Source organism: Phodopus roborovskii, unplaced genomic scaffold (assembly GCF_943737965.1).
Source record: "Phodopus roborovskii unplaced genomic scaffold, PHOROB, whole genome shotgun sequence".
Classification (NCBI taxonomy): Eukaryota; Metazoa; Chordata; class Mammalia; order Rodentia; family Cricetidae; genus Phodopus; species Phodopus roborovskii.
The window spans coordinates 4,092,486-4,163,603 of NW_026125562.1; the positions used below are offsets into that span (position 1 = coordinate 4,092,486).

General features: G+C 45.8%; 2 protein-coding genes across 2 annotated transcripts; one reads left to right on the forward strand and one right to left on the reverse strand.

Annotated features, from left to right (window-relative positions):
• Positions 1-33,580: 33,580 nt before the first annotated feature.
• On the forward strand, positions 33,581-51,818 carry Strip1 (striatin interacting protein 1). The gene is made up of 21 exons (XM_051177757.1): positions 33,581-33,866; positions 36,899-36,968; positions 37,585-37,659; positions 37,978-38,112; positions 38,212-38,332; positions 39,299-39,367; positions 40,521-40,627; positions 40,738-40,865; positions 43,017-43,199; positions 43,580-43,797; positions 44,712-44,777; positions 44,883-44,946; positions 45,831-45,902; positions 46,341-46,415; positions 46,598-46,695; positions 47,140-47,266; positions 47,469-47,569; positions 48,276-48,342; positions 48,819-48,923; positions 49,475-49,679; positions 50,976-51,818. The coding sequence occupies exons 1-21, from the start codon at positions 33,687-33,689 to the stop codon at positions 51,221-51,223; spliced, it is 2,514 nt and encodes an 837-aa protein (XP_051033714.1). The 5' UTR covers positions 33,581-33,686; the 3' UTR covers positions 51,224-51,818.
• Positions 51,819-58,229: 6,411 nt separating this feature from the next.
• On the reverse strand, positions 58,230-67,962 carry Alx3 (ALX homeobox 3). Its single transcript, XM_051177765.1, has 4 exons — positions 67,627-67,962; positions 62,380-62,696; positions 59,014-59,142; positions 58,230-58,615 (listed from the first exon to the last, which is right to left on the reverse strand). Exons 1-4 carry the CDS (start codon positions 67,901-67,903, stop codon positions 58,307-58,309), a joined length of 1,032 nt encoding a protein of 343 aa, XP_051033722.1. The 5' UTR covers positions 67,904-67,962; the 3' UTR covers positions 58,230-58,306.
• Positions 67,963-71,118: the final 3,156 nt, after the last annotated feature.

Here is a 71,118-nt window from a genome sequence, read left to right on the forward strand (position 1 = left end):
TCCTAAAAAGTCTACAAGTTAAGACTGCCATCACTATTGAGAGGTGCACTGGAACCTTTAGGAGTTAGGACGTGATGGAAGGTGCCTGGCCCACTGGAAGGACCTAGGCGTGCTTTTGGAATGAATGGGCATGACACCACTTGTTCTTTTTGCTTCCTGGCTAGTGAGACAAGCGGTTTTATTTCCACCTTAAATGTTCATCTTACTAGTTAGACCCTAAAGTAGACTTTAGTAGACTCAAAGCAATGTAGCCAGTTAGTCATGGACTGAAACCTGCCTTCAGAACTTGTAAGCCAAAATAATGTTTTGGTTTTAGTTATTTTTTTTTCTTTTATTTTTTCGTGCATTGGTGTTTTGCCTGTATGTATGCCTGTGTGAAGGTGTCAGATCCCCTGAAACTGGAGTCACAGACAGTTGTGAGCTCCCACATGTGTGCTAGGAATTGAACCTGGGTCCTGGAAGAAGAGTCAGTGCTCTTAAATGCTAAGCATTCTCCAGCTTCCCAAAATAAATTTTTTTTTTTTTTTATCTTTTTGTTTGGTAGGTTAGTTTTTTTTGTTTTGTTTTGTTTTTTGAAACAGGATTTCTCTATACAGCTTTGGAGGCTGTCCTGGAACTAGCTCTTGTAGACCAGGCCGGTATTGAACCTGCCTCTGCCTTCCAAGTGCTGGGATCAAATCTTTGAATGGGTTATAGCTGGTGTTACAATAGTGATGATAAGTTAACTAATGCATACGGATATCTGTTTAGTTCCTGCTGCTGTAAAAGAACATGTGATGACTCTGTTGGTAAAGTTCTTGCTTGCCAGCATGAGGGCCTGTAGGTGTGCTGGCACATGCTTGCAATCCAAGGAGACAAGACAGAGGAGAATGCCTGGGGCTCCCTAGCCAGGCAGTCTAGCCTAATCGTCGAGCTCCAAGCCAGTGGGTGGTCTGTCTTGAAGTAGGAGGATTCTGTACCTAAGGATGACATCCGTCTGACCAACAAATGTACACATATGCATATAGACCTTCACACATACGCACACAAAACAATTCGTGAATTCTGTAAAGGATAGAAATTTACTCTGAATATTTCTGGAAGTTGAGATGTCCAGGATAAGTAATCAGCAGATTGGCATCAGAAATAGGCTGTTCTTTGTCCAAGATGGTGCCGCTTGCATACTCACCATGGAAATCTAAACAGGACCTAACAGGTTCTCTCCAGTCCATTCATGTGGTCTCTGACCCAAATGATGTAATCACTTTGTGAAAGCCCCACCCCTAGTACCACATTAGTGAATCAGTTTCAACTGATGAATTTGAGGGCACATATCTAGGCCACAGAATTCTGCCCCAGCCTCTGGGGGGAAATAAATTATTTTTTCTTATCTAGAAAATAATTGAATGGCTATGGTTCCAAAATTCTTACTCTAGCACCTGTTCAAAAATCTAAATCCAGAGGCTCTTCTAAGTCAGATACAGGTAGTAAGATATAGTTCACCCTGAGACCAGTGGCTATTCATCTATGAGCCTACAAAACTATAAGCATTGTAGAGATACTCTTTCTTCAAACGAAATATAAAAATAGTAACAGCTCCTAACTAAAACCTATCTCCTGCACCTCCCTAAGAAGCAAGGGATTGATTGCCCACAGCATGCCAACCCCCAAACTGGAGAACAACAGGCTGTAGCATGTCTGTAGCAGCCTTTCACTTCTAGTTGAAAAGGCTTCTAAACTGACTTTGGGACAGCCTTTGCAGGTTCAGATCCCTCACCAAATATAAGGGATTTTAGAGGTTGAAGACCAGGGACTAATTGGAGAACACCTAGCCAGATGTCAAGATCTCTTGGGATCTGTGACTTCCAGAAGTTATTCTTATAATCTGTCAAATCTTAACTCTCTATTCTCATGCCTGCCAAAGACAACAAATTAGCTACCTCATGTAAAAACAAGACATGACTTAAGAGATGAACTGTTAGAGGAGAATGGGGTTTGTATATTTGGTTGGTTTGGTTTGGCTTGGTGTAGCATTTTGAGACAGGGTTTCTCTACAAAGCCCTAGCTGCCCTGGAACTTGCTCTGTAGAGCAAACTGGCCTTAAACTCAGAGATCCACTTGCCTCTATCTCCTGAGTGCTGGGGTTAAAGGTATGTGCCCTCATAATAAATCAGTGGAGAATGGTTTATTAACAGTAGCAGCTTTATAAAGTGAGGGACATGTGGAAAATCAGCTCCCAGCAGCCTGTAAGTTTTAGCTCTTGGGAATCTGATGTTCTCTTCTTTCGTCCACAGGCACCTGCATACATGTACATAAATACATGCAGACAGACAAAAATACATTTCTTAAAATTTAAAAGCAAAATCCACTCTCTATTACTCTTGCTTGGGTAGGGATGCCACAAGTGTCCTACTTATCAAGGGACTTTATTGTTCAAATGACAAAAACCTATTTCATTTACCAGCACAATAATGTTGTGGGAAGATTTGACTCTAGTCCTGTGGGTGCTTCGCTAGGTCAGCATTGGCACATGGTCTTCATCCATGTGGCACCAACAGAAAGCTGTATTTACCTCCTAGTCATTACTGACACCTTATGGGATGGATGTAAGCTTTCCCTACAAGAACTGAAAAGGCAAAAAAAAGTCTCTGAAGGCTTTTGTTTTATGTTTTGGGGAACAGACTCTTCTATAACCCAAGCTGGCCTTGAACTCACTGTCCTGCCTCAGCCTCCTACCATGCTACTTAGAATTACCAAGATCCCTATAGAGTAGTAACAGGCCTAGCTCTTCTGTACTGGGGATCACCAATCACTTTCATGTAACATGATAACATATCAAGAAAACGCTAATCATAGGGACTGGAGAGGTGGATCATCAGTTAAGAGCAGCGGCTGCTCTTCCAAAGGACTTGGGTTCAATTCCCAGCACCCACAGGAAAACTCAACTATTAACTCCAGTTCCAGGGGATATGATACCCTCACACATACATACATACAGGCAAAACACTAATGCACATAAAAATAAAATGTTTATTTTAAATACTAATCAAGAACATCCTGGTCCATTTATTTCAGAGAACTCAGTCCTGACTACAACTGCCAGGTGGTATATAAAGAGCTCCTAATGGCTTACAGTTGAGTTCCTGTGAGCTGCTTGCTTCACATGCCCCTGAGTCATGGCTTTCTGCTTAGTAGTCCTAGGAGATGCAGAAAAACTAGAAGGATCACCCTCTGCTGAGCTCGAAGTGAAAGGGTGTCCCAAACCCTTTTGTTCCTACTATTGTGAATCTTAGGGCTCACAGCAAAGATGGCAGACTACCCTGACTGGACCTGCAACCCTAAGGAAGGCTTCTCTTCAAAGGGAACTGTAAAAGCCAATTATCAGAAAAATATGATTAGAGGCTTCTGCCTGCAAGTCCCTATTGGACGTTTTCTTGTTAATAGTCTTCCTACAAATAATTTTCTGTAAATGTTTCGTGAGTAGTTTTTGCCTGCAAAATCCTGTGTTTCCAGGGGGCTTGGATGGCTTTTCTGTCACAGGTCATCCTAGCCCACCCACTTCATCCTGACCCTTTAATCTCTTTCCAATCACATTATCCCAGTTCTCCCTAACACACAAATGATGAAATAAAAATACTCACATCCTCCTAACATACAAATAGTGGAACAATAATACTCACATACTCCTCACATGATCTCCCTCACCTGTTATAGTGGGTTTGTATGTCCCCCACAGGGTTATGTGTCCGAACATTCTTCATCTAGTGGCACTATTGGGAGATTGTAGAATCTTCGGAGACATAAGCCCCACAGGGTCACTGGGGGCAGGCTGTCTCTGGTTCGTGTCTACTATGATGGCAAGTACTTCTATCATGTGTTCTTGTCACCAAGTGTTCCAACATGACTCCAATGGTGTTGGGCTGAAGCTGTGAGTGAAAATCAGTCCCTCCCTTATGTTGCTTCTGTCTGAGAGGGAAAAGTAAATAATCTCATAAGCCTTAGGGGCCAAAGTCTGGCCAGTTGCTGGATTTTTTTTTTTTTTTTTTTTTTTTTTTTTTTTTACCAACAACCACATCTGGGAATCTGGCTCTGTACTTGGAATCCCTCCAAACAAAAAAGATGTCTCTTTAGACAGATTCTTCTGAGCAAAGTTTACTTACCTTAAAGACCCTACAGTGCCCCTAGCTAGTCAAACAAAAGAAATTGTCTTTCATTTCTAATCCAAATCTGTGGTCTGGCTTACTAATATTGTGGCAGACTTCAGTTTTTATCAGAGGCCTCTTATGTGAAGGAACTCATGCCATGAGAATGAGCCCAAGAGCTCCCCAAACCATGTTATCAAGTACTCAGGAATGGAATGTTACCTGCTGTTACCACCAGCCCTCTGGGGGAAAGAAAGAACACACAGCACCCTCTAGACACGGCCTCAGATAGACACTGGCCATGGAGCCTGATGACCTGAGTTTTGTCTCTGGAACCCACATGGTAGAGAGAGAGAACCAGCCCCCTAAGTTGTCAACTGACCACCATAAGCACACTATGCCATACACACTAAACAGATGACATTTTTAAAAAGTTTTTTGGAACTATAGCAGAAAGGCAAGTAACAGGTGGTTCACCAGACTAAGGGCACAATGCCCCCAAAGAAAGGTACTCTGAGAAGCTGGATGGGGCTTTCTCCTCCATTGTTCCTCTCTCAAAGCCCTACTTTAGGAAAATCTTAATGTAAACCAGAGAATAGCCTTCTTTCCTTGGGTTTGGTATGTTTCTTGCCCCATTCCAGGATAAGGGTTAGTATAGGCTATGTGTCAGCTGGAACCAAATGGCAGAACATCCACTTCAAACAAATCTATAACTGCTTCTAACCTTGCCTTTCCCTTCCCCCATTACTATTTTTTCATCCTCTGACTATAGTGAATAATTGACAGAGGAATTCTGTAATTATGAAAGTCATTATTTTACTTCTAGTATTTTTACCTCCTGTATTTTTATAAAGCCTTAGGTCCTAGTTTGCTTTCTATTATGATAAACACAATGGCTAAAAGCTACTTGGGAAGGAAAGGGTGTATCTTGATTACAAACCCTGATCAAAGGAAGTCAGGGCAGGAACCTGGAGGCAGGAACTGAAGCTGAGGTCATGGAGGAATGCTGCTTACTGGTTTGTTCCTCATGGCTTGCTCAGCTTGTTTTCTCCAGTTCAGGACCACCCACAATGGGCTTGGCTCTCTCAGATTAGCCATTAACAGAGAAAATGCTGCACAGGCTTGCCCACGGGCCAATCAGATGGAAGCATTTTCTCATTTGAGACCCCCCTCTTCCCAGATGACTTGAGCTTCTGTTAAATTGACAAAAGGAAAAGATCTAACCAGCACACCTTGTAAAGTTGGTGCCTTCCAAATAATGATTCTGACAAGTTTTTAGTTCATTCCGACTTGAAAACTACCTGTTGTGCTTCTGGTTACCCTAGATTAGACAACCAGCAGTTTCTACTCTCAAAGCAGGCAAGGTCAGCCACCTTAACTTCAACAGCAAGAAGTTCTGAATGCCAGATGTCTGCCCGTCTACAACCTTTACATCAGAAGGGGTGGATGTCACTAAAGCAGCAGTTCTCAGCCCTAGGTGTCGAACCACCCCTTCACAGGGGTCACCTAGGACCATCAGAAAACACAGATATTTACATTACGATTCATAACAGTAGCAAAATCACAGTTATGAAGTAGCAACAAAAATAAGTTTATGGTTAGGGGGCACTATAAAATGAAGAACTGTATTACAGGGTCACAGCATTAGGAAGGCTGAGAACCATTGCTCTGAAGTGAGATGAGACAGTCAAGATGGCATAATCTAAGCAACTTCGAGAAGCCTAAAAGCTTAACAACAGCAAAGCACATTACATCAGGGAGTCATGTGACTGCTTAGTGGAAAAAAAAAAAAAAAAAAAAAAGACTTTGGCAGAACCAGCAGAGAGAGAGACCAGTGTGGTCAGCAGACAAGCTGTAACTGCTTTGCTCTGTTAAAATGGAATTTCCATATCATTAGCACTGTGGTTTTAACCATTCCCATCATACATCTGATGACATGACACATTTAAAAACAACATATAATGGAGAGAAAAGCAGAGGTGGGGGAGTGGGGGAATCCTAGGAAAATTACATCCCATTCTGGAAGTTCCCCATCTTAGTCCATGAATAATCCTTCCCTCTGTTGTCCATAAAACATAAAATGAGTTGTTCAAGAGCTAGAGAGATGGCTCAGTGGTTAAGAGTTATTACTTTTGAAGAGGACCTGGGTTTGGTTCCCAGAAACCATCTGCTGGCTCACAACTACCTGTAACTCCAGTTCCAGTGGACCTGATGCCTCTGCTGAACTCTACAAGCTCCTGCACACACGATATGCATAATATAGCCAGGTGCATTCCCACACACACAAACTAAAATAAACACTTAAATGTGCTATCTAGGGCCAGCAAGATTGTTCAGATGGTAAGGGCACCTGCCACCATGCCTAATGACATGTTTGATCACTGGAATCCATGTGGGTGAAAGGAGAAAACCAACTCCTGCAAGTTGTCCTCTGCACATGTCACGCTACAGAAACACAATTTTTTAAATGTACTGCCGGTAGTCCTTGACTATGTGCCTTCAGCTATTGTTTTTGGTTGTTGTTGTTTTGGTGTGTGTGTGTGTGTGTGTGTGTGTGTGTGTGTGTGTGTGTGGTGCTGACAGTTGACCCCAAGCCTTCATGCAGGCTGAGCAAGTTTGTGATTTATTTTTGTATCAGTATGACTAAAATACCTGATGGAAACAGCTCCCAAGAGGAGAAATCTATTTTGACTCAGTTTCCGAGAGCTTTCTATTCTTTCTGTGGGGAAGGCATACTGAAACAGCTCAGTCCTTGGCAGAAGGAGCATGTGGTAGAGCTGTTTACAAGGCAGGGAACCAGGAACAGGGTGAACAACTAGAGTCAGGGTCTTAGGTGTAGGGTGGCAGTAGCATGCTCACCTAAAATGCACAAGATCCCATGCTTAAGTCTCAATACCATGACAAATTAAATGAAGTGAACTCCTACTGCCTATTCCAGGCCTACTGAAACAAATTTTTGTTTGTCTGTTTGATTGGTTTTTCTAGATAGAATTTCACTGTGTATCCCTGGCCATTCTGGAACTCACTCAGTAGACCAGGCTACCCTTCCTCTGAGTGCTGGGATTAAAGGCATGCACCACCACTACCTGGCATCTGAAACAAATTCTCAAAGCCATGAAATTTTTAGGGGCAGTATCTCTTCAGATTGAACATGTATTTGATAGGGAGAGCTAGGACTTAACACCATCTCGTGGTCTCCCCTGTCCTTTCCCATATTGCTTTTTATCTCTGAAACTATCCCCTACTCCCTTTGAGACCTGTATTCTTTCTGTATTGAAAGTTTGGGTACCCAATGTGGGTGGCTCATGAATGATCCACAGTCAAACAGAGGGGTTACCCAGCTTGGTACCTACTACTTACATATGTCTATATTCCCAACTAGCCATATTGCCTCTTCAGGCAAAAGCATCTCTGAGCAGTTTGTTAGACACCAGTTATTTGCCCCAGAACATTCATCTACTTCAGTGCATTTTTGGTAAGGGCATTTGTCTGATAACACTGACCTTTTTTTTTCCCCTCATGTCATGCCTGCAATATCTAACTCCATGGTTTTCCTACATCCTTTTATGCTAACCCTTTTAGTTTAGAAATTCTATAGTGAAGGATCATAAAGATGGTGACTGTGGTGATCTATTATTTATGATCTATTAAAGCTTGCCTGAATATTCAGAAAGCAAAGACAGCCTCAGCTATAAAGGTCAGGCAGTGGTGGTACACACCTTTAATCCCAGGATTTAGGATTAAGAGGTAGACAGATCTCTGTTAGTTCAAGGCCACCATGGCCTACTGAAGAGTGAAGAGTAACAGAGCTCATGCCTTTGATCTCAGAATTAGGTTTATAAGACAGGAAAGGGTCTCAGAGCTGGCATTCATTCTTCAGAAACATTGATGATAGGAGCATTCATTCTCCAGCCGCATTAAGGATAGGAAGACATTGAAGCCTCAGGGTTCTCCAGCCATGTTGAGGAGAGGCAGCAGTCTGAGGTTGGTGGAGCCAGGATCACCTTTCAGTCTGAGGCAGAGGTAAGAGCTAGTAGCCAGCTGCTTTGTTTTTCTGATCTTCAGTTTGAAACTTGAACCCCAATGTCTGTCTCTGAATCTTTTTTTTTTTTTTTTTTTTTTTTTTTTGTGTGTGTGTTACAGTCGCACAATAAATAAAAGATCCAGAGATAGATATTGGGGTTCAAACTTCAAGCTGAAGATCAGAAACGCAAAGCTAATTCCAAAGTCTCCAATCGCTCTACCAAGCTCTCTTTTATAGCATATTTCTTAAGTACTTTCACATTTATATCTTCTTTATAAAAGATTTATTCATTTATGTGTATGGATGTTTGCCTGCATGTATGTCTGTGCAGTGCATGCCTGCAGTACCATTGAAGGACACAGGATGTTGATACCCTGGAACTGGAGGGTATAGTCAGTGTGAGCCACCATGTGGGTGCTAGGGATAGAACCCAGATCCTCTGGAAGAGCACCAGTTGCTCTTAACCACTGAACCATCCCTTCAGCTTCCTAGAGTGTCTCTATTTTAGATGCAAACTCCTAGAACCAGAGCAATAAACTTGTCTCTTCATGCCTCTTGCAAAAAACAAAAACAAAGCAAACAACAACAAGCCCTTCCAAACAGAAGAGGTTTATTAATAACTGATCTAATTGATCGGTTTCATTACTGTGCTGTTATTGATACGGGAAATGTTAAAGATACAACAGTCAAGTGTGTTATGGCTGCCTTTATTTCCTGCCATAGCATATCATCCTGTTTACTATCTGCATTGTAACTGTGACTACACACCCCAGAGTATATGGGTCCTAACCTTGCCTACCAATCTGACAAACTCTAATTTATAGGAGTCATTTGTCAAACTCAAATTCCAGATGCCATGTACACTACCATAAGGCTTGATAGGTTCTGGAAGCCCTCTGCCATACTAAACTTTTTGGTTGATTAAGATACCTGCTTCCCAAGCTAGATGCCCCTCAACTGAAGAATGGCTAGAGAAAATGTGGTACATTTACACAATGGAATACTACTAAGTGGGAAAAAAAAAAAAACACAATGAAATCTTGAAGTTCACAAGCAAATGGATAGAACTAGAAGAAGCCATCCTGAGTGAGGTAACCCAGTCACAAAAGGACAAGCACAGTATGTTCTCTGTTATATATGGATTTAGACATAGAGCAAAGATTACCAACCTACAATCCACACCATCAGAGAAGCTAGGAAGCAAGAAGGACTCTAAAAGAGACATAAATAGTCTCCCAGAGAAGGGGAAAGGGGCAGGATCTTCTGAGCAAAATGGGAGCATGGGAGAAGGGGAGAGGGAATTAAGAGAAAGAGAAGGGGAAAGGAGGACATGCGGGAGCAGGAAGATTGAATGAGGGGAAGAATAGAAGAGAGCAAGAAAGATACCTCTAGGGAGCCATTATAGGTATTAAGAGAAATCTGGCACTAGGGAAATGTCCAGAGATCTACAAGGATGACCCTAACCAAGAATCTAAGCAATAGTGGAGAGGCAACCTTAAATACACTTCCCTAACAATGAAATTGATGACTACCTTATATGCCATTCTAGAGCCTTCATCTAGTAGCTAATGGAAACTGAAGCAGACACCCACAGCTAAACACTGAGCTGAACTCCTGGAATCCAGTTGCAGAGAGGCGATGAGCAAAGGGGTCAAAACCAGGTTGGGGAAACCCACAGAAACAGCTGACCTGAACAAGGGGGAGCTCATGGACCCAGACCGACCCAGCATAGGACCCACCCAGCCCCCCTGAATGTGGGTGTTAGTTAGGAGGACTGGGGCCTCTGGTAGTGAATCAGTATTTATCCCTAGTATACAAAGACTTGGGGAGCCCATTCCATGTAGAGGGATACTCTCTCAGCCTAGACATGTGGGGGAGGGCCTAGGCTCCAAATGATGTGACAAACATTGAAGATCCTCCATGGAAGGCCTCATGCTCCCTAAGGAGCAGATAGGGGATGAGATAGGAGGTTGGTGGGGGGCAGGGGAGGAGGAGAGAGAGGGAACTAGGATTGACATGTAAAACAAGATTGTGATATAAATTTCTAAAACAAAAGATGCCTGCTTCTTTTATCTGCTACCTTTACTTCCTTAGGACATAGAGCGTTCTTGATGATTTTAACTTTCGGAATTATAACTCCTATCATTTATCTATTATGTACATGTTAAGCCAGATACAATGGACAGGGGGAAAAAAGTGAGATCCAGGTTATGGTGACTAATGATGTTAAAACAATTCATTCAGCAGCTTCTCCCTTAAGACCTTCACAGCTATTTCCTTTTCCTGAAGACTCCTTCTTGCCCTATTCTACTTGGTTTTTATCATAGCCTAGGAAGGGGCATTCAGAGCTCTCATAGGGTGTGAAAAAAAAGAAAAAAATCAATGGGCATCTGCTGGTACAAAGTGTGGCGCAACACCAGGAACTGGCTAACACCCCCACAACCCCCCTTACCCCTCCAGCCTCCCCCACAAGCTGAAACTATGTTAAAAATCCTACAGCGGTGGAATGGTTACATTTGTTACAGATCCTGAACCAATTTGTCTTGGCCATCCTTGGTTCCTTTCACATCTCACTTAGCTCACTACATTCAGGTTAAACCTTTTTTGTGGAATATTCCTTTACACTGTTAAGATATGTCACTGTGATCGGTTTAATAAAAAACTCAATGGTCAATAGCTAGGCAGGATTTTCGGGGCAGAGAGAATGCTGGGAAAAAGAAGGGCAGAGAAGCCAGACAGAAACGGAATGAGTTGGACACACAAAATGGGATAGAGGTAAAAGCCACTTGCCTGCTGTTTCTACAATTACATTTAATAAATTCCTTAATTTATGGCTTTCTTACGATATGTTTTCTCTTAGATGCAGAACCAGACTTTTAAAATGATGTGTATACATTCATTTAAATTATGCCTTTATTTTGTTCTGTGACTATAAAAAAGGTCATGTAACCAGAGCCAGAGAAATTAAGAGGGAGGGCATACTGCTCTTGGAGATGACCTAAGTTTGATTCCCAGTGTTTATGTCAGACTGCTCACAACTGCCTGTAACTCCAGATTCAGGGGACCCAACACCCTCTTCTGGAATTAACTGTCTTTGTCTGCATCACATGCACAATGCTCTCCCCACCCCCCATACACCATTTAAAAAAAAGAAAAATCGTGTAACCACTTTCACCATGGAGCATGCTTTTCAAGGCAACCTGAGTCTGAGTTCCCAAGACAGTAAGAATTCACATTTGGCTGAGAATGAACTTGTGGTGATAACTTGTTTGTATTCTAACAAATAAAGGTTGCCTGGAGATCAGAGGGTGGAGCTAACCACTAGCTAACCATAGAGGTCTGGAAGTCTGTACAGACAAACAGGAAGTAAGATGGCTGGATGGAGAGAGAAAAATAGGCAGGAGGGGACAGGAATTCTTTCTCTTTCCTGTCTGAGGATTTTGTAGCAGTAAGAACTCTAGTGACTGGCTGCTCTGCTTCTCTGATCTTTCAGCTTCCACCCCCTATTATTAAGATCTATTAGAACTCATGTTACATAAACTACTTCTTATTTTGGGGTGATAGCTGTGTTTGGTACTGGATTCAGAATTGAGTCACACTCTGTTTAGAAGTACAACAGTCTTTATCACTGTTGCAACTGTCCTTGATGTCTTCCTTATGGTTGTTAACACATGTAACAAGTGTCAGCATGGTTTTTTGTTTTGTTTTGTTTTGTTTTCCATCAACAAGGTTGAGTTAGAGGCATCCAAACAAGGTGTTCCCAGATGCTTGATGAGTAGAAACTATTGACGAGTAGAAACTATGAGGCAATGTTAGGGTCACTGACTTCTTACTGCACTAGTGGCTAGGGTCCTTCCTGCACAGGGATGTGAATGGTGGTCACATGGTCAAACGGCCAAACTCCCCTTGAGCACTGCTGCTGCTCTCCTGCTGCCATGAACATCTTGCAGTCTTTCTCCAGTTATTGGCTGTAGTAAAGGAGTGACCTGCCCCCCCCCAAAGGACTTCTAGCAAGGACAAGTCCATGCAGGAGTATAAAGATCCCCATGCAGCTTCTGGTGTGGACAGATCCGAGGGTCATTCCACTGCAGCAGTGTCATGAGTTGACACATCTTCCCTCCACCGCTGTATCTTATTCATCTCCCTGGGAATTACTCCTGAGGACAACCCCAACACACCTGCTAAACACAGATGTCTGCTCGTGAGTCTGCTCTCTGGAAACCTGACCCAAGACAGTGGTGTGACAGTAAGTAAATACTGTCTTGGTTTCTTCTGTCTGTGGAGTGAGAGATGCCAGTGCCTAGCGAATCACTTGTTGTGAGTACTCACTGAGTTTAGGTCCTTGATGGTGTGCCTGCCACACTGACAGCCTACATCAATATTTGCCATTGTTAATATCTGAAGAAATGGCAAGCCAAGCCTCCCTGAACAGCTATCCCCTAAAAGACAGTATGTACAATGCAGTAAGCATGGCCTGGGAGAGAATGGCTTGAGGAACATACTGAGAGATGAGCTGACAGACGCAAGCAGAGCTCTGAAAGCCCCACAAAGCATCTGGATTCAGTGTAAGAGTGATTAGCAGATTAGATATGACGTATAAAGCCCAGAGTTAAAGATGCAGTTAAGTTTGGGTTCAAGAAAAATGGGTATTTAGCAGCATTGTTTGTTGAAGTAAGGAAGAGTAGTGTCTTAGGTTTTCTATTGCTGTAAAGAGACATCACGAACATAGCAACTCTTACAAAGAAAAGCATTTAATTGGGGCTGGTTTGCAGTTTCAGATTCCACTAGAATCATGGTGAGAATCATGGCAATGTGCAGGCAGACATGGTGCTGGAAAAGGAGCTGAGAGTTCTACATCTTGATCCGCAGGCAGCACAAGGAGACTGTGTCCCACACTGGGCATAGTTTGAGCATATGAGACCTCAAAGCCCATTCCCACAGTGATACACTTCCTCCAACAAGGCCACATCTAATAATGCCACTCCCTATGGGCCAAGCATTCACACACATGAGTCTATAGGGGCTGTTATGTACCACCACAAGCAGATTTGGGGTGGGATATAGAACTCAGTCAGTAATAAGCCACAATTGAAATATCCATGACATCTGAAAGACCAAATCAGCCATTGGGTTCCCTTGACTACTTCATGGTACATGAAAAAACAGTTGGGAGACTATAACTCAATCTGACCCAGGTTAGAGAAGTAGCTGAGTTGATAGAGTGTTTACTTATGCATTCAAAAACACTGGTTCAACTCCCAGTACTGCATGGTGGTACATGCCTGTAGTCCCATCACTTGTAAGGGAAAGGCAGGGAGATCAGAAGTTCAAGGCCGTCCCTCAGCAACAGAGCAAGTTTATCTCATTAAAATATTGTTACTTTTTTATTCTTCTCATAGCTACTAATGGAAAGAATTTCATGTGCCACCAAGAGAGTACAGGATCAGATCCATAGGTGCTCCATGGCTCATGATGTGTATTTTGGTGAGCAGGAATATCTTAGCTAGGGCATAAGATAGAAATGGCCAGAAACAGACTTACTCTGTCTTCTGGCATGTACTGAGGCAGCAATGACTTCAAAGCTTGTTGTGCAGGACCTGACACCCCACACATTCATAACCCAGGCCGATGTCTTTCTACAGAACTCAAGTGGGACAACCACCAGCTTCCATGATACTGTGAAGGTTCTGCTATGAGCTTTTGTCTCCTCCAGACTTGAATCAGGATTTCTTGTGATGGTGGAAAAACTTCTTGTCTTAGGTGTCCCTTCTTCATACCAGTAACCACTCTTCCATTTAAAAACAATGCCTGCCATTTTCAGAACAATTTCACATATCTGTCTGATTTCATCCATAGCGTCTGAGGGTAGGTGTTATTGTCCTTATTTTCCAGGCAGGCAAAAAGAGAAGTACATGAAGAGACTTTTGCAGCTTCCATTCTCCTCTGGGTTGTAACTTCCTGGGAGTTTGCTTACAAATTGGTGACATGAGTTCTGCAGCTGTACTATAACTCCTTCATATTTGGAATTCTTCACTGATTTGTATTAGCCTATTTTTTGATGCTAAAAACAAAACAACACTGACTAAGTTATAAATGAAATGGTTCTTTACTGCTGGATATCCCATGGCAAAACAAACAAACAGAATCAAAAATAAACAAAACATGTTACTAAAACACGATGCTAGAACTGAATGTTGTAGTCCATACCTACAACCCTAGCACTTGGGAGGCTGAAATAGGAGGTTTGCCACAAGTTCAAGGCAAGCCTGGCCTATAGAGTAAGAACCTGTTTAAAACAAACAAGCATTTATGTTAATATTAAATACAAATGCTAGAAGCTTCTTCATATTCTAGCTTGCATATGCTCCACTTAGCTACTTTCTTCCTATTTCTCAAATTAGGAATGTCCTTACTTTATACCATCAAGAATACTGTGCGTGCAACATTTTCATCTGTATGAAAATCTCAGATGTTTCCTTCGGATGCATAATATTACTAGGAAGTGAGTTATTGAACCAAAATCTAGTGTATGATAGTAGTATAGTGTAGTAGATTCAGAATCTGCTCTTCTGACTGTTAACTAAAATAGTCATTGAGTTTCAATGTTTAAGATGTTTTCCCCATTGATAGATTGTATGGTAGCTCAATCTTAGAACTTGACCAAGCTACAGTCAATAAAGTGATGTCATCTGTGTGATTTGCTGGTGTGTGTCTGAGAGAGGGGGGGGGGGGGAAAGAGAGGGGGAGGAGGAGAGAGAGAGGGAGAGAAGCCTCTAGATACTGACACATCCCACATCCTTCAAATTCCTTAGATTATCTCACCTGTTTGGCCTAACCTAGAATGGGTGAAAGGTTAGAGATGTATTACTGGATATGAAGGGGCATGACGAAGTAAAGAACAGCAGGAAGGAGGATGTAGCAAATGGTAGCTTGGAATGTTTTTATTAATTTACAGCAGAGACTTTAAAGGTACCTACTAGGTGAGACCACACAAGAGTGACATCAGCCTGAGGTGTGGAGCAGCAAAGATGTCACTCTGGAGAGACAAAGATGCACAAGATGCCTGTGAGGATTTTACTGAATTGCAACAGGTGACAGTAGTCAACAATTATTAGCCAGTTGCTCTAGACATGCAATGGCCACCTCAGTGTGACATGTCCAAAACAGAACTCTAGACTGTTCTTTCTCTTCTGCCTTCCTTGTTCATTAAAGAGAAAGAACAAATGCACACATGCGTACTGCTCAGCTCCCTTTCAACTCTTACACAATTCATGACTCAGACCCAGGGGAGGATATCACCTGTTTTTAAGTCAGGCCAGTCCGCCACAGACTTGCCCACAGGCCAATTTTGATCTAGACGACTCATAATTGAGACTCTCTTCCCAGGGTGATTCTAGATTGTGTCAAGTTGACACTTAAAGCCAACCATCATGTTGCCTACCCAAGATAGAAATACCATGTCAGGCCAATGTCTCACTCTGGTAAGAGGTGCCATCACCTCCGCCTTCAGTCTCCCAGCCTCACCCACTCTTGCAGGGCCTCTCATTCTTTCTTCCCAAAGCAGACAGACTGAACTATGAGCATCAGACAATGGTGTCTGCTTAGTTAACACTTCGAATAAAATAGAAGGCCCATCCTTTAGAGCCATACATTTTACAGTCCCCCGTATCCTCTGAGCTTCATTAAAGATAATGTCAGGTCTACTGCACTTGGCTGGCCCCTCTCCCCATGTTCCCTTCCTGGATCTTGGCAGGGATCTCCTGTAGTCTTGTACAATGCCTCCAAAATCTCATGCTCAGGCTTGCCTTCCCTGGGCAGCCTACCTTGATCCATAGGCACACACACTGCCATCTTCTGATCCCTTACACTTCTTATTACTTCTAGAAAAAAAAAATCTTTGACCAAAGCTTTGTTCTATGTGATGGCCAATCTTTGTTGTCAACTTGGCTCCATCTGGAATCGACTAAAACCCAAGCAGCTGGGTGTATCTGTGAAGAATTCTCTTGATTAGCTTTTATTGTTTTGAGACAGTGTCTCTCTTCCCAGTCTTAGCTGTCCTGGAGTTTGCTATGTAGACCAGGTTGTCCTCAAATTCACAGATATCCCCCTGCCTCCAACTCCCAAGTGATGTGATTGAAGGTGTACGCCACCGTGCCTAGCTTTTAATTGGATCATTTGAGGTGAGGAGACTCATCCTAAATCTGGGCGTTCTGATGGCAGCTCACATCGGCATTTTCCCTGCTAGCCCTCACTCTCACTGGCAAGTTCACCTATCCTGTTCCTGAGGCATTCCTTCACTGGTGTTAGAACCTACTTAATTGGGATTCCAATATAGACTGAAGACTGGCTGCTCTCTAGGACTTCCCTGGGACTCTAGCATCAGATTGAGACTGCTGAGACATTCAGTATTGTGGACTGAACAACTACTGGATCCTTGGCCTTTCCATCAGGAGACAACCATTATTGATCTACTTGGACCACAGCCTGTAAGCCACTCTAATAGATCCCCTTTTAATATTCATGGATAGATAGAGGCATTCTATCTGTTCCTTTAAAGAACCTTGACTGATACAGACAGGTTCCTCCAAGTCCTCTGCTTGATCAAGCCCGAAAGTGAGACTTCCTTTCTCTCCTTTAGTCTAATTTGAGTAGCCTGTTAAATATTTTAGTTTTTGTTTGTTTGTTTGTTTGTATTTTTCAGGATTTTGAAATTCATAACTTTGATTTCACAGAGTCAAAATTTCTAGCTGGTGGTGTTACTAGAAGCACCAACTCTGCAGTTAAGATTACCAGTCACATTTGGAGCACAGACATTAGATGTTTATGCAGTTTCTACAGAGCTAGGAGAGGCAGCATTTGGATGCAATAGAAATATTAAGACATGAGCTCATGCAGGACAGATGTACAATATGATTCAGATGGTAAACAGCAATTTCCATCGACACTCCATTTAGAATAATACATACAAAAAAGGCTTTGCCTGTGAGACTTTTGGGCAACTATTGGAAGATTTGATACATAGATAAGACCTTAAATTTAATTATTTTCTCTACGCACTTTTGTTATAATGTGTGTCTGTAGGTTGTGTTAGGGTGGGTGTGTGCACATATGTGTGCAAGTAGGTATGCATATGTGTTGCTCATGCAAGTGGAAGCCAGAAATCAATGTCATGTCTTCCTCTATTGCTACCCACTTTTACTTTTTGAGACAGAGCCTCTCACTGAAACTGAAGCTCATCAACTCTGCTAGGCTGGCTAGCCAATGCGCTTCAGAGATCCCTTGTTGTTCTTTGCCCCAGTTTTGGAGTTACATATAGATTCACACTAGCATCTCAGGACTTTTCTTTCATTTAAAAAAATTTATATGCATTAGTGTTTTTGCGTGCATGCATGTCTGTGTAAGGGTATCAGGTCTCCTGGAACTGTAGTTACAGACAGTTGTCCGGCACCATGTGGGCACTGAAATTAAATCAGGGTCCTCTGGAAGAACAGTCAGTGCTCTTAACTGCTGAATTCTCTCTCCAGTCCCTTTTCTTTCTTTTTTGAATGTGGGTGCTGGGGATTGAAATGCAGGCCCTCCGGTTTGCACAGCAGGTACTTCGTGCCTGAGACAGCTCAAGGTGGTCAATAAGCAAGATAGCTGAGGGTGAACTTTAGCTCTTGACCCTCCTGTTTCAACCTCCTGTGTGCCAACATACCTGGTTTATTACAATTTTTCAATGTATGATGCTGGTAATAGAATTCTAAAAATAAGGAATGCCCATCTGGGCATGATAGCCTGGACATGTGATCCTAGCAATTTGAAGGTAGAGATGGGGGCTCAGGGATTCAAGCATAACCTCAGCTGAAGTTTAGACCAACCAGGACTATATGAGAACCTATCTTCAAAAAAAAGTATGTAGATAACCATAGTACAGAAATAACTGCTAAACCCCTTAAGAGACATAGCACTATGGTTGTATAAAGAGAACATTGAGAGAAATTCAGCCCACCATAAATGTAGTATGCCTCTGGCTCTCACAAAAACAATTTGTTTTGCTAACAATAGCATATCTCATGGCCCTATGTGGTTTTATTTGTTGGTAATGATGCATATTATAACTATAGACAATTGAAATACTATTGTTGGAAGTAAATTTTACTATGACATTTTCTTTTAAATTTTCAATTTATTAGTGACTGACAATTGAGTCAATACTGCTAACGAAGTTTACTGCTTCATGTCTAGAAAAAAGCTAGAAAAAAGAGAATAAAAAATTTCAGCAGTTATACTGGGAATATGTTATTCCTATAACAAAATTATGAGTCAAAATAATAATCTTTAACATTAAGAAAAATCTGATTTCTATGCATCTAAAAAAATGAAGACAGGTGTGGTAGCCACACCTGTGACCCTCCCACCTCCCACATTGGGATACTGAAGCAGAAGGATTTCTGAATTTGAGGTTAGCTGGGCTACAACAAACTAACAGAAACAAACAAATCCTTTATTTTAAAAAGGAACTCATTTATTTTTTTAAAAAAAATGCTTTATTCAGAAGGTTTCAGTTGATTTTCTGAAACTGTAATCTTGGAAAAATATGAAGAACAACTTTGGGATTCTCAGAGGTCCAGGAGGAAACAACCTGTTGAGACATTACCATACCCTTACTGTGGGTCACTGAGAGAAAGTGTATTACACTGTGTCCTAGCTTGCTTGCTAGTGCTGTGATAGAAACGCCATGGTCAAAAGCAGCTCCAGGAGGAAAGGGTTTATTTGGCTTGCACTTCCGCATCACAATCTATTGTCAACGAAGTCACTGAACTGAAGCAGGGATCGCTGCTACTGGCTTGTTCCCAGTGTATATCTCAGCCTGCTTTCTTACACATCTGGGACCACCTGTCCAAAGGCGGCATTGCCAGCAGTGGGCTGGTCCCTTCCACACCAATCCTTATCAAGAAAATGCCTTTAGACTTGCCTATAAGCCAATCTAATGGAGGCATTTCTCAATTGAGACTCATCCCTGTCCATGTTAGCATGTCTATTGCTGTCATTTTTGTTTAGGCAGCCATGTTGGTGAGACTTCTTGGGTGGAGCTTCTGACATTTCTAGAAGACACAATTTCACTCTGCAAACTGTCCTTCTGGCTCTTACAATCTTTACACCCCCTCTTCTACAATGATCCCTGGTCCTTAAGTGGAGAAGGTGTGTTGTAGATGTATCAGATGTGACTACTGCTTGACATCTTTGAAAAAATTCTTAGTTATTCCATACATGTATACAATATATTTCAATCCCATCCTTCACCACCTCCATTGTTAAATATCTTTAACGAGTGGCATAGATAATTTTTAACAATTAAGTTGCTGTGGCTCAGATAAGATCTGATGTATCTGTTCAATCCCAGAGCCCCAGCTGTGAGTGTTTGTAGCCTTTGTCTTGTTCCTGAAGGGCTGGCTGTTATAATGGTTAATTTAATTGACTGGACTTAGAATCACTTGGGAGGTGACCCCCTGGGTATGTCTGTGGAGGCATTTCTGGGGAGGATTAACTGACATGGGAAGACCTTCCTTAAATTGGGCAGAGCCATCCTGGAGACTGGGGCGAGGGACAAATGGGGGGGGCAGCTAAGTACCAGCAGTCCTTTGTCTCTGCTTCTTGACTGCTGATGTAACCTGACCAGCTGACACACCAAATCTCTGCTGCCATAGACTGCACCCACAGACTTCGAACCAAAACACACACTTCCTTCCTAAAGTTTATTTTGTTAGGCATTTTGTCACAGCAGTAAGAAGAATGACAATGGAGGATTTAACGATGGGTTGGACTGGTGCACATTGTTGGAGTCAGTAAGGAACAACTATGAGTCTGAAGCAGTTTCTGAAGCAGCAGCAGAGTGCCAAGCTTCCTTTGAGAGGCACCTGCAGACTGGAGGTCTTCCCAGGCCTCTTTCCTGAGTGGATTACTCCCTGCCTCCCTGGCTGCAAGTCTTTAGGGCTCCATGTGAGGCCTTTCTGGTCTCGCCATTATCCTTCAGCTCCCATGGGAACTTCTTGGCTGGATGACCTTCTTAGAGCCCTTCATGTTCAGCTCTTCTATGCACCGCCAGACTTCTCCCTTTCCCAGTCCACAACTTGAGTCACTTGAGCGTTAGGTCCCACTGCTTTTAAAAGACACAAGAATCCCCAGGAGACTAATTACAAATGGGCTGAATCTTCTATCTGTTCAGCAATGCTTTGGAAGGAAGCACTCAAACAGCCACTGCTTTATTCCAGTCACTCACCTAAATCAAGTCCACAGCCTCCATAAACCTGACCTCTGAAAGACAAGTATTACTTAAAACTCCTTCCTAAAAATAAAACTCCAAAACTAAAAAATAAAAAAGCAAGTGAACAAAATAAAACACGAATTTAGAAAGCAAACAATCTCAGAATGCATCTAAGTTGTTAAGTGCATGCTGAGCACGAATGAGGCCCTGTGACACTTCAAAACAAACCAGCGGCCCTACCCCACCTACGGTCCTGCCGCTCTGGTTGAGCACTGGGACAGAGGGTGGAGCCAACAGTCCACCCTACTTCGGAGACCTCTCAGAGCAACTCCGAACAAAGGGAACCCGACCACCCCCGTGGGACCACCCGTAATTTCCACCGGGTGGGCCCCCCCCCCCCCCCCCCCCCCCCCCCGGGCCCCCAGCCCCCCCCCCGGGAGAAGATCCGCCTATCTCTGCGGGTCCACTTGGAGTTCCTGCAGGCAAGATCCTTGACCCCCAAATCCGGGCCCCTGCCAAAGAACGAGGTCTCAGCTGGAGAGCGCCAGTTTCCAGTGAGATCCCACTACCCTGCAAAACCTTCTCAAGTTCCAGTCCAGCCCTCGTCCTCTTCTGCCGGCTATTGGCCAGAGAGAAGCCTCCTAGAGAGCTTGGACCACACAGAGATACAGACATTGAATCTTTGATCCACATAAGCCCATCTGGGAAGGACCATAGAGAGAGGGAAGAGACACCACCAACACCTACAGGAAGAAACTATGGGAAGAAGGCAATACAAGAGAACACCTAACAACAGAAAGACAAACATGACACCACCAGAATCTAGGGAATCTACACCAACTAGAATGGAACACAACAACAAAGCAGAGGAAGCAGAAGGGTACGACTTAAAAATCACCATCATAAAAATGATAGAGGCCCTCAAAGAAGATATGAGAAAATCCCTTAAAGAAATAGAGGAAAAACAAGCAAAAAAGTGGAAGAAATGAACAAATTCCTTAAGGAAAGTACAGAAAGCCAAGAAAAAAACAATTAACCAGGTGAAGGAAACGGTTCAAGATTTGAAAACCGAAATTGAGAAAATAAAGGCAACACAAATGGAAGGAAAGCTGGAAATTGAAAAGCTGGGCAAAAAATCGGAAACCACGGACACAAGCATAACCAATAGAATTCAAGAGATGGAAGAGAGAATCTCAGGCGCAGAAGATAAACTAGAAGAAATAGATTCATCGACCAAAGAAAACCATAAATCCAACAAATCCTTAACATACAATATCCAGGAAATGTGGGACACCATGAAAAGGCCAAACCTAAGAATAATAGGCATAGAGGAAGGTGAGGAAGCCCAGCTCAAAGGTGCTGAAAACATATTCAACAAAATCATCGAGGAAAACTTTCCAAATCTGAAGAAGGACATGCCCATGAAAGTACAAGAAGCATACCGAACCCCAAATAGGCTGGACCAAAGAAAAAAGACCCCTCGACATATAATAATCAAAACACCTAGCATACAGAATAAAGAAAGAATATTAAGAGCAGCGAAGGAAAAAGGACAGGTAACATATAAAGGCAGACCTATCAAAATTACACCTGACTTCTCCATGGAAACCCTCAAGGCCAGAAGGTCCTGGATAGATGTTCTAAAAGTATTAAGAGAACACGGATGCCAGCCTAGGCTACTATATCCAGCAAAACTCTCAGTCAATATAGATGGAGAGAACAAGATATTCAATGACAAAACCAGATTTTCCCAATATGTATCTACAAATCCAGCCCTACAGAAAGTATTGGAAGGAAAATTCCAACCCAAGGAAGGTAACTACGCCCACAAAAATGTAGGCAATAGATAATCCAACTACACCAGAAACCTAGGGTGAAGCAGAACAAATATATTCACAATACCACTGCCAACAACAAACCTAAATCAAACAACCATCAACAATCAATGGTCCTTACTCACCCTCAACATTAATGGTCTTAACTCACCTATAAAAAGACACAGATTAACAGAATGGATACGAAGACAGAATCCATCCTTCTGCTGCATACAAGAAACACATCTTAGCTCCAAAGATAGACATTACCTCAGGGTAAAGGGTTGGGAAAAGATTTTCCAATCAAATGGAAATAAGAAGCAAGCAGGCGTAGCTATCCTAATATCTAACAAGCTAGACTTCAAACCAAAACTAGTCAAAAGAGATGAAGACGGTCATTTCATATTCATCTCAGGAGAAATCCATCAACACAAAGTCTCAATTCTGAACATCTATGCCCCTAATACAAAGCCACCCACATTCGTAAAAGAAACACTACTAAAACTCAAAGCTCATATAAAACCTCACACACTTATAGTGGGAGACTTCAATACACCACTCTCAACACTAGACAGGACCACAAATCAGAAACTCAACAAAGAAACAAAAGAATTAACAGAAGTTATGTCTCAACTGGGGCTAACAGACATCTATAGAACATTCCATCCAAAGACAAAAGAATATACCTTCTTCTCTGCTCCACATGGAACCTTCTCTAAAATCGACCACATACTAGGAGACATAACAAACCTCAACAGATACGAGAGAATAGGAATAGTCCCCTGTATCTTATCGGACCACCATGCTTTAAAATTGGAATTCAACAACAATACAAATAGCAGAAAACCTGCAAACTCATGGAAACTTAACAATGTGCAATTGCACCACTCCTGGGTCAAAGAAGAAATAAAGAAAGAAATTAAAGACTTTCTAATATTCAACGAGAATGAGGATACAACATACCCGAACTTATGGGACACCTTGAAAGCAGTGCTACGAGGGAAGTTCATTGCACTAAGTGCCCATATGAAGAAAACAGAGGATAGTCACATAAATGAATTAACAGCGCAACTGAAAACCTTAGAACAGAGAGAAGCGAATTCACCCCGCAGGAGCAGACGCCAGGAAATAATCAACTTGAGGGCTGAAATCAACAAAATAGAAACCAGGAAAACAATACAAAAAATCAATGCAACAAAGAGTTGGTTTTTTGAGAAAATCAACAAGATTGATAAACCTTTATCCAAATTAACGAAAAAGCAGAGACAGAACATGCAAATTAACAAAATCAGAAACGAAATGGGGAACATGACAACAGACACAGAGGAAATCCAGACAATTTTCAGGTCATACTTCGAAAATCTGTATTCCACAAAAATTGAAAATTCAAAGGAAATGGACAAGTTTCTGGATAACTATCACTTACCAAAATTAAATCAAGAACAGACAAACAACTTAAATAGACCTATAACCCGAAATGAAATAGAAGCAGTCATCGAAAGCCTTCCAACGAAAAAAAGTCCAGGGCCAGATGGATTCAGTGCAGAATTCTACCAGACATTCAAGGAAGAACTAATACCACTACTCCTCAAACTGTTCCACAAGATAGAAACAGAAGGTTTATTGCCAATCTCTTTTTATGAGGCCACAATAACTTTGGTACCCAAACCTCACAAAGACACAACTAAGAAAGAAAACTACAGACCAATATCCCTGATGAACATCGATGCAAAAATACTCAATAAAATAATGGCAAACCGAATTCAAAAATACATCAGAGAAATCATCCACCATGATCAAGTAGGCTTCATACCTGGATTGCAGGGATGGTTTAACATACGAAAATCTATCAACGTGATCCACCATATAAACAAACGGAAAAAGAAAAACCATATGATTATCTCCCTAGATGCAGAAAAAGCCTTCGATAAAATTCAACACCCTTTCATGATAAAGGTATTAGAGAGGTCAGGGATAACAGGAACATACCTAAACATAATAAGAGCAATATACAGCAAACCAACTGCCAACATCAAACTGAATGGAGAGAAACTTAAGCCAATTCCTCTAAAATCAGGAACAAGACAAGGCTGTCCTCTCTCTCCATATCTCTTCAATATCGTACTAGAAGTTCTAGCTAATGCTATAAGACAACAAAAGGAGATCAAGGGCATCCAAATTGGAAAGGAAGAAGTCAAACTGTCTCTATTTGCAGATGATATGATAGTTTACATAAGCGACCCAATAAACTCTACCAGGGAACTCCTACAGCTGATAAACACCTTCAGCAAACTAGCAGGATACAAGATAAACTCAAAAAAAATCAGTAGCCCTATTATTTTCAGACGATAAAGAGGCAGAGAAAGAAATCAGAGAAACATCACCCTTTACAATAGCCACAAGCAACATAAAGTATCTTGGTGTAACGCTTACCAAACAAGTAAAAGACCTATATAATAAGAACTTTGTGACTCTAAAGAAAGAAATTAAAGAAGATACCAGAAAATGGAAAGACCTCCCATGCTCTTGGATAGGTAGGATAAACATAGTAAAAATGGCAATCTTACCAAAAGCAATCTACAGATTCAATGCAATCCCCATTAAAATCCCACCACAATTCTTCACCGACCTTGAAAGGATAATAATCAACTTTATATGGAAAAACAAAAGACCCAGGATAGCCAAAACAACCCTATACAATAAAAGAACATCAGGAGGCATCACCATTCCTGACTTTAAGCTCTACTACAGAGCTATAGTTCTGAAAACAGCCTGGTATTGGCATAAAAATAGACAGGTAGACCAATGGAATCGAATTGAAAATCCTGATATTAATCCACGCACCTATGAACACCTGATTTTTGACAAAACAGCTAAAATTATACAATGGGGCAAAGACAGCATCTTCAACAAATGGTGCTGGCACAATTGGATGAGGGTGTGTAGAAGACTGCAGATAGACCCATGTCTGTCGCCATGCACAAAACTCAAGTCCAAATGGATCAAAGACCTCAACATTAATCCAGCCACATTGAACCTCTTAGAAGAGAAAGTAGGAGGTACCCTTGAACAAATTGGTATAGGAGACCGCTTCTTGAACATAACTCCAGGGGCACAGACACTGAAAGAAACAATTAATAAATGGGACCTCTTCAAACTTAGAAGCTTCTGTAAGGCAAAGGACACAGTTGACAAGACCAAACGGCAGCCCACTGACTGGGAAAAGATTTTCACTAATCCTATATCCGACAAAGGGCTGATCTCCAAAATATACAAAGAACTCAAGAAACTAGTCAACAAAACACCAAATAACCCTATTAAAAAATGGGGTACAGAACTGAAGAAAGAATTCTCAATGGAGGAAATCAAAAAGGCTGAAAGACACTTAAGAAAATGCTCCACATCCTTAGCTATCAGGGAAATGCAAATCAAAACAACTTTGAGATACCATCTTACCCCTGCCAGAATGGCTAAAATTAGAAACACCAGTGATGACTTATGTTGGAGAGGATGTGGAGAAAGTGGAACACTCCTCCACTGCTGGTGGGAGTGCAAACTCATACAGCCATTTTGGAGATCAGTATGGCAGTTCCTCAGGAAAATGGGAATTAGTTTACCACAGGACCCAGCAATCCCCCTCTTAGGCATATACCCAAAGGATTCACATCAATGCAACAAAGACATCTGTTCAACTATGTTCATAGCAGCACTATTTGTAATAGCAAGAACCTGGAAGCAACCTAGATGCCCTTCAATTGAAGAATGGTTAATGAAGATGTGGCACATCTACACAATGGAATACTACTCTGCAGAAAAAAAAATAATGGTATCTTAAAATTCGCAGGCAAGTGGATGGCACTTGAAGAAACCATCCTGAATGAGGTAACCCAGTCACAAAAAGAGGAACACAGTATGTACTCACTCATATATGGATTTTAGACCTAGATCAAATGATCACCAGCCTATAATTCACATCACCAGAGGAACTAGGACACAAGTTGTATTCTAAGAGATTCATATAAAGTCCCTCACAGAACTGGGAAGGGACAAGTCCCCCAGACCTCAGGTATAGTGGGGGAGGACAGCTAATGGAGAGAGAAGTAGGAGAAAATGAGAGGGAGGAGAGGAAGGCATGTGCGACCAGGAGGATTGAGCCTGGTTAGGAATGGAAAATAGGAAAGAGAGAGAGAGACAGAGACAGAGAGAGAGAACATAAAAGAGGGAGCCAATATTGGTTTGAAGATAAAGTTGAACACAAAGAAAGGTCGAGGGAACTACAAGACTGCTCCCAACTAACAATCTCAGCTTCCGTGGAAAGGCTATCATAAATGCCCTTCCCGGAGAGTGAGATCAACAACTAACTTCTCCATGGAGTCCTCAACTAATGCCTGTTGAAAACAGGAGCAAACACCCATACATAAACACTGAGTCAAACTAGAACCCAGAAGCAGATGGAGAGGACAAGACCATGCGGTAGAAGTACATAGAGACAGCTTACCTGAACAAGGAGGAGCTAAGGGCCACTAGACTGATAGCTGGGAAGCCAACAGGGGTCTGACTCGGACCCCCCTGAATATGGGTCTCAGCCAGAAGGTCTGAGCAGCCTAAGAGACCTCAGACAGTGGAGCCAGGATGTATCCCTGGTGCACAAAAGACTTTGCAAACATATCCCCCCTGGGGGGAAAACTACCTTATTCTAGAGAGAGAAAAAAAGACCCCCTCCCCCCCACCACGCACCCCTCCACATTACCCCACCCCAATTGCCTGCCCCTCCCCAAATTTTTTTTTGTGGGGGGGGGGGGGGGGGGGGGGTGTTTAGATTGGGGGGGGGAGGGGAGGGAAAAGAGGGGAGGGGAGGGGGGGGGGGGGGGGGAGGGCTTGGGGGGAGGGAGGGAGGGAGGGAGAGGGAACTGGGATCGACATGTAAAATAATAATAAAAAACAAAAAAAAAACGCTTTGACTCCAAAATTTAAGTTGAAGAACAAGTTACTGGGGAAAAGTATTTCTATTTTTGTTTCCACAGAAAATGAAAAGATGTGGATTCCTTCCAGACTAATGTGGTTTGATCACACCAGACCGCCTGAAACAGAGTACAAGCTGATCCTACATTCCAAACAGCTGGACAAAACAGCCCTACAGACTACAGCTAGGATATCTGAATCTTCTTCGAATCCCCCAAGACAGCGCCCCTTACCAGCAGGAAGTAGTTTGGAAAGAACGACGCCCAAATTCCCAAATATTGTGTATAAATGTTTGTTTTCATTTAATTGGACTTTGTTATATAAAATTAAATAAAAAATACTCTATATGCATTAAAAAAAAAAAAACAAACCAGCAAGGAACATAAGACTAACAAAAGAACACACACACAAAGCAAAAGAAAAACAACTTACTTTTGTGTTTTAAGATATAAATGCTCTATTTCACCATCTCTAGGACCTGAGCGGTATCCTCAAGAATTTAGAGTTCAGGAAGAGTAGAAGGGATGAACAAGAGGGCCTTCTGAAGCAGAACGTGTGTTTTTAAATCTTCCAAGTTTCCCCCACAGATCCTGCTAAGAAAACTTGCTCTTCTATGTGAATAAACTTAACGGCTTTGATGTGTTCTGTTGTGGGTTTGGTACAACTACTCCTGCCTAAAGGCTGAGCTCACCCATGCCCCATTCCACTCTCCAAACCCAGCCCTCTCAGAAAATCTCCAAGAAAGAAAATGAGTCCAAAAGCCCAGTCCAGCATTTCTCGGTAGCACAGTTCCTCCCCTGAAGTTTCCAAGTTCTGGCCTAACATACTCAGCTTTTAACCATACTTGGGCACAAACCCAGCTTATATCGGATATGTCATCACCCCTCGCCTACAGGTTGTATAACCTCCATGCTTTAGTTTCTGTGCGTGGCTTCTGCCTCGGTCTCTAGGACTGGAGAACTCACCTGGGATTGCTTTGCTCAAATAAACCTGTTCTCTTACTTTTTCAGTTTAGCTTGATCTGGCTTACTACATTGGTGGAGAAGCCTATTATCATGATACAGAAAACCTATTAGAATTATTAGGCTAAAGTACATAAATACATTGTTCAACCATGACAGTTCTGTATTATGAATGTATTATATGTCTACTTAAAAATAATTTCCTAAGCTGGGTATTGTGGTTCACACTATAGATAGTTTCATAATGAAAAGGGGGGCTGAAGGACACAAACTAAAAAATAAAACTTAAAATGATGTAGGAAGTTGCAGAGAGAAAAAAAGAGAAGTCAAACTGTCTAAGCATGGATGCTTTTATTATAGCAGACTTTGATCTCATCTGTTAAGATGACAAAATTTCCCTGGAGATTTAAGGAACCAAGATTGAGTAACGCTGACCTTTGGCAAAACTGGCCTGATAACTTGTTTAAAATGTTCCCAACCTTACAGAGAAGTATAAAGAACACCACTTTTGGCACTCCTAAAAACACATGAATGTTTGGGAGATCTCTGAAAGCAGAAGAATTAACTTAATCACAGTAAGACATGCAGGTTGCCCTTCCTATCTGTGAAGACTTTAAAAGTTCCTTCTGTGATGTGGGAGATTGCTCAGTTAATAGAGACTTTGTCTTGCCTGCTGCCCTGGATTTACACACACACACACACACACACACACACACACACACACACACACCTACCTCACATTTCATACGAAGAGTTCCAGGAAAGAATATTTAAAGTAAGCCGCCCATGTGTGGGTGGCTTTTCTTGTTGCACTTTTGTAAATAATCAGGCCACATTTAGCTTTACCCTGATTATCTTTAGTGGAAATGGGAGTGACTATTGAGAGAAAGCTTTGGTTTTAGTAGAAAACTAGAGCATAGCCATTATAAGCCTGTAGCACTGTACATTGTCCCCAAGCATTTGTCACCTTCCTACAGGTGGGTAGTTGACACCTGAATTCTTCCAGCTCCCTCCAACATCTGGCTATCCAGACCTTCAAATTGACATTTTCAGTTTGGCTCTTGCCCTCTTGGCTTTCTATCACTGGACACTAAATCTTCTTGATGCCTTGAAAACTGATGCCAGGAGGTAGTGGCACATGCCTTTAGTACCAGCACTTGGGAGGCAGAGGCAGGAGGATCTCTGTGAGTTCGAAGCCAGCCTGATCTGCAAGGCAAGTTCTAGGACAGAGAAACCCTGTCTCGGGGCAGGGGTGGGGATGGGGAGGATATAATCTTTTAAAAACTCACCAAAACAGGTCAAGCATGAACAACCTCACAGCACTATTATATGGGCTATTCAGAAAGCTCACCTAAATGTTCAGTGCTATAACCAGTGACATTCGCAGTGCAAACTGGGAAAACCATCAAAATGCAACTGCCATCCTCATCCTTCTGCTGAAGATGATTAGTACTCAGTCTAGAAACATGGACTGACTGCCCTCTGGATCCAGAGATTTTGTTCTGTTAAACTTTCTTTTTATTTTCATAGAAATTCCCCTTGTCAAATGCTTGGCTGCTTCTTCACACAAGAAAATACTTTTACTAAACAAACAACAAAGCTAGTCCTTAAGGAATAGCACATATTGTTTTGGCTTTTATTTAACATTTTCATTTTATTTATTTTTATGTACAAGTGCTCTGTCTGCAAGTGTGCATGCATTACAGAAGAGGGTAACAGATCCCATGATACATGGTTGTGAGCCACCATAAGGTTGCTGGGAATTGAACTCAAGACCTCTGGAAGAACAGTTAGTGTTCTTAACTGCTGAGTCATTTCTCCAGCCTAGGCTGTCCTGGAATTCACTGTGGCGATCAGACTGGCTTTGAACTCACAAAGATCCACCTGCCTATGACTTCAGAGTGCTGGGATTAAAGGCATATGCCATCGCTGTCTGGCCCAGCACACCTTGTTTAAAGATTGCCTCTTCCTTCAGTGACTAAGAGGAAACAGGTGAAAACTCAGTTCCTTTGGTGAGGCTCCCTCCAATTCCCTTGTTGACCAGGTTCAGCTGTGGGTTTCTTTCTCTGTCCTCACTGAATCTGATTTGAGCAAGAATCCTGATAAAGCCAGGTAATAGCTCATGCCTGCAATCCCAGCACTTGGGAAGCTGAGACAGGAGGATTGTTCCAAGTATGAGATCAATCTTGACTACATTGTTAACTGTAGGTCCTCTGCCCTTGGTGCCTTGGCTTATTTTGGCAATAAACAGTTTAGCCAGAAAACCCTTATCTTCCACGTCACTGATTAGCAATTTTCCATCCATGATCCCCACCCTACAACTGTTGTCAATATTCCCTTACCCCTACCCCACCTTGTTGAAAAAGTATTGTGTTTGGTCCAGTCTTTCTCTCCTACAAAGGACCTGGTTAGCATAGTTCCTATATCAGTTGCCTTGGCTCTATTGGAATAAAGCCTGCCTTGCCATTTTTAAAGAGTATCCTTAAAAGTCCTATTTTTTCTTTAATGCTTCTGAGTATGTATCAACATTTTACATAACAAATGCATTTTAAATTAATGTATGATTGTACATATTTACAGTGTGGTATTTCAATAGACTTATGCTTTGTGTGATGATCAAATTATTTTGCTTATCTATAATTTCAGATATTTATCATTTCCTGGCATTGAGAACATTTAAAATCCTTTCTTTTTTTAATTTTCAAAACACATTTATTTATGAAATCATATGATGTTGATCAGCATAATTTCAACAAGAACTTTGTCTCTAGAAAAGTCTTATTTACACATCGAGGAACAAAAGGTTTTTTCTTTTCTTTTTTTTTTTTTTTAATGTAGATCTCAGCAGATTCTTAGAACACTCCAGCAAGGGTACCCAAAGGGAGCTGCCATCCTTCTCAATCATACTCAGAGAATCAAATGTGTTGATTGGCTTGTTGAGTCTTGGCCAGTCTAATCTTCTCAGCTTTGGTGATTAACTTCTCTGTGCCTCTTTTCTTTTCCCAAACTTGATTAAGTTTGGCCTGTTTATCCACCAAAATCTTCTGCCAGTACCTCTGCTCATGATCACCAGAAAGGACCTCGAGGTTCCAACAGTGCTTCTTTCTAATTTCAATTTGTGCATTCGTTACTGCCTGAACATCCTCAGGAGTTTTGAACAGGGCATGGCATTCAGTATCTCCTTCTAGTAATCAACATAAACAACTTCTAGCAATCAACATAAACAACTTCTGAGACTGCAGCTAAAATAGCCTATATAATACCATGTTTGACATAGAACACATGGAACCATCTTTCAACATTTTACAATAACCAACATGAATCCTAGGGTTCTCATGTAGACTTACTAGCACACAGCTGACCTACTTGAAATACGTTGTCAGCCACAGTTATCCTACTGTGTTAAAGAAAGCACTAGAAGTTACTTTGTCCATTCTGAAGATACAGCTTAATGGTAGAACTCTTGCTAAGCACATACATGGCTCTGGATTCAATATCATTTCCCAGTAACACACACACACACACAAACACACACACACTCACTCACTCCATCAAACTACACTCCTGTAACCAAAGCTTTAGGGCGAAGGTGCTGGCTTCTGCAGTTCCACTAGTTCAAGCTCCAGTACCTGTCCCCAAATGCCCAGTAAAAAAGACAAATGCTGATGAAAACCCGATTTCCTCGATGTGCACATTGGAAAGAGGAACTAATAAAGGGTTTTGGGGGAACTTACAAGAGATTTAGATTTAGAGGAAAAATTGAGGCTGGGGACAAGAGGTAGGAATAATCAAGCAGATCTGATCAAGTGTGGTCTGGTTATCATTGTCTCAGTGCTGGCTCTACTTTTAGGTGCCTCTTGGAGAGAAAGGTCTCTGGAAGCAAAAAGTGACAGTAAAATGTCTTGGTTACTCCTATGTGTGTGGCATTCAGCCTTGAAGGAAAACGGGGCTAGACACCACCGTTTTTAGACAGATGCTCCTTGCGTAGTATGCCTTAGTGCAGAGGTGGGCAGGTAACCCAGAGTAAATGAGATAGCTACACAATGAAGGCAGAGGTGCCAGAGTTTCTGCCTTTGGTTACCTTTGGGCCCAAGTAAGGAGTTAAGGAGTTTTTACATATATTTTCATTTTCTGTGTTTTTATTTGCTCATTTGTTTATTTCCCCCGTGTGACTGCAGACTCCACAAAACTGGAATTCTCTCTCTTTTCTTCACTATTCTAGCCTTAAAGTGTCTGTCAGTGGTTTGGGGACAGGGACACAGCTCCATACTATCGCCCTCAGCAGCCTATGGAGTTCCCCCAGTCTCTCAGGGACATCAACTCGAGCCAAGCCAGGATTAAGTTTTTGTTGTTGTTGGTTTTTTTTTTTTTTTTTTTTTTTTGCTTGTATTATTTATGTCTCTGCACTATGTGCATGTCTCAAGCCAGTTTGGGTCTTCAAATGCAGAAAAGAATTTCGATATTATCTAATATGAAGCAGAGTTTGGAGGATAATCTAATCTAGACTTTAGGCATAAGGGTTAGGAAAAAGAAAGGTGTTTAAAGCCTTACCCACACTTGGTTATGTCTTCCTCAAGGAAGAATTTTCACCGAGTGTCCTAGTATTAGCCATATTACAATGTTGGTGGCTCTCAAGTTACAAAGCTAAGAAATCCCCCACTCTGGTCAGGCAGTGGTGGCACATACCTTTGTTCCCAGCACTCTGGAGGCAGAAGCAGGCTGATCTCTGAGTTCAAGACCAGCCTGGTGTACAGAGGGAGTTCAGGACAGCCAGGGCTACACAGAGAAACACGGCTTCAAAAAAAGAAAACAAAACAAAAAAGAACACACACATACACACACCACTCCACCCCGTGCGTTTTTGTTTTATTTTGTTTTTCTTCTTTGGACACATAGGACTATAACAAGGCTCCAGAGGTGCCTGGGTGGGATTATAATCTCAAAGCAAAACCAGGAGTCCCTAGGATTGCACAAGGGGTTTCTTGCATAGTTCTACAAACTTGCAGGTTTTCTAGCTGAGGGATGAGAGGAAAAAAAGCCATAACCAGTTGTTAATTGTACTGAAACTCTTCTCTGCTAGTGAGAGGCTTCAAGTAGACCCGTGCATGTGTAAGGGATTCCTTTCTCTGCTGATGTCGCCTTAATTTCCCCTCCCTTTCATCTGGCCTCACCTCGAGCAGGGCCGTGACGACAGTGGGAAGCGATGTTAGTGTAAGCAAGATTCAGTTGAATAAACCGAAGGTGTTAAATGTCACCGATATAAAAAGGTACCTATAGGGATTCCTGCGAGCCGTGTTAAATGTCACCGATATAAAAAGGTACCTATAGGGATTCCTGCGAGCCCAGTGGCACGTCTCTCACTTAGCTCCACTGGAAGGAGGGAGGAGAAAGAAGATGACAAAGGAGCCAAAGACCTAGAGGTGATTGGCAGTTACGGCTTTCAACTCACGCCGCCACACTGCATATGGCGATTGGGGAAATTTCCTGGAGGAAATCACGCGAGAGTTGCCTGACGGAGCCGTCCGAGAATTGAACCGGGGGTGTGGAGCAGCCAAGATGGAGCCGGCAGCCGCCGGTCCCGGCCCTCTGATTGTGAACAACAAGCAGCCCCAGCCGCCACCTCCTCCGCCGCCTACCACCGCACAGCCTCCTCCCGGGACGCCGAGGGCCGCTGGGGGCCTGCTGCCGGGGGGCAAAGCTCGCGAGTTCAACCGCAACCAGCGCAAAGACTCGGAGGTCAGAGCTGCAAGGGGGGCGAGGCTGCCACTGGGCGGGCGGCAGAGGGGTCCCGGGCCGGGGCAGCTTCCGGGCCTAGCCGGGCTTCCGGGTGGCTTGACAGGCGGGCTGGCGGCTGTCACTTTGCCGAGAACCGCGCAGCTCCCGCGGCCCCGGGGAGAGAAGTCCGGCCCCGGGGAAGGTGCGGGAGCCGGGGACAGCCTCTGCTCCCGGGGGCGTGGCCTGAGGCACAGCCCTGGGGTACTGAGTAGGTGCTCTGCTCTTAGACCCTCATCATTTCCGGCCCCTAATCTTGGGCGGACGGTGGGAGACGTCAGTTGGCAGCAAAGAGACCCTAGTTTAGAGGGTGCTTAGAACAGGGCTTGTATCTCTAGTGCTGCGTTGGCTCCAGGTTGTGATAGTAGCAGAGAGACTGGGAAGTCTGCAGGATCGGGCCATGGGCAGACACCGGCAGGTATTTTTGTATGTCCCGTGAACCCAGTGCACCCAGTGCGGGACTGTTAAGGATCAGAAGTACACAAAGGGTGCAGGATTTTCCTTGCTAGTGAGCTGTGATTCCCTTTGCCCGCGCAGTATGGAGCTATTCACCTCGCCCCAAGTTAAAATTCCTCCCACTGCTTCCGTTTGCAGAATTCATGAATGAACACACACCCATCACAGCATTTTCTTAATCAGCACATTCTTTCCCAACGCACTTACTATGCAGTCTCCACCTGAGACAACTACCAGTGTGATGAGCAGTCAGGCACTTACTGAGAGGGAATTCCTCATTATCCAAAGTTGATGCTCCAGCTCCAACCAGAGAGTAATGATAATGTCTTTAGAACCTCTGAAATTAGTTCCTTTCAACATTTTTGTTGCAGGCTCAAACCCTGCTGAAACATGTTGCAAATGAACAAGCCCAGAGTAGAGAGGTTGAACTTAAGAGTGGCCTTTTTAAAAAAGCAGAAGATGAACCCATTATTGTGGAACAATGGATCATCAGTGGCTACTTTTCAGTGAATTTTCAAGTGTGGAGGAGTATGAAAGTTTTAAGTTTGTGAGCACACCATCTTTAATGACCAGACTTGTTCAGTTTTTTTCTGAAGAGGACACTGAGAGTCGAACTATACCCACAGACTTTCCTTTTTAGATGTTTTAGGAGGCTAGAGAGGTGGTTCCGTGGTTAAAAGCAGTTGCTGTTCTTTCAGAGGACCTTGGATCCCAGCACCCATATTGGGAGGTTCACAGTTGCCTCTAACTCCAGCTCCTAGGGATCCAGTACCATCCTTCTGACCTCCATGGGAACTTGCATGCACACAGATAGATACATAAAAAATAAATCTTTAAAAAAATGTTGTAGGGCAAGATGGCCCAGCAGGTAAAAAAAATTTTAAGTTTTCCTAAATAGATAAATACCCTTTCGTGCATTTTATTATTATTTTGTGATGCTGAGAATCAAATTCAAAGCCTTGTGCAAGCTAGGCAAACACTGTACTGCCGAGCTACATCCTCAACCTCTGTTAGACATTTTAATTTCTCTTTCTCCCCTTTAATTTCACCAGAGTCAACATCTGGAAGGCCCATCAAATAGATCTATTCACTTGCATTAGAGATGCTGATGCTGCACATTTCCTCTAGTGACAGCTGAACTCAGTAGTTTGGGGATCTGATCAGTGTCTAGAGGACAAGGAGGCTGATATTGAGGAGAGCTCAATATGTGTTATGTAAATTTTGTTAATCTTCAAAAATAGCCAACGCAACCAAGCATGCTTCTAGTCTCAACACACAGGAAGCTGAGGAAGGAGGATCAGAGTTCAAGGCCAGCTTGGGCTGCACAGTAAAACCTTGTCTCTACATAAATACATTGGGAGGGGATAATGGATTTGGTCATGAATGTGACCACAATACATTGTACTGGGAGGTTCACAGTTGCCTCTAACTCCAGCTCCTAAGGATCTAGTTGTTGTCAGTTGTGTATGAAGTTGTCAAAAAAAAAAAAGTCATAAGAAAAGATTTTTGTCATTCCCATTCAGTAAATGAAAAACTCAACCTCAGTAATATGTACTACTATTGATTTTATTTGTGTTTTGGTGGTATTTGAATGTGAACCAGGACCCTACACATTAGGTAATCATTCTACCACTGAACTATATCCCTAGCCTAGAAACTCAGTAGCTTGTAAAAGTGTTCCCATTAATAAGGAGTAGAGTTTTGTTTTGGGGTATATTATGCCAATTTGTCAGTGCCATTATCTGTTATAGGTTCTCTCTGACCCCACCCTCCATCTCACTTTCTCCCCCCCCCCACCCCCAGTGCTGCAGATTAAGCTCAGGGTCTAGTACATGCTAGGCAAGGTCCCCTACACTGAACTGTATCCTCCGGTCTTCCAAGTACATTTTAATTAAGACTGGTTTTACCCATTTTTCTCTTGGTGCTTCTCTCTTCTCATTACAAGGCTTCCAAGATGGCGTGTTCTCAGGAATCACCTACCCCTAACAGATTCTCATTGCCTTCTGTCCTGTGTGTGTGGGAAGAAGGCCCATCTGTTCTGTTTCTGCTTTCTGCCTGTCAGTTTGCACTGAAAATTGAGGGTCGCAGTAGTCATTTTGTCCTTAGCTGTTCATAGTCCACAGTTCAGAAAGAGGTGAAACTTCTAGATATTCAGTACAGTATGGAATGGCCAGTCACTGCATAAAATAGATTTGTGTTTATGTTTGAACAGGTATGTAATGAATATAATTGGCCAGCAAAACAGAGTTTCTGTTTCAAGGAACTTATAGTCTTGTGGAGAGGAGGATGATTAAAAAAAGAAATCTAGTGAATAATTATAGTTTATAGTAGGTGCTTTCAAGGTGAAATACAGGCTGCTGGAGAGGTCTTAGAGGGGACTTCAGCTAGTCCAGGAGACAAAATACTGTGATAAAATACCAAAAAAAAAAAGTAGAGGCAGTGATGTCATGTATTGCCACAGTGTCTCTGAGGCATGTGTGTTTATCCCTTTGTAAAACACTCAGGAGGATCTTTTATGTGAGGTTCTTTCCATTCATCAGGGCTATTCTGAGTCTCCAGACCTGGAGTTTGAGTATGCCGACACAGACAAGTGGGCTGCAGAGCTCGCAGGTAAGGTATATTCTACAGGAGTTTTGACGATTCTTCAGAAAATTAAGACTGGATATCATTTTCCCCTAGTTATTCCTATCAATGTTATACAAAACATTGGTTAGCTATTCAACTTGAACCGTGTGTCTTGTAATTTTGGATTGTTCTTTACTTCCATAAATGATCTTGTTTGGAGTCAGCTGAATTGGTTAGTGCTCAGTCCCAGGGTAAGGCATTTAGTGGTACCTCTTGCTGTACACCAACTGGACAGTGATCTCTCACACTGTAGTGAGTAACAAGGTTGCTTGCAACTGTGCTTGATTCTTTGCTGATGTATAAGGTGAGGTCAGCATGAGCTGCTTTTCCAGCCTTCACAATCTTTATTCAGGAGGTGACCTAAAGACATATTCAGGGTGATGGCCAGATTCTGACACAACACAGTCTAATGCATATCGTACTAGGAATGCCCAGATTTGTGCTTCACTGACATTCTAGTTATAGCTTCAGAGTGTAATTAGAACACTGCCACTCAGGCAGAACCTGAGTTGGGGCTGGAAATGAATGCCTTACTTTCTCTGCTGCATGTGAGAACTGATGTGGAGTGTGGTAATGGTGAGGAGACTTTGTTCTTTGACAGAGCTTTACAGCTATACAGAAGGACCAGAATTCCTGATGAATCGAAAATGCTTTGAGGAGGACTTCCAGATCCATGGTGAGATCATCTCCCCTACTTGGTTCCCTTCGCACTGCATCAGGAGAGTACAGGGTTTCTCTTCATCATCATATTGATCTAAGACATCTAGCAATATGAAAAAAAATGTTGTACTAGTTGTTCAAAGCCTGATGTGACATGTAGAATGGGCCTTCTGGGAATTCCAGTTCATGGAACATCAGTGTGGCCTTATCCCTTAAGAAGGAGTAACTTGTCTTTCTTGTCCTGTTACTGTCCTGCTTTGAAAGATTAACACAGTGAGGAATTCTATTGTGAAGAATCATGTGGGTTCAGTTATAAGTGTCTCTTACCCTGCAGTGACAGACAAGAAGTGGACAGAGCTGGATACCAACCAACACCGTACTCATGCTATGAGGCTTCTGGATGGTTTGGAAGTCACTGCCCGGGAGAAAAGACTCAAGGTGGCCCGAGCAATTCTCTATGTTGCCCAAGGTACTGTGATGATGTCCCCAGGGACCCCTGGCACCTCTGCCAGTGACAGTGCCTAGTTGTGTATGGAGGAGCTTGGCAAGCTCTGCCCTGTGTTTGCAGGTACCTTTGGAGAGTGCAGCTCAGAGGCAGAAGTGCAGTTCTGGATGCGCTACAACATCTTTCTGCTCCTGGAGGTGGGCACGTTCAATGCCTTGGTGGAGCTTCTGAACATGGAAATAGAGTGAGCGCTTCTGTTGGGCTTAAGTAGAGAAGGAAAGGGGAGGGGAGGGGAGCAGAGCAGTGGGAAGTAGGCCAGAGCTTGTAGGACTATCAACATTTGAGACAGGTAATAGGACATTTAAGGTGAAGAGTCTGTTCTCAGGCTGTTTGAAACATACAGGGTTGAGTAATGAAGACGGTGGTAATGATTCCTTAGAAAATAATATAATAGAGAGAGATGAGAACATATAATAATAGAGAGAGGTGAGAGGTTCCCATGTTGATAGAAAGTAGTGATAGGTCCACATGCTCTGAATGCTGGAGTACTGGTACCTGGGCAGGTTCTACCCATGCCTAAAACACCCCTTAGAAGGAAATTCCTCATCTTGAACTCCCCTCTATATTTTTCCTTCAGCAGGGCACCGAGCCTGAATCTGACATGTGAACACAGCAAAGTTTGTCACCTCTAGTCCTTTGTCTCATAGACAGCCACCAGCCATCATAAACAAGGACAATTGCTATAAGTTGGAGGTTAGCCTGGCCTACATAGTGAGTTCCAGGGTAGCTAGAGCCACTTAGTGAGATCATATCCAAAAGCAAACAACAAAATTAAGATCAACTAAATAGAGTAGTAACTAAAGACACTCACTGAGTACTACATCTTTGGGCACTGTTCTCAGGACGTTATGTATACTGAATCATGTTAATGACTCAAGTACCATTGTCACCCTGATTCTGTAGATGAGACAACTAGCCACAGAGAAGTTGACTCTACCTTGCCCACATATACATAACTAGTAAACATTAGAGCCAGAATTCACACTTTGCAATGTCACAGTCTGGTCCAGGGCTTGAGTTCTTAACCAGGATGGTGTCCTAGGGTCTCATGTAGAGTCTCAATGTATTTTGTTGCGGGATGGGACAGTATTTGTCAAGGGCGTCACTTGTCTCCCTTGCCCTGTCAAGCTGATTCAGATCTCTTCTGCAGTAACAGTGCTGCATGCAGCAGCGCAGTGAGGAAACCTGCCATCTCCCTGGCTGACAGCACAGACCTGAGGTGAGACAAGCTACAAGCCTGGTACCTTGAGCCAGAGAGTGAACTCAGAGCAAGGCTGGGTGTTTCTTAGCTGTGTGTTTATTCCTTTTGCACACTAATCAGCTCAAGTGATATGCTCCCTGGGAGTCATTAGCAGACCTTGATGAAGTCCCATCTTAGGGGAGGGGAGGGGCCTGGAAATTCCAGAGGAGATCTAGGGCCAAGCCATTTAATAGAGCTGCTAAGAAGTTGGTTGTAGATGTTGTTTGTTTTTGATTTTCAAGACAACCGCCGTTTCTCTGTGTTGCTTTGGAGCCTGTCCTGGAACTCGATTTATAGACCAGGCTGGCCTTGAACTCACAGATACCCGCCTGCCTCTGCCTCCCAGGTGCTGGGATTAAAGGTGTGTGCCACCACTGCCCAGCAGTTGTATTTGATATGTGGACAAAACCCAGGGCACTGCTCTTGGGTTCCCACTGTCCCTTGTGCACAGTCCCCATCTATACTGGGTTATCCTGACAGTGCAACTGTGCTTCATGACTGCACTGGAATAGCAACTGCTAATGAACAGGGATGGAATCTGTTGTTGAGAGTGAAGCTGTGGCTTTTCCCTCTGTAGTCAGGGCCTCTGTATTTCACCTGTTTTCTACTCTCCTGGTAAACCCTGCCTTCCTTTCAGTAATCCTGCCCTGCCTTGACATTAGTCACTTAACTCTAGTCAGATTTGTTTTTCTTTCTAGGAGGTTTAGGGCATGAAATTCTTTAGGCCATTTTTGTTCCTATTTGTCAGCTTTGAGTAAGGTCCTTTTAGACACTGGGCATACAGAATGATTTGTAGTCTCGGCCAGAGCAAGGAACCTCGGGTGTCACTTCTCTTCTTGGGTTTTCTCTGTGTGACAGCCTTTCCCTATCACATATACAGGTGTTTCCGCCTTAGCCAGGAAGTAAGAAAGCCCGAGGGTTTCCCTTTCACATTTTTGTTTGTTTGAGGCTGAATCTATACATGATCTAGACCAACCTAGAGCTCACTATGTAGCCCAGGCTGGCCCGAAACTTGAGGCCCTTCTGCCTCAGCTTTCCAAGAAACTGGTGTTACAAGCACACAGCATCATTCCTGACTGAGTGTCCCTTGGTCCCCTGTCTTGCTCTCTTATGAGCTGGTTCATGTGCTTAGGGTTCTGCTCAACATCATGTACCTGATTGTGGAGACTGTTCACCAGGATTGTGAGGGTGACAAGGCTGAGTGGAGAACGATGCGACAGACCTTCAGAGCTGAGCTGGGTAGGACCCTGGGGATCCTCTGTTAAGGCCTTGCCTGGGAGCTGAGACTGGAGGGCTTTGAGTGGATCCTGTTGCTGCCTGGGGTCCTGATATCTTTGAGTCACTTCTAGGCTCCCCTCTGTACAACAATGAACCATTTGCTATCATGCTATTTGGGATGGTGACCAAATTTTGCAGCGGCCATGCTCCCCACTTCCCCATGAAGAAAGTTCTCTTGCTGCTCTGGAAGACTGTATTGGTGAGTACCTTCTTGGGGGCACGTATATGCTAGGAGGTGAGGCAGGAAAGAGACATTTTTGTACAGTTGACCCTCTGTACCTGTGGATTCTCATCCATATATGCATCCAAATGCAGGCCGTAGAATGAAGTTTGTATCTGTGTTGACTGTAGAGACTTTGTTTTTATTCTCTAACCAGTATAGCAATGATTTATGTAGCTGTAGGTATTACAAATAATCTAGGGATGATTTCAAGCTTACAGAAGGTTATGTATAGGTTATATGCAAATACCAGTCCATCTTCTGAGAGACGTGATGACTTCTTGCGGGAGAAGGGTGAGGGGAAATTCCTGAATTATGGGAATATATAGCTGCTTGGTTTGACAATATTTAGTTAGTGGTATTACAGATTGAACCTAGGGCCTTGTGCATGCTGGGCAAACAGACTCCATGACTTATACTGGTGCTCTTTTTACTTTTTATTTACTTGCTTATTTCCTGTACATGTGAGTATGCATTTGGTACATGTATGTGGTACATGTTACACATATGTGTAGTTGCACACATCCATGCTCAGAGAACAGCGTTCCCTGCTCTATCATTCTTTGCTGTATTCCTGTATGACAGATTCTCTAACTCCTGGTGCTAATCTGGCAGCCAGGAAACGCCCACAGGCCTACTATTTCCACTCAACTCTGTTTGGTTATAGGCTATGTGTGATTTAACTGGCTTCTTATTTGGTACTGGGGATTTAAACTCATTTCCTCATCTTTTCAAAGCAAGTGCTCTTACTCACTCACTGAGCTATCCCCTCAGCTGTTTACTTCTTATTTCGTCTAAGGTCTGGCCTGAAATTTGGAATATTCCTGTCACAGTCTCGTCAGAAAAGAGATGAAAAATATAGGGCATGGTGGCACATGTCTTTAATCTCAGTACTCAGGAGACAGAGGCAGGCAGATACCTGTGAGTTTGAGGCCAGCCTGGTCCACAGAATGAGTTTGAGGACAGCAAGGGCTACATGGAAAAAAGTGCCAAGTAGTGACAGGCAGGACATGGCTTTCAAGTCATACTAGACAACTTTTGTTAAAGCCATTTCTAATCATACAGCAGCTCCATCCTCAAAGAAGGTGCCTTTTGGAGACTGTCCCAAACCTGTGTTTGTAAAGTGGTTTGAGGCAAAGATGGAACTGCTGTACCTGGGTTGAGCTTAGCTTTGATGAGCAGAGCTCTCATTTGAAGGAAGCTAGACTGAGCCTCTAGCTAGCCTGTTTCCCGAGGGTGTGTTGTAAAATGGAGTGTTCCTACATGGGGAAGAAGGGGATGGATGCTGGGTGGACTGGCCATCACAGTTAGCATGGGGGCATTGTCAGATACCAAGCCTAGGGAGCCCTCTGTCCAGGAGGAGCACTATGCTAAGTGGGACTTCCCCTTTGCTCTGTAGTCAGAGCTTAGTGAGTTTAGAGCCTCTTAGGGTGTACAAGCTTTATCTTGACCAGACCTGCTGGTTCCTTAGGAAGCCTCACTCAGGCTGAGAGGAAGCTGAGTTACCCAGACACAGTGATGCTGAGCAGCCACAGTGACTATGGGGTTAGAGCTCGAGCTCTAGTGAACTTAGATAGGTTTTTATTTATTTATTTTTTTAGGGTATTATTTTATTTGAGCAACACCTAGTATGTTTTAGTTTTGTTTGCAAGACTGGCATGTACAGTTTTGAAGCATCAGTCTACTGACATTTGTAAGAACTGGCTCTACTCTACTTGTTGTTTGGTTGGTTTAAAGACATGGTCTCTGTGTAGCCTTGAATAGCTTGGAGCTTGCTGTGTATACCAGGCTATAGAAAGTTATGGTGATCCTCCTGCTTCTGCCTCAGAAGCTGGGATTATCATTATGTGGCACCACACCGTGCTCAAGCAGAGACTATACCATATGTCCAGAATTGTATGTGTCATGTGCCAGCTTCTACCAGCTGGTGTTTCATTCTTTCTTGCTCCCTTTCCTCTTGTTCTTTGTACAGAGCACTGAATTCTCCCTGGATGGCTTTAGTTTTTGTTCAAGGGGCTGTGCGGGTCTCTATAAAGGTTTGGGTTCTGATGGTGTCACACATGCTTTTGAGCATAATGGTATCATCAGGGACACAGTGACCTATGCTCTGCACCTCCCTTATATACACAGTGCACACTGGGTGGCTTTGAGGAGCTGCAAAGCATGAAGGCTGAGAAGCGTACTCTCCTTGGCCTTCCCCCACTGCCTGAGGACAGCATCAAAGTGATCCGCAATATGAGGGCTGCCTCCCCACCAGCCTCTGCCTCAGACCTGATTGAGCAGCAGCAGAAACGGGGCCGACGGGAGCACAAGGTAAGAAGCAGAGGGCCTCAGGACTCCCGATAGATCTCAGCGTGCACACGGGGTGCTATGGGAGCCCATGCTCCTGAGGCAAGCAAGATATTAGAAGTTAGCTGATATCAGGCTGATCAGCAGGAGTTGCCTCCGCCTCCACCACAGGGACACTGTCTCCAGCCCCAGGCCCAGTGTGTAGTGGATCCTTAGATCATGGCAGCTTTTGGGTGCTGAAACAAGAAGTGATTTGTCACTTCATTCCAGTCTTAGCTCCTTCTCTGTGTTGTCCAGTGTCACTGCTCCCTATCTGGTACCTTTCTGTTCCATTTGAACTGTTTCCCTCTGCCATCATCTCATTAGTTGTCTAGCTTTCTCGGCTCCCTTCACTGTGCTTTCAGGCCCTGATAAAGCAGGACAATTTAGATGCCTTCAATGAGCGGGATCCCTATAAGGCTGATGACTCTCGAGAAGAGGAAGAGGAGAATGACGATGACAACAGCCTGGAGGGGGAGACATTTCCCCTTGAGAGAGACGAGGTGATGCCTCCCCCACTACAGCACCCTCAGACTGACAGACTTACCTGCCCAAAAGGGCTCCCTTGGGCTCCCAAGGTCAGGTGAGTCTCAGAGTTCTAGAATAGTCTTCAAGTGGGAGCCCTCATATCCTCAGGCCAGTGCTGACCTGAGTTCCTCTGCAAGGCTAAGATGACCTTAAATTATCCTGCGCCATCCTGGGCACATCTGTGAGGATGGCCTTGCTGACAGCGCACAAAATAACCCTTGTGCAGCTCCTGTGTCAGCAGTTTGAACTGGCCAACATGATAGTGAAGAGAGGTAGGGGAAAAAATAAAATGTGTATTTAGGCAAACTATCCCCACTCATGATGGACTTGTATATTGTTATATATATATATATATATATATGTATATATATATATATAAATAATATTTATTTATGATAGATGAAGAGTTTCATAAAACCACATATTGCACTGAACAATATCCTTGTATCCTTGGGTGAGTCAACAGATGGAAAGTTAGCTGGAGATGTGTATCTTAATAGGCAGCAGCTTGTGTTATGAACTGAATAGATGTGTATATGAACTGATGTAAAAGGAGTAAGTCCTCAGCTTTCTGGGTTGTGTGAGAAGAATGTATTTCTGTTGACACAAGAAAATGACTCGTTTGAAGTCTAAAACTTATATCTCGTATACTTGTTAGTGTTTGAAAGTATTAAATATTATTATTGTTTGAATAAACTATGCTTTTACGTTTAATATATCTTCCTGATTTTGAGTCAGCCAGCTATGCATATTATAGAAATATAAGCATACTTCAAGTTTATGAACCCAACAAAATTATGTAAAAATCAAAGTAGCTGGAATTCAGATTTTTTCCCCCTTATTGTAAGAGACCTTTTCTTGTCTTGGAGTCACAATTTGGAGATGCTTTGTGTATTAGGACACAGGTCTGTGACAATAGCATACCTTGAAACAGTACTTGATAAAAATCTGTCCCTCTTTCTTTGGTAGAGAGAAAGACATTGAGATGTTCCTTGAATCCAGCCGCAGCAAGTTCATAGGCTACACTCTAGGCAGGTGAGTGTGACCTGAGTTCCTTTGGAAGTTCACTCGCCTGGCCTTGGGGCAGCAGACAGGTGCGTGGATGTCTGGGCTCAGCACAAGGCCTTCTTTATTCTCCAGTGACACCAGCACAGTGGTGGGGTTGCCAAGGCCAATCCACGAAAGCATCAAGACACTGAAACAGGTAAGTGGCCCCACGGGAACTTTTGGCCTTGTGTAGTCCCAGGTGAATAAAGTGAGAAGGGACAAGCCTTTCAGGGTTATTGTCTGCCAGCAAGAGCCTGGGAAGCACCTCTTCTTAGTGTGACATCTGTTAGGGATGTCTTAGAGTTGAAGGAGCCCCTAAGTAGGCTTCCCTTTTCCTTAGCCAAGTTCTAAGCTTTGAGAGGAGTCACAGGTGGAGATGACATTGTCAGCTTCGCTGTTCATAGAATGGTTGGGGAGCAAGCATTGTGAGGACTGTTGTGGGTGTGCTAAGAGCATACTTTAGAAATCAAACAGGCTCTGTTACTCAGTCCCAGACAGCTGGTGAGCCAACAGGACAAAGGCTCTCAGCAGGCAGCCAGGTGGAGTCTAAGGCAGGGTTGGGGCCAAGACCATATTGCTTTTCTCCTGTACTCACTGCTAGGAAGGAACTGTGAGTGTAAGGATGAAGTGTGTGTGGGAAGGGGGACAGACACAGGACACGACACACCAGGGATCAGGAGAAGTGCTTCTGATGTATCTGGACTGTAGTACTTTAAGTCCTGTTTTGAAATCGGTAATACCAAGATGTATTTGCAGCTAGGCTTTTTGAGTACACAGTTACTTTTGCCTCTGATGTCTTTCTTCTGTCATTTTCGCTTTTGAAAGCCCTTTCCCCCCACTGTAGTTTGCTTTTTGCTAATCTACTGTGGGCTTTTCACAGAGGCTGTCAGAAGTAGATGCCTCCTTAGAGAACTATAAGTTTGCCATTTCTTAGGGATCTTGGGTCTTTGCCAGCTTTGCGGGGAGGTTGTGTGTGTGGTGGGGGAGTGTGGCCAGAGTGGAAGGGTGCTTTCCTCAGCACCATATTTCCTGTCTCTTCAGCACAAGTACACATCAATTGCAGAGGTCCAGGCACAGATGGAGGAGGAATTCCTTCGCTCTCCTCTCTCAGGGGTAAGTTTAGGGACCTACAGCCATGGCGTCTTCCCAACTGCTCTCAGTCCTGCTCTTTTGGTCCCTGAATAGCAACTTAAATACAAAACTTGATCTCGTGGTGCTTTGTTCCCTGCCTGTAAGAGAAGAGCAGTGATAGACTAGTACCTTCATTGTTATTTACTGGTTTGCTTTATTTGAGATAACATCTATCTATAACCCAGCTCAGACTGGCCTCAAATACCTCTCAGCCTAACCAGTGCTGTGGTTACAGGTGTTTGCTAACATGCATGACTATGGTACCTTATGAAGAATGTTATAAGAATTAACTAGACTATCCAAGTGAAGTTCCTGCCAGAGCTTCCTATCATTATTATTAGTGTCGCTCTTCACTTAGAGATTCTGGTTCAGGAGACTAGTCTGGACATCGGTTTTGTGTTTGTGACTTTTGTATTAAAGGGAGAGGAAGAAGTTGAGCAAGTTCCTGCAGAAACCCTCTACCAAGGCTTGCTCCCCAGCCTGCCTCAGTATATGGTGAGTTCTGTGTCTGGGCCCTCTCTCAGGGTGGTCAGTGGGCACCTGTGGTGAAATACCCTATCGGCTGATATTCAACCCACAAGGCTCCTGCCACATGCAGACCTGCACGAGTCCCACTAGTCAGAACTCCATTATGGCCCTGGGCTCTGATGCCCATCTGAGTGGTCTGCTTTTCCCAGATTGCCCTCCTGAAGATCCTACTGGCTGCAGCTCCTACGTCAAAAGCCAAAACAGACTCAATCAACATCCTGGCAGATGTTCTGCCTGAGGAGATGCCGTGAGTATCAGTGCTATGAATGGGTAGAAGGAAGAGGGCCAGTGTTTTTCAGTTTGGTTTCTTTTGTTGGCCCAGTTTTGCTGCATGTTAAGTCTATGGTATTTCTGATTCAGATGAAGGAAACTACTAGATAAGTTGCCCTGGCTAGAGAGGTGCCTTAGCCTGAATCTCAGCACAGACTGTCACTGAATGAACTTCTGAGTACATTAGGAATGCCAATTTTCCTTTGTAAAATGTATGGGCAGCACCATGGGGAAGATAGGTGTTGTGTCATGCTGGATCACTTGGGTGATGGGTAGGTGGGTCCCTAAGGCTGACCTCTGAAGTGTTGGTGGGGTTTGGGCCTTTGCCAGAAGGTTCTGGAATCTATCCCCACTATGGATGCCTAGGAAGAAGGTGCTGTGTGTGCTGGTGACTTGACTCATCAGGTACTTGTGTGTCTAGTACCACAGTGTTGCAGAGCATGAAGCTGGGAGTGGACGTGAACCGCCACAAGGAGGTCATCGTTAAGGCCATTTCTGCTGTGCTGCTGCTGCTGCTCAAGCACTTTAAGTTGAACCATATCTACCAGGTACTTGTAGGGTCTGTCTTCCTTCATGTGCACGGGCCTGCGCTTCAGTCCATGCTGCCCCATAGCCTGAGAATAGGGCTTGGCTTTTGAGCCCACTTAAGCTCTGCATGAGCATTCTAATATGATATTCTCCAGCCAAGACTTTTTATCTCTACAGAAAAGATAATAAAAGGCATGCTTATTTTTCTTCTGTTGGTTTCAGTTTGAATACATGGCTCAGCACCTGGTCTTTGCCAACTGCATTCCTTTGATCCTGAAGTTCTTCAATCAAAACATCATGTCCTACATCACTGCCAAGAACAGGTGATAAGGACCAGGGCCAAGAAAGGGTAGTATAGGCAGATGGCAGGACTTCCATCTGGCTTCTCCATTGCGACTCTGTATTTTTCTGAGCATCTGTGAGTCAACACTTTGCCAGGCATCAGAAGACAATATGAATGACAGTATGTCAGTTTTGAGGGTAGCTAGTCCAGTGACTTCATGTTTGACCAGGAGGCTTTCACCCTAAGCTCTAGAATTGCCTGCACTACCACTTCTACCCTTCTTCCCATCTCCTCCCAGTTCTCTGTGAGAGCTTGGCCTTGAGCACTGGAAAGCTTTGTCTGATACTTAACACCCCACCCCCACCCACTCCTGCTTGTGCCCCCTGCGCCTGATAGTACCTGCTTACCAGTGTGAGACATCACAAGGGAACTATCTGGCTAGCTGTGGCCTGTAAGAGGGCTTGCCACAAATCAATTGTCCTGAGCCCACCTCCTAGATTCATTTTATGGGGAAAGCTACAGTAGTGCCTCCATCCCTTCCAGTTACTAATTAGATTACAAACTGATTCAGTCACAGGGAAACTGTACACATGTAATGTAGCAGATAGTTCCTCATCTTATGGTCAGGGAACCTGGGTTAGAGCAAGCAAGAGAAGTTGCTACTTCGGCTTCAACTTAATCATGACTACTCTGGCAGACCCAGCCTTTGCTCACGGTGAGCACCTGGGTCTTCTTCCATTCTGCAGCATTTCTGTCCTGGATTATCCTCACTGCGTGGTAAATGAGCTTCCAGAGCTAACTGCAGAGAGTCTGGTGAGTGGCTGGAATTGCGCTGACTATTCCTTTGGTACGAGGGTTGCCTCCCGCAATGCAAAGCGGAATCTTTTAGAAGAGGTCACCTTTGCCTTTTAAAGTGCCAGAAATGGCCATAAAGTCAGGCAGAGGGATGTTATAGGGCAGACTGATTGAGGATCAGGTTAGGGCTAGTCAGGGAGCATGTTCTGTAGGGAGAGACTGCTGACCTAGAACTTGCCTACTCAAGCGGCTTGCATCTTCCCACTGAAGTCTGGGGCCAAGGTTCCTAGTTTTATGCCCCCTGTTTCCTTCAGAAAAAGTCCTTGCTTCTTTGTCAACTCGTGGGGTGGAGTTTCCCTTTTTCTGTGAGACAGGGAACTTGATGCTAGAAGCATTGACATATGGCAACTATGGTATATTTGTCAAGGCCATTGGACACTGCTGAGCAGCCTGTGGCTGTGAGAGTTGTCATTGTCTCTGGCTTTTTCCTGCAGGAAGCTGGTGACAACAACCAGTTTTGCTGGAGGAACCTCTTTTCTTGCATTAATCTGCTTCGTATCCTGAACAAGCTAACGAAGTGGAAACACTCAAGGACCATGGTGAGTCAGTGCTGCAGCAAGCCTGGAGCTGGGAACTCACAGAACAGTGCCACATGCTATGCCTCCCCCACCTGGGGCAGGGGAGTCCTCAGGGCGGGGCCTTGGAGGCAGCATTGTCCTCACTCAGTTCTGCAGACATCTGGTTCTTTGTTGAGTAGAAACAGAAGCTGGAAGAGACTCTCAGGCGTGCACTGAAACAAACCCACTCTTACAGATACATCTTCTGTAGCCTCTTCATCCTCATTGGGAAATGATAATCAGGGGTCTGAGAGCTGCCTTAACCCTGGGACACCTTTGGGACAGGGCAGATCCATGAATCCTCAGAAATGAGATTACAGAGTGACCATAATTTGGGTGACCAACCTTTGTGGTTTGCCTGTAGCTGTGCTAGTTTTAGTGCTGAAAGTTTTCTCTGTACTAGCAAACCAGTGAGTTCAAGAGAAACTGCATGGCTTGTCACCCCGTACTCTACCGGAGAAGTGTTTAGTGACCATGCAGCAGCACACGCACTCACTACTTTCCTCGTCGTGGCTGCCACTGTGCCCACACAGATGCTGGTGGTATTCAAGTCGGCGCCCATCCTGAAGCGGGCCCTGAAGGTGAAGCAAGCCATGATGCAGCTCTATGTGCTAAAGCTGCTCAAAGTGCAGACCAAGTACTTGGGGCGGCAGTGGCGCAAGAGCAACATGAAGACAATGTCTGCCATCTACCAGAAGGTGCGACATCGGCTGAATGACGACTGGGCATATGGCAATGGTGAGGCTTCTTGTAAAGCAGGATTGGAAGAGGGTGGGGCAGGGTGCACTTTTGACCCCTTCCTTGTGGTACTATGGTGGTTTCTTTCCTGAGGCACAGAAGGGGGTCTGGCTAGCCGGGCAGTGGTGGCGGCACATCTTTAATCGCAGCACTCGGGAGGCAGAGGCAGGCGGATCTCTGTGAGTTCAAGACCAGCCTGAGCTATAAGAGGTAGTTCCAGGACAGCCTCCAAAAGTGCACAGGGAAACCCTGTCTCGAAGGAAAAAAAAAAAAAAGGCAGCCTGGCTCTAGTTTTTGTGACACCAAGAAGGGAGCTCTGGGCAAGACTGGAAAATTGCTCAGTGTCTGTGGACATCTGTTTCTTTGTCCCTCCACTCTAAATAATGTCTTTTCTAGAAATTGCCATAAGATTCTGCCCTCTTTATCCTAACTGCAGCTGCCTTCTAGCTGCCTAAATCCAGTAGCTCCAGACCAGCTCTGATTCAAGTTTCCCCTCTCTCTGCCTCTGGTTTGGCTCCTGTAATCTTCCCCACATAGCCACCCTATACTGTTGCCTCCTGAGTAAAAGTCCTGATTAGCTCCTTATTCCCCTTAGGAATGAAGTCAGACACTAAGACAGGGAAGGGACACTCACTCACTGTGGGACTGGTCCCATAGTCCACATCTTTCTTTTCAAGCCCATTATCTGCTGGCAGCAGCCTCTGCCATACCCAGGTCTCTCTAGGCAGAGTGCAGTCCCTGAGTGCCTGCTGAGTGTTGCTCTGCCGGTCCAGACATACATAGATGCCTGTGCTCCTCAGTGTGCCCTCTGCCAGAATAGACTGCACAGGTGCAGGAGGGGCTATACTTAGTCCCTAAGTTAGCATGTCACTTCCTGTTTCTGGGCCTCTGGGTGCCTGTTAGCTTCTCCTAGTCTAACTGTCCTCTGGGTGTTGCTGTGTGTTACATTGTTACAGTGTTACAGTCACAACCCTGCAACCCTGTTTGAGGCATATGGGCTCAAGGTAGCAATGGCAAGGAGACTTGATTTAGAAAAGTGGGCTGGTTTTTTGTTTTGTTTTTGTTTTTGCAAGGGCTCTCCCATCTGAGTCTACATATTTTGGGGGAACTAGCCTCTTTCCCAGTAGATCTGGATTTTCTCCTTATGTGTGACTACCCTCTACTTCTGGGAAAGAATTTGTATTCATCTTCCTGAGGATGGTGCTTGGAGGTGATCTCCTGGTTAAAGGTCATAACCTTTCTCAGGGAGCTGCTATAGGGCTGGACACCTAACTGAGTTTTCCTGCTTTGTCCCAGATCTTGATGCCCGGCCTTGGGACTTCCAGGCAGAGGAATGTGCCCTCCGTGCCAACATCGAACGCTTCAATGCCCGGCGATATGACCGGACCCACAGCAACCCTGACTTTTTGCCAGTGGACAATTGCCTGCAGAGTGTCTTGGGCCAGCGGGTAGATCTACCTGAGGACTTCCAGATGAATTATGACCTGTGGCTAGAAAGGGAAGTCTTCTCTAAGCCCATTTCCTGGGAAGAGTTGCTGCAGTGAGGACTGAAACAGACTGATCTCATACCTGAGGAACTGGCCTCATCATTGCTGCAGTGCACCTATTACCCTCCAGGTGGCAGCACAGCTCCATTGAGTCCTCCACAGCCCTGGGCCTGTGGGTAAATGTAGGTTGGCCTCTGGTTGATTCCCAGCATCAGGAGCAGTCATCTCCAAGCTGGGATCTACTCTTCTGCCCTCCCCTCTTGGATATGATGGATTGCAACTCATTTCACAGTAAGCCCTAGGCTGGGAGAAGACGAGATGGGCCTTGCATCCCTTCTCATCGACAGCTGCATCTCAAGGTCCCACTAACCCTGAGCAGCTTTGGCGTGCCGGTTGGTCAGGAAGGAGGGATTGGTGTGAGAGCCAGTGCTCTGGGCTTATCGATGCCATTCCAGCATCCTGCTGAGTTTTTTTCCAGCTTGTGTACCCTGTGTGATAAAAGATAAAGCAAGGCTTCCCAAAGCCAGAGGTGCCAGTTTCCTCTTGATTGCCATGCCCTGTAAATATATATAAAACTCTGTGTCCTCTTGTGTCATGGTGGGGTTTTTAATGTGTTTGTGTATTCTGTTTACATTAAAAGAAAGCAAAACTATCCCTGTTGTCTATGTACAGGCTGAGGGAGCTGGGGATGTAGCTCAGGTGGTAGAGTAGCAGGTAAGAAACCCCGGGTTTGATCTGCAGCATCACACCAACCAGGCATGGTGGTGCACACTTGTAACTCAGCACTTGGTAGGTGAAGCAGGAGGGTCAGAGGTTCTAGCTCATCCTTGTTCACATAGTTCAAGGGCAGCCTAGGTTCCATGATATTCTGTCAGAAATACAGTCTGAAAATCTCCAGTTCTCTGAAGTGCCTTTCCTATCTATCGTAGAGGGAAGAAAAAAAAAAATGGTACTTTGGCCATCTGTACACAGTCTTAGGGTTCTGGGTCACCGGGGTTCTGAACTACTGGCCTTGCTGTAATTTCCATAGAAACCTCAGGTTTGTCAGGATCATACTGCTGAACTGTCCTCAATCAAGCCAGTGCTGAGTTAAAGCAGAGTCAGTTGATTAGGTCTTTGTTGGAACAGAGGTGTTTGGGACAAACAGGAAAGATTCTGCCCTCAGGACTCAGTCTCGTGGTGGAGAGAGCAAGTGGCTCCTATGGCTAAGGGAGAAATAAGGGAAATGTGCCACTCTGAGTCCTGGAACCTGGCACTTGGCTCAGGTACCTGATTGTGTCTACCTCAACCTTCTTTTTCTTCAGGTCCATCATCCTTGTGGCTTTAGTGACAGGGCTGTTCTTATTCATAATTCCCGGAAGCTCCCTGTAGGCAACATGTATGAGGTTTTAAATCTCTAAGGGAAAGTCTTGACTGATAAAGGAAATATTCCCAGGCAAGTCTGCTTTGTTGGTATTTAGATTCAATGCCTGCTGGATCTGCAACCTGCTGAGCCCCAGGCTGTGCTTGAATGTGGCAGCACTGTTAATAACACCCAGGCAGAAGGGTCAGAGCTTGAAAGTCACATAGCCTTATGGGAGGGAAAGCCCCTCTGACTGGCTCTCTTCTCCCAAAGTGACCTGCACAGGACAGAGTCCTGTCATGCTTGTATGCATGGTGGGTCTGCTGCTGCTTGCCAGAACTTACAGGAAGTACAGATGTTGAGATCAATCTGGGGAAGGTGCGCTTTCATGTTCTTTCTCCAACAAGCATCTAGGTCTCTGAAATTGCTTCGTCTGAGGGTTTGATCACCCCTGCTCCTCTTTGTAGACATCCCCAGCCTCTCCTTTGCCTTGTAGAAAACACATGAGGCCACCGGGCCTGGGCACTTGAATCCATTCCTCTTTAGATTCAGGCTGGCCCCAGGGAAGGGAGCAAAACAGCTTTTCACAACTGTGGTGTGTTACTGTCATGTTGGTCCTTAGAACCCAGGCCCTTCTATGTAAATGTCTTGGAGACACCCAATTTCTGATTATATCATCTGGGTGATGAGACATACATGAAGGCACTCTGAAAATGACTGAGTTACCCAGAAGGGTCCAATGTTCCTTAATGTACCAAGGGATAGATTACCCCAAGGCTTGTATCATCTCAAAGATTCACTTACTGGATGCTAAACAGGGACCAGATGCACTATTAGGTGTCTCTTAGTCACATCATCTACATAGTAAGGCTGAACAGAACATCTGTCATTAATAGCCCTGTGTGATGGATTTAGAATGTAACCGGATTTAGAATCATCTGAAGAAAGTGGCCTGAACACCAGCATTCATTCCTGTTTTTCTGTGATCAAAAAAAAAAAAAAAAAAAAAAAGGTGACTAGCCACCGTGCCTCCTCCACAATGACTGTGTCCCTTAAAACTGTGAGCCCAAAGTCCCTTTTGCCAGGTATGTTGCCATAGCAACAAGAAAAGTAGCTAATGCACCATGAAAGGTAAATGCTGCTATAAGCCCAGTTTTGCAGATGTGCAAATTGGCACAGAAGGGGTAGTGAACCTGCTCCAGGGCATACTAAGGGATAGAGCCATGATTCAAACACAATCTCTGCAGTACCCATGCACTCCCCACCCCCACCTTCTTAATCATTGCCATCCCTTGGCACTCACCGCCACTGCTCAGTTGTTCATTTGTTTACCATATTTACTTGGTACTGGCTCTGACATGGTCCCTAGAACAGATGATTCATGACAAACGTCCTTTGCTTTAGGCCCTAACTGGGCCACCCAGGTTTAGCCTTGTTTTAGCTATTGGCTAATCCTGAGTATACCCTCACTGTAACTTGGATTACTGCAGTGAGTTTGTGTTTTGGTTTTGGTTTGTTTGTCACATGTGGGGTTGAATCCAGAGCCTCTTCAGCACTCTCTACTTTTTATTTTGAGGCAAGGTCTCATTAAGTCTATGCAGTCTGACCTTGAACTGACTTGTAACCCAGGCAGGCCTTGATCCTCCTGCCTCAATCTTCCAAATAAATGGGATTACAGGTCAGTGCCATTTGATCCAGCCTTGAGCATCAATTTATGTCTCTCCTGGACTCTTGCTAGCTACCACTGCTGTCATGTTGGGTTTCTTCCTCTGGCTGTCTTCCTGTGTACTCTGTAATGAACTGACTAGACAGTAGCAGCCATCATCATTTGGCACAGTCAGCTTTAGGCTGCTGCTCTCCAAAGGGGTTTGTTTCCTTGAGAGTCAGACAGCTCTGACTTTTAACCCCCTTGTGAGATAGGATCTCACTATGTAGTCCTGGTATCCTGGAACTAACTTTGTAGTTTGACTCTGCCCCTGAAGTTCTGGATGAAAAGTGGGTGCTGCCACACTCAACTATCCCCGACTTCAATTCAAGCCTTGACCTTTACTCACTGAGTATCCCTTGAGCTAATGGGGCTCCAAACCTCATTACCTGTAATGTTTGCCTTAGTGATAGCAGCTGTTGCAAAGACCGAATAGGCTAACAGGTAATGGAGTCTCATACCTGGCTGACAAGGACAACTATAAATAGGTAACCATTAGCATTGCTGATGCCCTTCTAATTCTGACCTGAGAATTTGCATATACTTCCTGTATCTCCTAGCAAACAAGCCCTTGCAGGACAGAACTTCCTTCCATCCTCTGCACTGGACCAGGTGCTGTGCTAAGAGCCTTGAAGATCCAGGTAAAGAGGGTACCACAGTCTACCATTCCATCCAAAGGTCCCACCATGGGTTCCAGAGTCCATGCCTTCCTCCTGGACAAGAGACTGGGCTGGGGAAGCCTAGTCATGGAGTGGGAAGGGAGCCAAGAAGGCTAGGGCAAGGGTAGGCTATCTGCTTCCTCAACTGGGTCAGGAAAATGTCTATTCAAGTCCTGTCTAGGCAGGGTTCTGTTCCTGTCTGGGGCCACAGAGTCTGTACTTTGGGTTGTTAATTCAGGTTGATGTGGCGATGCCTGATGAAGGTGAGGAAAGACAACTAAATACCTCCTATGAGAAACAGTCTCTGCTGCTGACAGAGGTCGAATCCTGGACTAATGTGTCACCTTGGCTAGGGCCCGGCAGTTCTTCTGTGGAGTCAATATACCCGTCACAACCGAGATTTAAAGATGGAACCTGTGACCCTGCTACCTTCATCTCCTCGTCATGCCCTCCTGGTGTGCAGCACCACAACTGGAACCACCTTTGACCTGTGCTTGGGTCTCAGTGGGACCAAGAAGAGCCTCAGAAAAGACAAACTGAGTACAACAACCCTCCTCAAATTGGGATTCTGGGTAGTGAGGCCAGGAATGAGCAGAAACCCAGCCCAACCTTGGTAAAAGACAGGATCTAGTGGGGAGTCTTGGATGGCCTTTAGAGTGAGCTTGGAGGCAGGGTATCTGGAGGTCTGGGGGCTGTGTCTTAAAGGCATGGAGGAGGAGGGGTGTATGGCTAATGGGAAGCAGGTGAGGGGCTGTCTGTGCCCCAGCCAGGGGACAGGCTGGCTGGGATGACCCAGTCGGTGGGAGGACCTGTCAGCTCACAGATAATCCCGTGAGACAGGCTCCGGGGTGCCCATTCGTATTCATTATGTGTGAAGTGGGCGGTTGTAAAGTTAGCTTTCTCTTCATTTAGTTGTCACTGAACAGAAAAATATGAGCTGTGGGCAGATGCACCTGGATGGGAGCCAGTAGCCAGCATCCGGCCTCCCTGTGCCCTCCCCACGGTCCCTCTAAGCGTTGCCCATGGCCTCTGTAGGCTCTACCACTCTTGCTGATCCTGGACTCAATGTCATTTTCTTCTGTCCTTATTTCAGCTTCCTCTGCTTGAGCTTCAGAGTCTCTCTACTTTGCTCCTTCCATCTTTCTCTCTTTCTGAACTTTCTAGGAGAAAAGAAATGTGTGTTTCTTGATTGTCCCTGTCTCTGGAAAAGCACAATTCCCAGCATGGAGTAGGATTGCAACATGCGTTTCTATAACAAACCATTATCTTTCTTCATCTGTGGCCAATGCCGTCCCTCAGGCTGGGGTGACAGACTGCAAGTGACCTGAGCTGCAGGCTCCTCTGTGCTTCCTGAACTGTGAACAGTGTGACTAGCTGCCTCATGCTGCCATATGTCCCCCAGCACAGTGTGAACTGTACCATAGCGGGGCCGTGGTGGTCCACATCTTTAATTCCAGGCAGAGGCAGGCAGATCTCTGAGTTTGAGACCAGACTGGTCTTCAAAACGAGTTCCAGGACAGTCAAGGCTACACAGAGAGATCTGTCTCTGAAACAAAACAAAATAACAACAAAAAGGCTGAGCCAGAATAAGTCCTTCCTGGATTTTTGTCATAGCAAGAGAACCGACTAATACAAATAGCTCTCTGACTTTTGTAGGGCATAAGGGCCAAAATGTCACTGACCATTCCTTGGATGAAGACATTTCCAGGGAAGTGGTATGTACCCTGGAATCAGCCATGTGGACTTGAGCCCCTTACTGAATGGGGGGGGGGTAAAAGTCTAGGAGGCTTATCAGTGAATGGTAGCTCTAGACAGGCTCTTTTTTGCCAGTGTCAGGGCAGAGAAGAAGGAAGTTGCCAGAAGCTTTCTCTGGGAAAGGAAGAGAGAAGGGAGGTACTCACTTCCATGGGGATGCATGGCCACCTCATGGTAACAGTCTTGGCTAGGAAATTTGATGTTGATTACTGGTTCCCTCCTTGGGAATAAGACAGCCCCGATGTGTCTTTGTGTGCTTGGCGTTTTCTGTGCCTGAAAGATGAGGCGTGGGGTGGGGGACGGCTGGGCCGAGCTGAGTGGAATTCTTCTGAGCAATGTGGTTGTGTTTACTGGGAGGGTGGGAGGGCCAGGCCTGCTTTTTTCCTGCCTTCCAGGCTCCAGAGATAAGGCAGGGGATGAGGGATAGAATGGGTAATACTCTAAAACCACAAGAAAGAGTTCTGGCTTTTGTCTGTGCCCCACAGCTCAGACATGCTCTCGGGGCATCTGGGAGAAGACAGCTGCCCCACCCCAGCATTTGGGGTCCCAGCCCACAGGCACTCAAAACCTCCATAAGATCCTTGTCCTTCCATTCTCTCTGTGGTCAGTTCAACCACAAGCTTTCCTCAACTTTCTTACTCCTGTTCCCACCCCAAAACTTCCTGCCAAACAAATGAGCTCTAGCGCTTTAGAGCCCCTTGGGACCGGCCAAAGCCACCTAGCTGATACAGATGACATTGACCTTGAGGGTTCTGACACTGACACTGCATCCCTCTATTATGTGTCCCTGGATTCATATTGTTCCACAAGAGGGCATGGCCCAGCCTAGATCATAGATAGATACAGGTTAACCCTAAAGCAACCGAGGATCACACGCTGGGGATAGACAGTCAGCCACTAGAATGAAAAAACACCACTGCGTTTATTACTACAAAACAAAAGCATCTTTACAAAACTCGGGATTTGGGTCACAGGGGCTCAGAGACTTAAAAAAAAAAAATTCTGTTTTATTTTGATCAACATCCAATATGGTTTCCATGACATAGCCCTGGCCTGATCCCATGAAAACAAATCCAAATATACAATGTTTGGTGGAATTTCTTCCCTCCTTGGAGAAAATGACTCCACAGTATGTGATAGACTGGGTATGGGGCAGAAAGATTTTTCTGATGCTTGGAGCAGAGGAGACCCCCACCTTTTATTAAGCTGACCTTCACCCTCTAGGCACGTGTCAGCTCCAGGCACTTAGAGAATGCCCCTTGGTGGTAGAAAGGCAGAAGCGAGGCCAGGCCTAAGTGCCACAGAGAGCTCCTCCCTGCTCAGTCTGCATCTTCCTCCCATCTTTCTGGTCTGACTCCCCTGGACTTAGAAACAGTGTTGAGGAAACAAGCATCTGTCACCTTTTCTCTAGCCCAATTTGAAAGAGGAGACCCAGTTTATAAGGAAGAGTCCTGCATGCTTTGAAGTCTCTTCAGGCAGCCCCACCTATTTTAAGAGACAAGACCCTGTAGCTTGATCCCTGAAGGAGGCTGAGGGTCCCAGCTTCTCTTCCAAGCTTCTGGAACCACTCAGGACACGAGGCAGAAGGGTTTGCTGTCCGGTGTCCAGGAAGAGATGGGCGAGGAGCAGGCGAGAGCAGGAAGAGGAGTGAGCAGCTCAGTGTGTGTCTGTGTAACCCATCACGTGGTCCAGTTCAGCAGGCTGGGGGGCTCTTTGGGCTTCACCCTGAGCGAGACGAGGCTTGGAGACTTGTAGTCACCATCCGGAGAAGGCTCAAAGCTGTGCCCTCCCAGGGCAGGAGGAAAGCCATGGATGGAATAGATGCCAGGGTGGGCTGCAGGGGAGGCTGGCACTCCCATGAAGCCAGCCACATTTCCATGGGGGTGGGAGTATGGAGACATGCATGGAGAGGGGATGCCCTCTGGAGTCATGAGGCAGGGCCCCCCTGGGCTCCCAGACCCTGGACTGGGCCACAGGGAGTTCTGCAGCTGAAAAGAGAAGGAAGAAGGGCTATGAGCTGCTTGCTCCAGAAACTGAGTGCCTTACCCTGGTGGCTTTCTCATTGTCCTTGAAGTCTCAGAAGCATCCTCAGCCTCTCCACTGGACCCAGGACCATCCCTCGTACCACCCATGCTGACTGACATCCAGGGTATCCCCACCATGGCCCCTCAGAACTATACTGTCTTCTTTAATTCTCCCATGTTCTATATGTATCAGAGTAGGTGATAGCCTTATTGTGCACAAGAAGTTAAGGGAATCGCCCACATCACACAGCACCCGGATGCTGCAGAAGATGCTGTAGCCCCCTCCCCCAGAGCACATGTTCTCACCGGCAACCCCAGAGTCAGGCACAAACCTTGTCGAAGGGTGGGACTAAAGGTCTCACCTGAGGATGGCTGTCAGTTCGGGGTAGCACAGAGATGTCATAGGCAGTGGTGAAAGGGTTCCGCCCCTCCTGCATCTTCCCATAACGCTCCCGCTTCCGCCACTTGGCTCTGCGGTTCTGGAACCAGACCTGGGGACAGGACCATTGGGGAGGGTTAAGGGATGCCAGAGCAGCCCTGATGACTGGAGCCTAATGGGTGAGAGTAATCACTGAGTCCTCTCCTGGGATCTAGATCCAAGCCAGAAAATCCCAAGTGGCAGGATCTTAGAAATCCTCACCGTTCCCAGGGCCAGCAGAGCCTGGGAAGGGTGCCTGGGAGAGGCCTCATCCCAAAGCAGGACTACTGGCCCCCAGGGCCCCCGGCAACCATTCCCCAGGATGACTCATTCTCTTCATCTCCAGCCTGGCTAGGTCTTGTCACAGTGTTGTAGGGGAAGGGGACCTGTGGGCCTCGGTGGCCTAGGATGCCTCCTAGCTATGCCAGTGTGTGAGTAAGAGTCTTGGTTGATCCACCTGGTAGCATCCAATGAATTAAAGCATTCCTACTCAGTTAAGGCATTCCTATTCAGGTCATGGTCCTATCTAATCCCTCAGCGGCTCCCTGGAAACCTGGCCTAGAGCCCATTTCCTATCAAGGCTGCTTGGGTCTGGCCCTTGCTCTCTCCATAGTGTTATGTCCCTCCGGGCAACAGCACTCTGTTCGTCCTAGATGCCCTCCAAGCTCCCCCTCCACCTCTCTGTTAAGACATCTGCTATGCTGTTCCTTCCCACCTGTGAGTAAGTTTCCCCTTTCTGGGCTACCCATCTCTTCAACATGTCATCCAGGCTGGGTTCTTCTATAATGTCCTGACCTTTCTAAGAACACTCATCACGTTCTGTGCCCATGCTCTCTTTGGGAGTCTACTTTTCAATCATTTGTGAGTTCTTGGCAAGTGAGGGGCCATGTGTCTTACATACATCTGAGCATATATGTGATGAATTTGGAATACACCCTATCCTATTTCATTTATTTGTGTGTGTGTATATATATATATATATATATATATATATATATATATATATTTTATTTCTTTCATTTAATATTGTGTTAACTATGGAATAGATGTTGGTAATATTGAAACTAAACCAAGGTGGGTGTAATGATACATGCTTGTAATTCCAGAACTTGGGAAGTAGAGGCTAGAGGATTAGGTGTTCAAGGCCAGTTTGAAGCCAGTCTAAAATACATGTAAACTTGCCAAAAGTCAAAGCCAAAACCAACCACTGTTTTCTAGGGATCAAACTAGAAATACATTAAAAGAAAGAAAGAAAGAAAGAAAGGAAGGAAGGAAGGAAGGAAGAAAGGAAGGTGTGTTTATATGTGTAAACCTGGCTACACTGTTAAGAATGGGGACTCCCCAGCCCTCAGCCATTCCTTTCTCCATGGTAATCTCTACTCACATAGGCCAGTAACTTGATAATTAAGAGAACATGCATCCCCTATTTTCCTATCTTCCAGGTTGCTGGGATCCCAGGGCAGGCCTGGCCGAAGTCGAGAGTGTCCACCATGAATACCCTTTTCTCTTCTCCCTTCTCTTTAGGCAGTTGGGCCTTTATTGGGAATTACTTTTCTGTCACTACCCATTGCCCCCTGGAGCCTCTCCACTGTGGACCTCTGCCTGGGTTTGGAACTTGCCCTCTCCATTGTCACATGTGTGGTCTTAATTAGTCCTCTTTATGGGGTGGGGTTTATGGTGAGAGTCATGCTCCTGTCAGAGGAGAATCTCCCCATTCTCTGAAGCCTTGGTGGTTGAGGAGGCTTCTGGACTGAGCTTGGGAGTCCTGTGACTACTCCTGTCTTACAGGATCAAAAGGCCGAGGAGCTGGGCCTGGTGGCTCATGCCTATAATGTGTGTTATTGCCCGCACTCGGGAGTAGAAGAATCTTTAGTTTGAGGCCAGCTGGACTGTAGAATGAATCCTGGGACAGCCTAGGTACTGGACAGAATGAGACCTTGTTTCCAAAACAACTACCCCCCCCAAAAAAAAGTAAAAATAAAATGAAAATAAAAGAAGGAAAAGGGGGGCTAGGAAAGGAGTGAGGGAGGTGCCCCTGTCCCACACCCCACACATTCCCACAGGGGAGAGCACTTCAGCCACCACCCCAATATGACACTCCAGAAACTCCCCATGCTGGGCTTCCTTCGCTTATAAAATCACGGGTTGTTCCCATAGTGTGAAGAACCTTGGGGGAATAGTCATAGAGGACAGCTGTAGCTGCTGCCTAGATGGAACAAGAAAGCAGGAGGACATACCAGAGGACAGGAAACACCCTGAGCCCTTCTGGTCCTATTTTGGATCTGGTTGTCAGGGCTGCTGTGATCGATCAATGGTGCTGGCTTCTACAGAGTGGCCTGTGGGACCCCATAGTCTACTAGACCTGACCCCCACCCTAGCGTCTTCTCCGGAGCCTCTGGAAGGGCCCCCTCATCGGAGTGATAAACAGGAGCTTCCCTTCTCGCCCCTCATGGTGGCAGTGATTCCTCTGCCAGAGCAGTGACCTCACTTTTCTCTGGGACCCCAAACACCCCTTCCAGTGCCTCCTTCTCTGCCACTGGGGAGCTCGTTCTCACTAAACTGTGAATCCCAGCAAGGCCACAAATGACCAGTCTTCCTTTTAAGCCAGACTCTTAATGAAGATCCTTTCCATCAGAGCCTTGCTCGCCACCTTCCTGTTCTCCATCACTTCCAACATGACTGGGCATAGCCTTCCTTCTCCCTCTCCCAGCACCCACCCACCCTTTTCTCCTTCCTCCTTACTGGCTGGGCTCCCCACTATGTGAAGTAGTGGCAATGACCAAAGACCCCGAGAGTCATTCTTTGTACAGATGAGCCTTTTGGAGAGGGAAGGGTTCCCGGTCAAGTCCTAACTAAGTTGGTTGTTGGCTGGTTCATGATGAGTCTGACATACCCTTCAGCAACCTTCCCCCTCTGGCCAGTCACCTCACAAGTAGCACTGACAGATGGTCAGCACTCACTTCTTGCAACTGGTGACCCTCAAAGATTCTCTGGCTTGCTACTGGTAATTCCTTTTCCAAAAGTGGGCAACAGGATCACTGGCTAGCTAGTAAACAATACAGGACTCCCGTACAGATACTTGGACTCCAAGAGACCATTACCTGCAAGCTTATGCCTACGGCTTGACCCAATGATGTATTTCATTAGAAATAGAGAAAAGTCTGTGGCCGCAGCAGAGCTGGTGTGAAGACTGGGTTACAAAGGCCAGCTTCCAGGAGGGCCTGGTGTTCACTTCTAGCTCTCCTTTGGTCTGGCCCATGGCCTGAGTGGCTGTGGCAGCCAGGGAGTCTGGTGCCCACTGTGTCCTCACCTGTACCCGGGCCTCAGTCAGGTCCGTGCGCAAAGCCAGCTGCTCCCGGGCGTACACATCAGGGTAGTGGGTTTTCTGGAAGACTTTCTCCAGTTCTTCCAGCTGGAATGTACTGAAGGTCGTGCGGTTCCGGCGCTTCTTGCTCTTGCTCTTGGCCAACTCCATGGAGTCAGAAAGTCCCGGGGAAAGAGGGACGCGCAAGTTGACCAGGCAGGGTCCTGGGGAACCTTGCACATTAGAGGGCCCGTCTCTGGGACCCCCTCTGCAGTCCACCGGCAACTGGGGGAAACTGGAAGCTTTGGAGACCTTCTCCTCAGCTGCAATGGAAAACACAAAAAGGAGGATGGAAACCTAACAGGGGTTTTTGTGGGTGGAAAAGAGCGAGGGAGAGAGCATTGAAGCTTCAGTCCCGCCTCCTCCTTCCCCTTCTCTTCCTCCTGGCAACCACCCTCCCTGGGAGCCTGGCATTCAGAGGCCTGACTGCTGAGCCTCCAGCTGGGGAGGGGGCCCTAGGGAACCATGTGCTCTGTGGTCTGGGCAGATCTTCTAGGGCCAGAGGGGGGTTCATTTCGGGGAAGTGCTCTGTGGTGGTGTGTCCCACAGGGTGGGGAGGTGCCAGGATTGGCGCCACTGTAGAGACTGCCACCCTAGCAGGGCCAAGAGTGGGGGCAGGGGTTAAGGATGGGTAGTTGACATCTCCCACCCCTTCTAGAGTGCTCTCTTGTTCTGGCTGTCCCAGCCTTGGTTCCCAGGCCCTCGGGCTCATGCCTCTGCTACCAGAGCCAGGCAGGCATGGACAGAGACACATAGACCACCTTTGGCTGGTTTCCCTGTGCCTCATTCCTTTAAGTCCAAGTCTCACATTAATATTAATTTTCCTAACTCTGTAGTATGAAGAGTGAGCTGGAACGATGATGATTCCCTAAGAATCACCTGTCTTCATCCATTCTAAAGTGGTGGTGTCAGAGCAAGAACTCAAGCTCCAGAATAGAAAGGGGAAAGCTGGATAGGCTGAGCTTTGGAGGAGCTCTGAGATACCTGTACCACAACTCCCTTTCCCTCTTATCCCGCACTGTCTGCCCTGGCATCTCAGGAGTTTCTGACTGCTCCCTCATCTCCTTCATGAACAGGTAGGGAGGGCTCTACGGCAGGCTGGGAACAGTTCCTCACTCTGAGATGCCCTCTCTCACTCCGGAACCCCATATGACTGACCTGGCATGGTGAAAAATAGGTCACCACAATCATCCCCCACCCTTTCCCACTGGAAAAGACCCCCAGCCGTGTCCCCATAAAGTTCCTCCTCAACCGTCTGCTGGGATGGAAGCCACAGGGACGCCAAGAAGACGCCCTGCTGACTCAGAGGGCCCCTTCTTTGGCCCCAGGCCCATCGGCAACGGGGCCTGGCCCTCAGGAGGCCTACTACTAAGAAGCAGTTTCTTGCTGGAGACTTAATGTCAAGATCACAGCTGTGAGTGTGTGTGTGTGTGTGTGTGTGTGTGGAGGGGTACATTGAGTCAGATGACCCCTAACTGGAAGACAACTTGGGTCCTTTTCAACTGGAGGGGGTCAGTGCCCCCTCGGGACCACCCAGGCTGTGAAATAAGCTTCCCATGTGTGTTCTGAAGACCTAGGACAGTCGCACAAGGCCTGGCCTCTGGCTAGTGAGATCTGCTTCGTGACCCACAGGTAACACAGAGAGGAGTCACACTGCAGTCCTTACACTCTGTTCCCCATCATCTCATTTTGGTTGGAGAGGAGAGGTAGCACTGTTTTCTGGGAAGGAAGAATCAAAGAAGTCAAACCACTAATAATAAATTGTCAGAGAGAACCGGGAGCTTGGGATGGGTCATCCAAAAGGTCCTGGCAGGGAAGAGCCTTGGTGTCTGGGGTTCTCAGGGCAGGGAGGATGGACTTCAGAATGAAAATGGGTGAGAAGTCAGGGCAGGGCTTAGGAGTGCTAACTCCACTACAGAGAGCTTTTCTGCTTCCTTACCCTCAGCATCTCTTCCCATAAGAGCCCAAATACTCTGATCTAGAGCTCAGTCAAGAGATCACATCACAGCAGAGCTGCTGTCTGCACAACAGAGGCTAAGGCTGCTGGCCTCTGCTCCTCTCAAGCCTGCCCCCTCTATGGTCCTCTCCAAGAGACAGACAACTGCTTCCCTAAAACCTCCTTGGTCTAGCTGGAGGACTGCAGGGATAGGGCCACTTTTCAGTGCTCCCCAAGCAGCTTCTTGAAGAGTCAGGCCTAGGGAGAGCAGAGGCAGAAAAGGAAGAAACGGGGAGAATGGCCATGGGAAAGGCAGTCCAGGAGTGGACACCAGCAGTGTGAGCTTGCCAGGGGAAGGTTGTACGGTTCAGGAGGGCCCATTTGAGGTTTGAACTATTGTCAGTTACTACAGTGCACTGGGGGTGGTCCAGAGAGAGTAAGTACTCCAGTTGGTTGTTGTTCACCGGGAGCCTGAAGCTAAGTGTATAAGGAGTGTCCGGAGCCTGCACAACAGCAGGGATGCAATAGCACTCTGTAAGAGTGAAAGCCAGGTGCAAGAACTGGGACTTTTAATGTGCCATCAGGGTCAGGATTCTTTATCTCTGACCTGGCCTTCAAACCTGTGCATCCCTGATCAGGGAGAAGCACATCTCAGCCCTACCACAGTCTGTCTCAAGCCACCTCAAGCTTGGATGGTGTGCTGTACCAATCCTGAAGGCTCCAAAGTCCAGGTCCCTGGCATCCACTGTGTCACAGAATCAGCCACCTGGTTTTCAGCGTTCATGGCAGTCTTGCTCTAAAGTGCACCGTTTTCTGTCATCATGGTGGGGTCTCTAAATGAGTCAGTAGTCTCTGAACTCTGGACCTCCTCAGCTCTGACCGTGGCTTTAGCAGAAGGCCTTAAGTTCATAATTAGTGTCAAGCTCAGGGACGCTAGCGAGGTGATGGTGTTCTCCTTAGAGGTTCTTGGCCAAGGACTTAAATTCTCCCGAATATGTCAGGTCTTAGGGCTGTGGCTCTCAACTGAGGCAGGCGAGCAGAACTCCAGCAGGAATAATTTCCAGAGGATTCGTTCCCAGGTCAGAGAGCCAAGCTTAGTAACAAACTGGCAGCCCTGGAGAAGCTGGAAGGAACCACCCTGCCCACACAGGTACTACAGGAGCAGGGTACACGGTGTCTGGAAAGGATGAAACAAGGCCCGCCTTGGGAGAAGGGCAGGGCGCTCTCTGCAAAGTGCGGCCAGAGGCAGGCAGGATGCGACACTATTCGGGAGTGAGCCAGGCAAAGGCCAGCCAATGCTCTGCTCCGAGAATGATACTTTAAAGACAGGGACATTGTATGTTTGTGTGTGTGTGGTGGTGGTGGGGTACCTTTACTAAGGATCCACATGCAACCAAGACCAGGGAGTTATCGAGAGGGAGCAGCGGCCAGGATCCCAGCCCAGGCTTCAGCTCGCACCGCTGCACCTCTTTTGCCCATCCCTCGCACAACCCAAATCATTAATATTCGCATCTCATTTGTTCCTATTTGGTGTGCGCTCTCCCTTTAGAAAGTACCCTCTTACCCTCTTCTTTCGTTTGTTCTCTCTCTCTCTTTCTCTCTCTCTCTCTCTCTCTCTCTCTCTCTCTCTCTCTCTCTGCTGTATGTCTGTATGTGTCTTTTGCTTCCTCGTTTACCCGCTTCGTTCGATCTGCTGTTTGCTCTTTTCGTTCATCCATTTATTCCTTTTCGTTCCTCTGTCCACCCACCGACTGACTTCGCCCGTTACCTTTGTTCTTCAACTTCTAATCCGTTGTTTTGTCCAACTTGTCCATCTCACTTTAGGCTGTTGCTTAAGCCGTTTTACTTTCTTTTGCCACGTTTCGTTGTGAGAACAGACTGGCCGCCCGCCTATTCAGCCTCACTGCTTTTTGTCATGCATTCAGCCCCTCGGCTGTCCAAGAACCCGAACAGTAGGTGCAAGATGCTGTTCAGCGGCTGGGATGATGGACTGTGGGTGGGTGTTGTTGGGTGCGACACTGACCCAAGCCGGTACCTGTCCCTGGCGGTGCTCTGGGCGCTGTGCGGATGCCGCCGTCTGGCAGGGATCAGAGGAGCCAGGCCAACTGCTTCTCATTAAGTCCCAACTGTGGTTTTTATCAGGAGAGCCTCGTTCAAAGGGCATTAGACGCGAAGCTCCGCGGACTTGCTCATTTCCTCCGATGACCCCGACACACCTCCCGGGCCTCCCCTGCACACTCCCACCACCCGGACCAGACGAAGGCCGGAGCTGTTCGCTGCCCAGCCACTCCAAGGAGGCCTGCGATTGCCTCGTGGGCGGATCTTCGGAGACCCAGCTCTGAGTCTGGGCTGCGAAATGTGGCAGCGTACAAGGGGTGGGCGTGGGAGCTGAGACTCTCGTGGGTCAGTGGGTACAGTGGGCGGCAAACCAGTGTCGCCTGGCCGGGCCATTCAGGCACATTCTCAGATAACGGCACGGTCCGCCCGCCTTAGCACACAGGGCACCCTGCCCAGAGCGGGAAGCGCCCTGCGGTTTAGGACTGTTCCGACGGCTCAGAGGTGGCGATCCGGTGCCGGAATGCCAACTGCAAGGAGGGCGGCCATCCCCGTGACGGGGAGGCCAGGTTAGTCTGAGAAACAAAACATAATTATGCGATCTTGACGACGGTCCCGGCACTGAAGGGAATCAACCACGGCCGCTCTGCGGAGCGTCTAGGGGCAACGGCAGCACCCTTTCCTGAAGAGACTGGGACCGACGTGGAGAGCTGGGTAAGTTCAGGCCGCAGCCCTTCGCTGAGTCCAGCTTGGCCACTAAGCCGAGACCCACCCTCTGCGCCCTCAGCGGGCGCCAGACACAAAAGCCAAGCTCTCCTCTCCCAGCGTCGAGGCCCAGTGAGGCTCCCGGGCCCTCGACCCGGTCCCCGCTTCTGAGTCGGTGGCAGCAGAGGCCGGGCTCCGGCTGAGCACGATCCCTCTTTTCAGGTCCTGTCGCTTCAGGGCCGGAACGGGCCCAAGATCGTTGCCACCGAACCCTCCTTTGACCTCCCTCCTCCCGTCGCCGCCGCAGCCGGGACACGGGCGACTTTGCTGTCCCCACTGCATTGGCCTTGCCCGCCCAGGCCAGCAGCGATCAAGCGAGGGAACCGTGGGAAATGCGAGGCGGGTTCAAGGGTGAGAAGCAGGAAAGTGGGAGAGGGGGTCGGAGAAACCAAGAGGGACCGGGGGAGGGAACGACACGGGGACCGGCTGCGCGTTACCTTCCGCGGGGCCCTCGTAGAAGTGGCCGCCGTTGAGCACCGGGCCCGGCCCGAGGTCCTGCAGGTACTTGGCGGGCGGCTTGGCGGGCTCTGGGAGGTAGGGTTCCAGGGGCCCGCAGGCCGGAAAGCGACTCAGCCGTGGGCCACGGGGTGGCGCGGGGTGCAGGTGAGGCGCAGCATCGGGGGTCCCCTGGGGGCCCGGAGGCTCGTCCCCCGCGGCCGCATAGGGACCGGCTGCCGGCCCCACCGCGAAAGGCGCGCAGCGCTCAGGGTCCATGCCGGCTCCGGGCTCGCAGGCCGCCGGGGCTCCGGGGCTCCCGCTACCCGCGCGGCCTGTGAGCGCCTGCCAAGGGGGAGGGACCTGGGCTCGGGGGCGCGGAGCCCCCGGGAGCGGCGCGCGCCGCGGGGGGTGGGGGGCAGGAGAGGGGGCCGCGCCTCTGACTTAATGCTGGAACTATCCACGTCACGTGCGGCCCCGCGCGGGTTAACCCCTCGGAGCCCAGGAACCCCCTGATTCACCCCAGGCCGGTATCACAAGCAGTTGGAAGAGAGGAAGAGGAAGACAGCTTCCTTTCGAGGGCAGAATCCCCTTTGTCTACCAGTCCGGGTGAGTCCTCGGCTCTGAGCTGCACCCGGAGCCCTGAGATCCATCTTAGTGGCTCTAGTCTCTGGGGAGGTGAGGCAGCATGGGCAGACTTGCCCTCCTCCAACTTACTCTCTGAGGCCTGATCTGACGTGACCTGAGAGGAGAGCCCCCTACAGTGGTTGAGTTACCCTTCACCCGGCTCTTTTGCTGGTAGCTGGGGGAAAACGCAAGCGCATCAGTCTTAAATACTTGTTTTTGCATAGGCTTATGAGTGATCGGACACTGTGGGATCAGCTAAACTAAGTGGGGACTTGAGCCCGAATACTACCATTAATTTGCTTTGGTGCCTTGAACCCATCAGCTAGTGTTTTCATCTGACTGTGGAGGTCCTTCTACACATCGGAGGTAAATTCCAAAGCCAGGCAGGCTCCCAGGACTTCACAGTGCTCTTCCCAGGTAGCTGTTGGGTCAAGTATGGGAGAAGTAGAAGGATCATTGTCCTTTTGAGTAGCATGAAGTGCATGCCTTTCAGGGTGTCCAGGGATCCACTGCAAAGGGACTCTTTCAGGCCTGCTATTTTGGACATAGAGAGGGTAGGACGCATTTCCCAGGAGGTGAGTCTCCCCAGACCAAGGAAACCTGGGATTAGCGTATAGTTTAGCTTTTCTGAAATAGAACAGCCCTTGCCTTGCCTAAAATTTGGGAGGAAATGTCAGAGGTCCTTTGGACCCCAGTTTAAAGATCCCTTAGGTTAAACCATTTATATTTTTAGTGCCCCTGGAGATTAGCGAAGAGGGGTGGGGAGCCCAATGTCATTTGTATTTCATTTGAATTCTCAATTTTTAAAGGAATCCAAGAGGCCTGGTGTGAACACCTCCCTCTTCCGTTGGAGGCTTAGAGGGGGTTTCTTGGCTGTCCTCAGCCAGAGTTGGGCTGTAAATCAAGGCCAAACAGGAACCAGAAGCCTTGCATCTCACAAGGAGTCATTAAGCCATTATTAAACATACCGTAACTTCTCTGAAGCCTTATTGGCTTAAACACCACATTGGAGGCATTATGGCCATTAGGGCCCCTAATCACAGACTGCAGGCTGGGCAGAGATGGGAGCACCTGGGGCTGGTATTTCCAGCTAGAGAAGCTTGGCTCAAAATGAGGTTTTCCCTCTGCCTGTAGCAGGGGGGAGTCCCCCGGCTCTCAGCTGCGGACACAGTGAATTGAGTATTAATAAAAGTTTTCAATACTTGTCAATTGGGTAGTGTTGACTGTCTAGGAGGATGTATCATTTCAGGACATCCAATCCACAAAGTTACCAAGCAGCTTAATTTGGAGGAAGAAAGTGTGACACAAGAAAAATGTCAACGACAAATTAAAGAAGGCAGCCTGGATTAAATGCTGAGCCATTTGCCTCAGTTTTCTTATCATAAAAATGGGCCACACACATATGGAGATGGGGTATTTGAGAAGAGCCTGTATTTTGCTATTCTGTGTTAACTTCATGACAGTGATGATTTCTCAAGAAAATGGGAATCTGGCTTTCAGGGTTCCATCACCCTGACCCTGGAGCTGAACAAAGGATTCTGTGTCCCAACAGACCCACACCCTTCCCAGCTGTAGAGAGCCCTCCTGACACTGTTTTGCTCTGGGACTTCCACACTATAATGTGTTACTAACTGAGCTAAGGGGCAGGAAGGCCCAGATGGCAGCTGAAGTTGGTGGAGTTGCCTCTTCTGGAAGGGGTTTCACCTAGACCTGTGGAGAACAAGAAGCCCAGAGGCATCACTGATCCAAATACAGGCCCTTTGTCTCCAGTTGAGAGCAGTCTGGTGAGGCAGGTGTATAGATAGTCACACAGGAGAACTCCCAGGGTCTCATTTCCTTCCTAGGTGGGCTGAAAGTTGGGGAGCATTGGGAGACCCAGAAACCCTCACTTCACAGCTGTGTGCATGTACACAGTGTGCTGGACTTAGCTCATATATCGAACATACATGAATGTTCACAACTCATGAAGTAGGCACCAGTTTTTGGCCACCTTAACAGAGTAAGAGCCCTTTGTTTAAGGAGGATGTAACTCGTTAGAGTCAGAACCAAAATTTGATCTCAGATCCATTCTTCCCATCCCACAGGCTCTCTATTCTTCTTCAGCTAACAAAATAAGGTAGAAATCATTTTGTTTTTTAGACATTCCAGATGAGCTACACTAGTGGCTTTATGAACACCGATTGGCACCCAGCTATGGTGGCCAGAAAAGGCAAGGGATCAGTGAGAGGGTAGTCCCTGCTAAATGGAGATCAAGTGAAACCGTGTCCAACACCAGAGTGGTTTTTTTTTTTTTTTTTAAGACTAATTTAAATGTGGGGCAGAGTTTTAAAAGGATTCATGAATTCACTGTTCACATTGAATTGGATGAATAGTATTCAATTAATTCACCCATCCATTCTCAACAAAGTAAGAGATAAATGATCCAGAGAATTATAGGTCCTGTAATTTAAAAAGGAACAAAAAAAATCATTTGATTGAAGAAACATTCTCCATTTGCTAAGTAGAAGACGTTTAAAAAACGGAAATGGTACTTTTATTGATTGTTTCATTAATTCATCTCCCAGAAGGGTCTGCTGGTGACAGCTGGTAGCAGGATACAAAAGGTATCCTTGCCTACAGGGGGCTTATGCTTTGTTGAAGTGAAGAGGATCACTTGCATTGAAACAAAGCATTTCTTGCAGGTGAATTAGTTTGGGTCAGTCCTGGCTCCTAGCCCAAGTGTAAGGTCAGCTCTTTGATTAGGGAAACAACAGTTCCAGCTACCTTTCCCCTTTATTTTCTCCCTCCCTCTCCATGAAGTCAAATATCCTTCCATGGACATCTGAAAGGAGTCAGAACAGTGGTATAAACGGAATCTCACATTTGAG

What these genes read in the sequence shown, in the direction of transcription:
- Strip1 (XM_051177757.1), top strand. Translation starts at nt 33,687, where the DNA reads ATGGAGCCGGCAGCCGCCGGTCCCGGCCCTCTGATTGTGAACAACAAG. An exon ending in GTGGGCTGCAGAGCTCGCAG is followed by an intron (nt 36,969 to 37,584) that starts GTAAGGTATATT and finishes GTTCTTTGACAG; the next exon opens with AGCTTTACAGCTATACAGAA. An exon ending in GGAGGACTTCCAGATCCATG is followed by an intron (nt 37,660 to 37,977) that starts GTGAGATCATCT and finishes CTTACCCTGCAG; the next exon opens with TGACAGACAAGAAGTGGACA.
- Alx3 (XM_051177765.1), bottom strand. Translation starts at nt 67,903, where the DNA reads ATGGACCCTGAGCGCTGCGCGCCTTTCGCGGTGGGGCCGGCAGCCGGT. An exon ending in TGACTGAGGCCCGGGTACAG is followed by an intron (nt 59,143 to 62,379) that starts GTGAGGACACAG and finishes TCCTGTCCCCAG; the next exon opens with GTCTGGTTCCAGAACCGCAG. An exon ending in GAACTGACAGCCATCCTCAG is followed by an intron (nt 58,616 to 59,013) that starts GTGAGACCTTTA and finishes TTCTCTTTTCAG; the next exon opens with CTGCAGAACTCCCTGTGGCC.